This window comes from Setaria italica, chromosome I, assembly GCF_000263155.2.
Source record: "Setaria italica strain Yugu1 chromosome I, Setaria_italica_v2.0, whole genome shotgun sequence".
In the NCBI taxonomy this organism is placed as follows: Eukaryota; Viridiplantae; Streptophyta; class Magnoliopsida; order Poales; family Poaceae; genus Setaria; species Setaria italica.
In genome coordinates, this window is record NC_028450.1 from 24,247,814 (window position 1) to 24,316,430 (window position 68,617).

Sequence of the window (68,617 nt, forward strand, 5' to 3'; positions counted from 1 at the left end):
GGCAAGAAACATTTCTTATTAGAACCTTGCATACTAAACCGATTCAATATCTTGTCAATGGATGTATCTTGGCTTAATCCAATTAGCCTCTTCGATCTATCCCTATAGATCTTTATGCACAAAATAAATGTCTCCTCTCCTAAATCTTTCAATGAGAAACTCTTTCTTAATGAAAATCCATCATGATCGATATCCGATGAGCCTTTAATCTGAATTGCAATGATCGCCTCTTGGGCATATCACCAACATAAGCTGGTCCTACCTCATTTTCGAAACAAGGCAAGTGTTCTTGTGTTTAGGTGTGTGAGGGATAAGGGTACCCACGGGTCCTCACCGACTAGGATACTGGTCAGGCCTGACAAGTGGGCCCGACCGACCATGCCGTACGGGCCAAGGCTTAAAGATACGTGGAGCACAAGCCTGGAGACCGGGCGAACGGATTCTGCCCGGATATCATGGGATACTTATTATAAACCAACTCAGATTGCTTTTCATATAACAACCGACTAGGATTAGATCCTATCCGATTGTAACCCTAGGTAGTCAGCCTATATAAGGTGGCCAGGGGTGCCCCCCTGAGGGCATGTTAACTCTTCGCACCTGCGATCAGCAATATGATCCACCAGAACACAGGACATACGGTATTACTCTCTAGAGGCGCGAACCTATCTAAACCTTGCACCCCTGTGTTACCATTCGAGTTCTTGGTCTCACAATCTCCCCCGCCTACAAATCTACCACCTGGGTGACCCCCTGGTGGGCTGCCGGTCACTAAATCTGACAGTGTGTACAGCATAGATCAACATAAAGTAGGGATGGATATGGATGTCTGGAAATCCAAATTATCTGAATTCGTATCCGCTAAAAATATTAATATGGATATCCGTATTCATATTCGTTTTTAATGTGGATGTCAAATGGATGTATCCGGATTCAATGTTCAGTGTTTTTCTCTAACCGGTTTCAAATTCGTATTTGGCAAAAATGTCAAATATCTAACATTATCTATATCCGCAAAGAATAAAGTACCAATGAAGCCATCAAAAACTGATTTATATTACTAAATACTAATTACAAATGATGTTAATTTTAGTATTGCTAATAAAATAATTATTTACACAAGTTAAACTATTAAAAAATATCTATATGGCTAATGACTAATTATGTTAACCTAATATTGCTAGTGATATATAATGATAAAGTTTAATTGACTAATTATATTAATTTTAAATACATTGTATTATTTATTAACTGAATAAATCATATTTAAATGTTTTAATAATGAAGTTATTTTTATTATTAAATGATATATATTTATGAAAAATACTTATTTTTATATTTTTTGATATGTTTAATTATTTATTAATAGGTATGTTATTTTGAATATGATATCTATTCAAAACATTGTTATAGGCATTCCGAACTCATGATCTCACAAAACACTTTTCCTAGATTTTTTTATGTATATACATTTTGAAAGCTAGAGTGCTTCGGAAGCGACGTATTAGGTGGAGGTTCAATCTACGGAGTGAATGGGGCGGTGTGAGGGTGGCCGCAGTGGGAAGATGGGGCACGGGCAGCACGGGATTGGGAAACGGAGTGTTTGGTTCGAGGTGCGCTAGCCGCTAGGGAGGGCCTATTTTTGGGCTCAGCCTGTGCGCTGGAGGTGAGATGGTTGGGACAGACCAAGTGTTTTAGAGCTGAAACAAGAACTGACTGATGGCAAGGTAACTTCATGCAGATCTGTTTGTTCCAATGAGCGTCGTCAAAGAAAAAGGAAAATAAATAATGTGACCAAGTGTTTTAGTGCAATGGGCTTATAACAATGTCAAAATGTATATACATAAAAAAAATCTAGGAAAAGTGTTATGTGAGATCACGAGTTCGGAATGCCTATAACAAGGTAGTGACAAAATAGGGTGCAACCTGTACGTGCTGATTAGTCATCGAGGTAGTAGTAGCATGATTTACCATCAATAAAGCAAAATTGATACTCGTTCTGACGCTATGTTATAAGTCGAGCAAGTATTCGAATGCGAATGCGAATTTGAACCATCCGTTTTGTATTTGTATTTGATAATATTTGTATTCGTATTCGAATTCGATTCCATGCGTATCCGATTCGATTCCATCCCTAATAAAGTACTCGCCACGACTACTTATTGACAGCAGACCTACAACAACATATCCAGAGTGGCGACGATGTTGCCAGCCAATAGAGCACAAAAGAAAAATAGACGAGGACTACAGCAAACTGCACTCCTGCAGAGATGCAATTCACAGTTTCATATTTCTTCTCGGATAACCATCTACTAGCTATGTAGGTAGCACCCCATATACAAGCCTGACAATTCAGCTAAAAAACACATTTAGCTACAGCGCACTTTTCGGATAGATTCATCATCTTTACAAAATTTGCATTCTAAAGGTTTTACTAAGCCTCTCTTCAAGAGATTATATCCAGCTCATCAGCTTATTGTGGGAGTGAGGTTTACTCCTCGTGATGCGCATAATGATAGTAGAACCGACGAATAGATCTTGGTAGCTACTGGTCAAAACGTCCATGGAACAAAATCATTCCAAAATACATTCACCAAGTTTGCTGAATTGTAGTCAGTTGCTACATATATGTGTTGGATCTCTCTATCTATCTATCTCTCTTTGTGCACGCACGCAGTGAACCAAATTTGATCACACAAAACCTTTAATATTACATGCTTAACGAATCCTATGATTTAAGGCTAGCTATTCCCACTAGGGAGTTTCATTGCGGAGTTTCCAAGAATAACATGTCATCAGAAGATGTTTAAGTTGATGAATGAAACAATGCCCCTCAATGGTGAGTTTTATTTCACGATTTTATAGGCTACCCATACCATTTAATTGCGAGGCATGTGATTGAATACGGTCAGATGAAATAAAACTCTATAGCCCTCAATGCAAGTTTCAACAGGTTTCATAGTCTTGAAAATAGTGCATACACAGTTTCATCCTGATGAAACTCTTTCCCTCTCTCACTTCATAATTACCATGCCATATCATCACATATACTGATGTGTCACCGTATTTAATGTGCATGAAACCTCTATGAAACTTCCACTGGAATTAGCCTAAGGGAATTGCAAAAGTACTCCGACGTGATTTGAATGATACCACAGCATGATCCTGATTGTAATGCAATTCTATTTTTAGTTCTAGAACTCAAAAAGTGCCCATGATATAAAGGAAGGAGAATCCCTTCACCGAAGTGTCCAGTGTATAATGTTTATTTGCGAGAACAGTCATAACTATATTGATCCCAAGTGTTCATTACAAATGACTGTTAAGCCAAACAGAATCAATATCAAAATATCAATATGAGATTCTAGAGTTTCCCCCAAGCTTCTACAAAATATCAATATTATCATTAGTTATCTCCCATAGTGCCAAGTAATTTACATGTTAGCGGCCAAATACAAATATACAAGATACCTCTGAATAGTTCATGTAGTTTAGCATGAAATGCCAAGGTTGGCATTAGCTATCTCTCAAATGTGTAAAATAATACAATATCTACTTAAAGTTGAAAAATTGCTACCAACCACCATAATTTCAAGTCAAGATTACTATGCACCCTCCAAAAACCTTGTGTAATAGACGATTAATTTCAAAAGATATATGGAGGTTTATCAACAAATGAATTGACATATAATATTTTGAACTGTTCTTTGTGATTAATGATTGGATTAATGATTTCTGAAATATCTGAATGGCTCTGTTCTTGTGACATAGATATGCTGTCTGTTGCATGCCATCTGCCATCTGTTCGTTGTGATTAATGTGTTGATTTGCTAGAATTTCATTGTGATTAATTTCTGAATGGCAGGACAGGCTTAGCTATAGCGAAAAGGAGCTTAAATTTCCTCTTCACTCTCATGAGTTGCGCTGAAAATATTATGTTAATATTGGCTTGTGAAAACATTATCTTTCTATATATTGGCTCTGTTCATTTCATGCATCATGTTTTCTTAACAATTCTATAATATCTTCCTATAGCATGTTTATTACGAGGCATCATGTTTGGCATATGTGTTTTACTATGTTGTCATGGATAGTCATTTTAGGTCATACACACAGGGTTCTATGAGTATGGTATGCCAGTCATTTTAGCTGAAACTGTGCAACACTGCAAAACACAATTTTGTTATGCCAACTTCACATTTGAGTTTAAGTGAAAAGTGTGATAGCTTTGGTGAAGAAATTAACTATAGACAACCTTCGGGTATCTTGAACATTTGAGATGGTATCATAATGGACAGTTGCCTGATTTACTCCTCGTAAATATTATTCTATTTTTCTTGGCACTTCCCCTTCAAACAGCTAGGAAAGATGTTCACAGTATCTCTGTTCTTCTATGTGCAGGTACTGACTTGAGAAAGTGCAGCTTGGGGCAGGGGCGGACCAGGTATTGACAAGAAGGGGGCTGATCAAGCTTAATACAAGATTAAGTGTTTTGCACCTCTATTAGTTGTATAATTTTTCTTAGATCTCCACTCTTTTTCCAGCCTTGGACCCGGACTGCAGCCTGGGCAGCCCGGGTCCCGGATCCGCCACTAGCTTGGGGTCCTAATATCAACTCATGACTATGGTGTTTTGCTGCTGTGTTGACGCAAAATCTGATCTTCAAATCTTGCACTGCAAATACGTGAGGACCTGGGAGATCTACTTCACTCCAGTGTAGGATCCAACGGCTTTCAAAGGTGCTAGACGTGCCAGTCGATTTGATCTGCAATTGACAAGGTAAATATTAAATTCTTGAGCCAATTGGCTGGGAGGCCGAAAAGCTCACGGATGATGTCACATCGGCTGGAATTCTAATCGTAAGCATGCTTTTAAATAATTATGATGTAAAAAATAATAAATAACAGTTTTAATGGCATGTGCCATCGGCTAGATGAGCCGACAGTCTTCAAAAAGTATGAGATTATCATGAAAACCATTTAAAGGCACGTACGAATATATTTGGAGCAAAAGAATTAAACTATTGTCACAGGTCTATAGATCGGACTTAACTGAGGGCAGTATTAACTCTGCATGGCAATAACTTAATATTTTAATTCAAAAGATTAGAATGTGATAACAAAGCTTCGCACACAAAGCTTATCAGATCAATAACGCCAAACTAATGTTTCAGCAGATGGATCAGACTCAACCAAGACAGCACCGGCATGCAAACAGTAACTTAGCTATATAGATCCAAAAACTAGTGATACGAAGTGCAGGAAGAGATCTATCGGTTCTAGTACAAATATGAAATTAAAGCATTCAGATTCAAATCAGCTGATAGGATCTGATAACTGGTGAGTGTTGCGACGGTTAGCGCGCCAATTCGTGTCACTGAATGTACCGCAAGCACACGGATCAGTTGTAGTTTTTCCTTTATAGTAATCCCCTAAGGTTTATCAATCCACGAAACAAGAGATTTGCATGCTTAACTAAGCACTAATTAATGTAACCGAAAACTCTATATAATGAATAGGATTAAGCTAACAAAAGAGCTAAGCAGTCTAGATCAATGCAAATAGAGAGTATAGGGTGTGAACAAGGTAGATGGAACACTTGTCCTAGGGATCTAGGATCACTTGTAGATGCAATCGTTAAGAGTGAATGAACGAGATCTAGGTGTAATCGTGAGTGAATAAGAACCATGCCAAACACTTTCCCTCTCGGAAACAGTCACTATGCAAGGATAATCAACTATTGGACAATAAGAACACAGCATGATGATGTTCCAGGTAAGCAACAAAGCAACCCAAAATAGCACTGGCCAACCATTATATGAAAGAGCATCATCAATATAAGCATGATAACAAATAGATCATCAACAAGATATTCAACGATTACAAATCAAGATCTCCATACAATTCCAAGGATAAACAGATACTTTACCTCATGAACTTACACATGTTGATGCAAAAGGGGGTTAAGGATACCCTGTAGATCAGTTGGAACGAAGAGAATGACGAATGGGGGCAGAAAAGCCCCAGGCCAATCAGCCTAAGCACCTCTAAGCCGATCGGCTTGGGGTGTTCCTTCCTCCTCCCAATCTCCACCTCGGGTGGCCTTCTGTACATCCAGTCTTCTCTCTGTTCCCAACCTTGTGGTGGCAGTGAAAGGTGTATGTGTAGTGTTTCCTCTCTCTTCTCGCTCTCTCTGCTTGTAGTCCTTTAGGGGGTATTTATAATTCTTCGTGGGAGGTGGCTCTGGACGAATGGTCTATGGAAAAACCCTAGATGCTTCGTAGACTTCACGCCGAAGAAATGGCTCTGGATGAATGGTCTATGAAAAAACCCTAGATGCTTCGTAGACTTCATGCCGAAGAAACGGGAGCTCGACAAAGCCTCAGAACAGGCCAGGCTGATCGGCCTGGGCCCTTTCTAGCCCATCTAGTCCTCCCCTTCCACGTGTAGGCCCCTCTTGACGACCCACATCCAATTATCCATTAAGCTCCGTACACAAACCCTCTGATCATGTCGTATTTCGTGTCAAAACACAATATGCTCCAAAATACAACACATATGCAATAACGGGGTTATTTTAGATGCCAAGTGGCGGGTTACTATAAGAATTAGTCTGAAAACACCACTTAAATGGCACTAAAAAGGTGTCACTAACGAGCACCAACGGTGAGCATTTTAAAACAATTAAGAGGTCGACTCAACTCACTTAGATCAAACTGAGCTCAATAACTAGCCTTGCATTCATCAAACCAAAATATTGAACCTAATCGAGGAAGTTTTGATACAAATAGCACGAAGACCAATAATGACGGAACTTACAAGCTCGCTGGAGATCGAAGCTGATGCAATCCTGCTTGCTTGGACAAACTCGTTTGCACTGCTACTCCTAGGATTTTGTGGCGATGGGTTAGGAAAGATTGTATTGATTGATTGTTTATTATTCTTTTTACAACGCCATGGTCATATATTTATACCCTGGGCAAATAGCAATCCTAATCGGTCACGACTCGTGATCAGTTACAAGTATTCTATCTAAAAACAGGTCTCCACATTTTTCCTTATTTGGCAGAGATATCCGTATTTGTCTTGAACTCTTCCGTTCCTATCGGCCTTGGAATCCTTGTCTTTAGTTATTGACCTTGGTTAAAAACTGTTGGTAGTTATTAACCTTGGTTAAAAACTGGTGTCAACAGGTGTTTTGCTGCTGCTAGTAAATTTAGCATTGTCATGATCCTTTTGTCTTTATTTGCCACTCAACTGAATCTGGAAATGACGCGGCAGCGAACTTCACCATGTTATCGGGTAGTACAATGTTAAGCTTAATGCCTAGTGGAGGACTTTTGGTGGTAGGTTGATGTCTGTTTGCTCGACATGCTAGCTGCGCGCTTGTGATGTTTTTGGGAGAGCTTTATATCTGAAATGCTATCAGGTGTGCTGCGTGCAGTGGGTGAGCAGAAGATAGAAGGAAGCATGTGCAAGTTTATTGCTTCATTTCTCCATGTCCTGCACTCCTGCTGTTCTAATATTAGCTCTTCTGGTATGCGCGCATTCAGATGGACTGTGTTTAGGGGGCGGGCCTAGCATGTATCAAGGGTATTCAATTGAATACCCATTATTTTTTTGCCAAACAATTTTTATGTATGTTGAACACTTTGAAGTTATGATCTCAAGCCTATAAATTTATGGATATAACGCTCAACTCTGAGTTATACATTCTATTTGTTATACAATTAGTATTTTGTGATGTTATAACCAATTATGCATGCTAGAATCTAGACTTTTGCAGTAATTTTTTTTACCATTTGAAATTTTGAATACCCACCTTGCAAATCCTGGGCCACCCCTGACTGTGTTAAACTGTTGTGGTTTGTGCAATAATATAGTAAGTTTTATGTTTTGGGGGAAGAAAGCGGGAAAATGTTCATTGTTGGCATATAAGTTTCTAACAGACGAGTGTAGTTTTCTTTCAGTAAAAACTACAGTACGTTGTATTTTTTTTTCTCTGAGTTAAATTCACCGGCTGGTGTATGCCCTGGGAGTGTATGGTATTAGATCATCAGCATGGGAGTGTATGCCCTGGGGTCAACCTGCCAAGCAGCGCAAGCAGACAGGGGCTTCCTGCCCTGGGTTGGGAGGGGGAAGCGAATGTTGAGAAAAATCCCCGTGCGGGGTGTGCTGCCCGGGGCTTGGCCCCCCGTCCTGCCAAAGGAAGCCTAAAAAGGACGGAGACTCATACCTAGTTTTTTATGCTTGTTTTTTATGCGGTTGCCAGAGGGTTTCAAGTTCGACTTGCCGCATTCGCTGTTCGACAACACAGCAGCAGGTGCGGAGCCAGCGAGCTTATCTGTCACCCATCTTTTGTCGAGCAAGGCACGGTTGGAGACCATGAACCCCTTGATCCTTTTTGGCAAGACCGGTGCAGGCTGACTTGTCCTTGACCCAACTTTTGCTAGCAGACGGCGTGGCAGGAGCAGGCGAGGGGCCAACAAGGTAGCCGATGGCAGACGGGAATCGGGTGAGGAAGCAAGGCGGTGGATCGATGGCGCAAAAGGCGCGGGCGAGGGGGTGAAATGGCGGATCAGTGGTAGGGTGGCGAGCAAGGTGGGCAAACTTCGTTCTTGTTAGTGGGATGGGAGGAAGCGATGGAGCAACCACAACGGCGACGATTGAGCCCATCATGGTGGCAATGTGAACAAATGAACAAAACCGAGGTAAATTGAAAACACAGTAGCGGGAGAACCTGATCCACCGAAGATGCCTCGGCAGAACTTCTACCGAAAAGAGCTCCAAAGCTAAGTTGCACACAAGACTGTGGGAGTGTGTTTTGAAAGCTTGAAATATGGAGGTGTCTACAGATCTGCATGATACGGTCCTATCGATGGCCTATAAGTAAGGTGTATCACATGCTATATTCAGTTCCATAGGAGCTACGCTACGCAAAGAAGAGGTATTGGTAGCACCAAGAGGGGACCGCGCTCGTGTATTGGCGCCTACACCGATCGAGATTATGTGGACTGTTTTCGTGGTTGATTCGGCCCTATTCGTGGGAAGAATACAAAATTGATCCACGAGGAGCTTTAAGTTCTTAATTTCATCTTAATTTCACTCTCAATTTCCTGCAATGACTTAGGAAGTTTAAACAGATTTGCATTGTCCGAGCACAGCACTGCAGTGCTGATATTATATATAATTTGTTATTTGTTAATAGTATTTGTAAAGATTTGGAACGTACTACCTCCGTAGAGGCCGCATATGTTTATATACTACCGAAACAAAGGTACAATCTATCTCTAGTACTGAGCACAACTTGATCTCCAAGGCTCGTAGTATACAATTCTTATTTAGTTCAAACTACTAGCCGTATTGGAGATAGAACTCGATTTCTAGAAGATAAAGGTAAATACGATTACAACAGGATTGAGACCTACAAATATGAAAAAAAATTCACCATCAGTCCTTAAACTTGTCCCGAGTTCTCATCTCAATTCCGATACTCTCAAAATGCACATAACACTCCTTAAACTTGTCCCACGCTCCTATCTCGGTCCTCAAACTTATCGTTCAATCTCATTCAGGTCCACATCCTTTCAAAATGTATTCATTTATTTCGAAAAAAGATTTTATGAATTTTAGGATTTCAAACCAAGTTCGAATCCCACAAAGCTGATCCAAACTCTACGGAGAAATCATCACAAATTGAGTGTGAAATATCAAAATATCTGAATAGCCCAAAGTCAAAATGTTTTATGTAACTTTCTCAATAATTTTTAGAGCGGGGGTTAAATGGTTTTCACATTCTTTTTAATCTCTAAAATAAAATCAATTATTAAATAAATTTGTTAAAATAACAACTCTAAAAATCATCAAATCTTGTATCCAAGATTATTAGTCACCCATGTGTTTGTAATGATTTCCTCATGAATTTTCATATCAATTTTGATTGCGATTAGAACTTGATTTGAAATACTAAAAGATAGAAATAATCCACAAAAGTGTCTTCTAAATAAATGAATGCATTTTGGAAGTATATGGATCTAGATGAGAGTGTGGGACAAGTTTAATAACTGTTATATGCATTTTGATAGGACTGGGACGAGAACTCGGTATAAGTGAAGGATCGGGATGAGAGCATGGGATAAATTTAAGAATCATTATGTATGTTTGAGACTAGCCGGACTGGGAAGAGAGCTGGGGCAAGTTTAAGGATGGCCAGTAAAATTTACTCTAAAAATATTTTCATCAACTAACAAATACGACATTGACGGGACAAAGCATGCACGAACCTCATTAAATTTTAATTAATGAGTATGTTCACGGTACTTGGAGAAGTACAAAGAGCTACCAAAAATACAAACAGGGATTTTGTACCTAGGTATCAAACAGTGATACCTCCTAAATTATTATTAGTGGTGCCTCTGCAACAAAAGTAAAATAACTCCTTTTCAATACCTAATGTAACATTTTTGACATTTTAAGGTCAAAATTGTACCTTTCTCCAAACAGATGCATGCTCTTCCAATGTCTCAATTTTGGCGACCCCTACTTTGTCCTCTGATGGTCCAACTCCTGAAAATGATCAACAGTTAGTCCTATTCTGCAAGTAAATAGATGAAGGCATCAATAAACCGTCTCAATTTATGAATTTAACGTTGTGTCAAAGAACACTATGTTATTTTCTTTCAAATGCTACTCACCTTATATATAAAAAGATATATATATATATATATATATATATATATATATATATTTCACAAACAAATCACTTAGTCTGTCAATATTAGGTTGGTGCATGCTTCGTGTATTTGGTTGGCTTGAAAATTGGAACACAAAAACCATTTTTGAGCTATATTATTCAGTATATATTTTGCTTTTCAAAGCAACAAATGAAACAACAATTTTTTATAACGCGTTACTAATTTTGTGAGTCCATTCATTGTCAGTCTCCACACAGGAACCACTAAGCTGCATTAACTTGATCAGTGGGTTAATGATCTTTGTTGAAAATGAGAGTCACAACAGTTTTAGTCATCTTGGTCAATGGTCTTAATTCTCAAGAATCTAGGCAACAGATGTGAATGGTGATGATATAAAGTATAATCAGATATCATGCGTATAGCCTTATACTCCCTTAACATGGGACCTGCGATTGCCCATATCTTTATTCGCCGCGAGAAATAACTGACCATACTATGCCAAAACCTGGTTCATTGCATATCGTCTAGACATAACAGAGGACTTGTCAAAAAGTGATAGTCATCTTAGGCTTCTCAAATTTAAGGGATAGCCAATCTATACTATAAAAAAATCTAAGACATTTGCAAACTGAACATAGCTCAGTTGGTAAGGTTCTTTATGGTGGACTTACCCTATTTCAGGATCTAACGGCGCTATTCTTTCAGTGGTAAGCGACCTGCCCGTCGATAACAAGGCGCCAGTGTTGACTTTATAATCTCAAGGATCCATCGACTCGGTCTCTTAGAGGTGCTTATAGAGATAGAGTTGCGTGCATGTATTCATAGGGGCGAATATGCAGCATATATGTGAGCGTATGCGTCGTACTGTGTTATAAAAAAAAGGAACCAAGACATTTAGCTCGCGTTGACACCTTTCTGAACGAAGTCAAGTTCATGCGTTTGGTCTCTCCCTCATGACGTGTCAATTTGGAAGACACAAGGGAGCGCTGTCTTCCAGTACCTTATTATGCATCAAAGTTTCTGGATCCTTCATTTAACTAAAATTTTACTTCTCATGGTTATTTCATCCAACTTGAAAACGAGGGGGCAATCAGGTTTACCTCCGCGCAACTTATGAAGGCCCCGAAATCTTCTTAAAATTTCAGCTATGGATGAAGAGGAGGAAAAAGAAAAAAAGGAAGAAAAAGAAAAAGAGAGGAGAAAGAAGAAATAAGTAGGAAATTAAGCCTCATTACTTGAAGTCATAGATCCGCTACCAGGAGCACTCATTTGTTCACATGCAAATCTCACATGAGATGAGGAGGATCCGACGGTGATGGTTTCGCGCACCTAGCGGCTAGCGCCATGAAGGCTGTCTTTTTTTAAAAAAAAAATACAAGGCCATCTTTTAACTTTTGCTTTGCCTTTGGTCAACTTCCGGGGCCTACCCATAGGCATCACCGCGACCGGGTAAAAAACAATAACCATCTGGTTCTGCGAAACAGAAGAATTTTGGCCTGGGCTTGTTGGCCCATTGGGCCAGATAGATTCGGGCCAACACAAGCTGGGACTCTTTCTTTTCTCTCTCCTTCATGCCAAGTCCGCGAAGAGCGAAGACACAGATCTTGTCCTTTGACCACCGTCAATCGATGATCCAGGGAATTACTCTCTGCGATTATCTCAAAACGACGGTCCCGGGTCTTTCTACTTCATTTTTTTTCATCCTTTTTATCTTATAAAATGACAAACGCCGTTGAGTGCCTCCTCCTCAGTTGCACTGGGAGCTGATGCAGAGGTTCCCAGCCACTCAGATTCTGACAACTGCACCTCGCATTTATCTCTTGTTATGCTGAGCATTTCACATTTTGGTTCAGCCAATGTGAACATCTTGTTATGCTGAACCTTGGTGCATTTAGTTCTCAGTTCACCAACGGCGACAGGATATCTCTTTCAGACGGAATATCATTATGTTCAGCTGTTTGAATACCCAGCCCAGCCGCTGCTCACAGAACCAGAAAAGCAAAAGCCCCTTTGCTTGAGCACTGTTGTGTCAATCACCTGCTGCCTGTGGAGCCATCGCTGAAACTACATGCAAATCCTTCAACTGAACGAATGGAGCACGAAGACTCGAAGAGCATTCCCAGATGCCCACTGCGTTCAGAGCTTCCGACAACAACTCTTGTCCTGTTTTGAGTGCTCCACTGGCCTCAACTCTGAAGGTCTGGTTGGCACATGCTGACATGCATTATCTAAAGGTGCAACGTGCTCAGTTACTCATACCTAAGAAACTACTTGGCATTTTATCTTCCTCCTGTGCGCTTCAGTTACCGGTCCACGTCGACATTCAGTATCACTTCAGAAGGGCAGTGCCAGCTTCTAATCCCTGCAAAAGTGCAAATGCTGAAGGACCGAACAGAACAATTCCATACCTGAAGCTTGGAAACACCTACCATCCTATGGGGGTGTTTTCTTCCCGTGTCTTATTTTTAGCACGTGTCACATCGAATGTTTAGATACTAATTAGGAGTAGTAAACGTAGACTATTTACAAAACCAATTACATAAGTGGAATCTAAACGGCGAGACGAATCTATTAAGCCTAATTAAGCCTAATTAATCCATCATTAGCAAATATTTACTGTAGCAACACATTGTCAAATCATGGACTAATTAGGCTTAATAGATTCGTCTCGCCGTTCAGATTCGTCTTATGTAATGGGTTTTGTAAATAGTCTACATTTAATACTCCTAATTAGTATCTAAACATTCGATGTGACAGGTGCTAAAGTTTAGCAAGCGGAAGAAAACAGGCCCTATATTGCATTGGGCAGCTTCTGGCCTTGACTGCCACACCCACGCTGGCTTCCAAGATTCACTTGCAGGCTGCAAGGATCCAGTGGACCGGGTGTTATCTTGAGGCTGAGGAATCTGTTGTTCTGAACATCCCTCTACAAGCTCCTGCTCAAACAAGAACAGATGCCATGACCTGCTTAGGACTTAAGGAAACTCATGCAGGCTCCGCTCCTCACAGCTTAAAATGGGCTTCTTCTATCTGGTACCTCTTGAACAAACAAGCTCATTCAGATTCAGTCATTAGCAGCTGGTGGATTAAACCATGGTAGAGGTGCAGCATCAGTCTCTTTTACTACATGACGGTACAGGGGCACCAGAAAGGTCAATAATGATGACGCTGCTGTTGCTGTAGAGGAGGAAGGTACTTAACTTATTGATGAGAAAACATGGGGAGGTGGGTCCCACGGGTGCAAAAAGGGTTTCTGGCATGCGTACACGTACGCGAACCACAAACACAGGCGTATCTCAGAGGGACTTTTCCTGTTTGGTGGCCGTGATTTTAACCCTCGGCTGCGAAATGGCCGAAATGCCCCCCTCCTGCCTGGTTAAGCTAACCGCGACAGTGGGTTACCGTTCTGGCTGGCATGGCTTCGCCGAAACGGACCGAATAAAGTGCCGTATACGTACACTCGTATACATGTGTGATGTATGCTTTCGCGGTGTATGCTGTGGGTCCCACTGCCGGGATATTTATGAACCCCGCTGCCTTTCACATGCAGGTGCTCCTCACTGTAACCATCACACCTCCAGCCAATAATCATTAAGCCTTTAAAATCAAGAATTAAGCTAAAATACGCGTCGTCCAGCATCTGAATTTGCTTTAACAGTGCACTTAGTCCAGGTGGCGAAATGACAGCGAAGCCCCTGTACTGCTCTGAAGTCTGAACCATGGTTAAGCTTGTGGCACCCAGGAAAATTAGTATTTGGCATCAAATGAGGGCAAAGTTCAAAACTTGCAGGGGAGCAAAACAGATCGGTATTTTTTTTTACTCCTAGCAAGTGACCTACTTTTTCCCTACAAGTACCCCTCAGCACCAAATATTTTTCGGCGAGTTTGACTGAGAGTTTGAGCAGAAAAAAGAAAAAAAGAAAAGGCCTGTATTTTAAGCCCCCTGATAAATTTGGGGGAAAAATACAATTTTGGAGGCGCTCGTGGCTTCGAATCTCCGTCAATTCGCGCATCTCCTCCAGCAGATTGGCGCAGGTACTTCCGACATCGATTCCCCTTCTCCTTAGCTTCCGATCGAGCTTCGCTTTGCGGCGTGCGGCGGCGAGTAGTTCCAGATCGAGCCTTTGGTGTGGGGTGGCGTTACCTGCTTCGGAAGCACAGCTCATCTCTCTCCCAAACCACCACACCGCAGCACCTCCGGCCCACGCGGCGCGCTTCTTGCGGCCGAGCGGCCAGCTGCCGGCTGGCGGCGCGCTTCCTGCGGCTGAGCGGGGTGTGGCCTGCTGCTGGCGGGCGCCGCGCGGCCTGTTCCTGCCGGGCGGCCCAGGAGATTTTCCACTGCCCCGGCGGCCGGCGCCCCGGGAGGCGGCAAGATGGTAGGCAGGGCGCCGGTAGGCCTCCCTCTCCCTCCGTTGCCCCTCACTCTAGTTTCTAGATTTGGCCGTCGGGACACCAAATCGCGCTCGTACTGCAGGCGGCATCGATGGGGGAGATCCGGGTGGGGGCTCGTGCAGGCACACGCGAGGGGAGGAGCCTATGGCGTGGGCGGTCGTCGATGAGAGATCAGGCAACCAAGATGAGGGCTCTCTCAAATGTCGGGGTCTCGGGGTTCGGATGAGGGTGTTGTTGGAGCACGTTTTCTGCGTTCCGGCCTTCAAAAGAAGGGGTTCGGATGAGGGTTTCGTTGGACTTGCTCCTAGGTTTGAGATTTTGTGGTTTTGTGAAGGAAAGCTTGAATCTTTCATGTGGAAAATATTTGGGGTTCTAGCTGTCCTGTGCCGCAAGTCCCATTTCGGTGCAAATTTTTAGCGGCTGGTGCTTCATTTCTTGCGTCTGTTCTAGGACATTCCTAACGCTTTCACTTTTCGTGCAGATCTTGCCGTGGTAATTCGCACAGCACCTGGATTGATGCGAGTGTATTAAGTTCTTTCACAGTGGTTGGTCTTGGGCTCTTTTGTTCCTGCTCAAGAGTCAAGATCAATCGACTGCTTGGCTGAAGCCGAAGATGAGTGCAGACCCAAGTACCCAAGATGCGATGGAGGAGGAAGCCCTCAAAGCAAAGCATGCAGCAGAGCGCAAATTCCATGCGCGTAACATCAAGGGTGCCCGGAGGTCAGCCATCAAGGCGCATAACTTGTGCCCAACACTTGAGGGCATATCCCAGATGATCTCGACGCTTGACGTTCACCTTGCGTCTGAGTCGAAGATTGATGGGGAGAGTGATTGGTACAGGATACTGTCTCTTACTGCCTGGGCTGATGAGGAGGAGGTGAAGAAACAGTACAGAAAGCTAGCTCTCCAGTTGCACCCAGACAAGAACAAGTCGGTTGGCGCAGAGGCTGCCTTCAAACTTATCTCAGAGGCATGGAGTGTGTTGTCTGACAAGAGCAGGAAGATGCTCTATGATCAGAAGAGGAGAGATCATTCAGCCATCAATGGGACCAATGGTTTGTATGCTTGTGATATGAAGGCCAATAAGCGAGCACGGAAAAATGCTGCAGCCGCTGCCTCAGCAGCAGTCGAGGCTACTACTTGTCCTTCAGGGGCTGACACATTCTGGACATCATGCAACCGCTGCAGGATGCAGTACGAGTACTTGAGAATTTATCTGAACCACAACCTTCTGTGCCCAAACTGTCACCATGCATTCATGGCTGTAGAAACTGGATTTCCCTGCAATGGAACCAGTTCGTCATTCACCTGGACGACCAAGGCGCAGCAGCAAAAGAATCACACTACTGTTGATCATTCGTATCAGTCAGCAAGCAGAACCTCAAGCATTCCAGGCACAGGACATGGAGCATACCAACAAGAGAACACTTATGAGTCGTACAATAACCAAAGTTTCCAGTTCAATCAATACCCCAGGACAACAGGTGCTGCTGGTGCAAATGGTTACAGTACACAGGCCTTAGAAAAATCGAAAAGAAAACATGAGAACTACATATACAATTATTTTTCAAGTAGCAATGAGTATCCATCAGGGCGAGGACGGCATTCAAAGAGGAGGCGGAATATTAATAATGGCTATGCATATGCATCTGTGGATTGTGATGTGGAGACTGTGGCTGCAACTGCAGGCATGACTGTGATTGCTGATGCAGGAAGGGTTAATGGTACGTCAGGGGAAAAGTTTAGATCTGCAGTAAGTGGAAGAAAAGCTAATGTCTTGAGGGAGATTTTCCAACTTGACACCCGAGCACTTCTTCTCGAGAAAGCCAAGACAGCTGTTCGTGAAAAATTACAAGGCTTGAATATTTTGTCATCTAGTCAGTTTGCAGAGAAAAGGAAAACAGATAGAAGAGAGAAGCATGTTGAAAACAATATAAAGGTTAATGGCATCTTCTCTGACAATCCAATCAACAAATGCAAGAAATACAGCTCAAAATATGCGGATGTCGAAATTCCTGCAACTGATGAATTGAATCCGGAACAGAAGCGTGTACCTGTGTCCATAGATGTCCCTGACCCAGATTTCCATGATTTTGACAAAGATCGCACGGAAAGAGCTTTCGGCAATGATCAGGTGTGGGCTACATACGACAGTGAAGATGGCATGCCTCGTCTATATGCAATGGTACAGAAAGTTATTTCAATGAAACCTTTCAGGATCCGAATGAGCTTCCTCAATTCTAAGTCCAACAGTGAACTGGCACCAATAAACTGGATTGCCTCAGGTTTCACAAAGACATGTGGTGATTTTAGGGTTGGAAGATACCAGATTACTGAAACAGTCAACATCTTTTCCCACAGAGTTAGCTGGACTAAGGGCCCTCGAGGAATTATCAGGATTATTCCAAAGAAAGGTGATACATGGGCTGTGTACCGGAACTGGTCTTCTGATTGGAATGAGCTTACACCAGATGATGTGATATACAAGTATGAGATAGTAGAAGTGATTGACGATTTCACTGAAGAGCAAGGTGTGAATGTCATCCCGTTGCTGAAGGTAGCTGGTTTCAAAGCAGTGTTCCACAGGCACACGGGCCCTGATGTTGTCAGAAGAATACCAAAGGAAGAGCTTTTCCGCTTCTCACATCGTGTTCCTTCTCGCCTGCTCACTGGGGAAGAAAAAAATAATGCTCCTAAAGGTTGCCATGAGTTGGACCCTGCCGCTACTCCAGTTGACCTTCTTAAGGTTATTGAGGATGTTAAGGAAGATACTGTGCAGGGAAGTTCAGATTAGAACTCCTCCGGACCTGCAACTACTAGCTAACTAGCTAGCTTGGCTGAAGTATCAATATGCACTTCACTGAACATATGACCTGTCAGCATTGCTTCGCTCACTTGCCTTAAGGCTTAATCTGTCATCGAACTTCTGGCTGATGAGCGAGGACTATACTCAAGGTTAAATAGTTAATGTTGAAGGCCTTTGACTGTTGCTACCTAATTAGGCATTTCTGACATTTAATTGTATTGTAATATTATTGTCACATAGAGTAAACAATTATCGGGATGCCACTTGTTGTGATGAGGCCCGTTCTCAAATGATGGCAGGCCTCATGACTTGGCGCGAGGTAGGTGTCACTCAGGATATGCTGCTAGTCTAAGTAAGAGCGTAGTTTTAGGCTGCTGCCAGACTTTACTCTGTACCGGCACTCATTTACTTATTATGTTGTATTTTCCTTAATCCACAGTATTGTCCTTATGATTGGCATATTCAGTCATTTTGGTTAAACATTGTCTTCTCTGTGGTAATAATTACTTGCTCCCTTTTACACTTGTACAATATTTACGTGCCATGAAATCATATAAATGGTATGTGGATATTCAGAGGTTAATCACGCTTTCAATTTCACCTTGCCATTTTATCGTTTTGAATTGGAGAAACAAATGCAAAACAAATTTGACTCATTTCCAATTTGTTGCCAGGGCTCTGCTGCTTTTAGCTGTTCTATCCTTCCACTTTGCCTATGTAAATCTGTTTATCGAAAGCAGTAAGGGCCTGTTTGGAAGTTTTCTAATTTTATCCACCTGGAGTTTACACATCACAAAATGTTTGCATTGCTGGACCAGGATACTGACAAGATCTTCATAAAATTGACCCACTCTGAAGTGTACATATTTAGTTATTGACAGTGTGGAAGCCAGACTGGCAGACAGTATATCGTTACGGAATAAATGGTTTCCAGAGATGTTCCGATATTGTAGAAGAATATGTGAATTAAGCATTGTTACATCGGTGTGGAAAATGGTTTGTACCCTTGTAAAATTTAGGCTTACAATCCTTGCAAGCTGACGCAACATAGATTGCTATATTGTTGGCATCTAGGAGCTAGATTTTTACAATCCAATATTATCAATCTGGGTGTCATCTTGCAATTGCAAGCTGAAACAAAGATGCCAGGGCAAAACGCTAACACCATAATTCTAAGTTGAAACGCCATAATACGTCACGGTCTGTACAATCCTTCTAATGCTGCAGTCGTTCGTATGTCCACCAGGGTCTGGTACAAGGCTTCTAATGCTACATTTGTTCACACAATCTTATAGTTGGACGACGCTGAAACAGTCCAGCGACCAAAATCAGCTACTTTACTAATCCAGCAAACTGCAGTGGCGACTAAAAGGAATAACCTAAAGCGTGTAAGATAAATGCTGCACTTAAAGTAGGATGAGCAGATGTGTGCAACGATGGGCTGATGCCTGCCCTCACGCCCCTCATCGAGATCCAACAACGATAATGATGCCACAGATCGACAATCTGGTATTTATTCACAAAATAAATGAGATAGCAGACATTTCAGTTTATGACACTAGAGTCTTATCTGTATCACTAGAGGTCGAATTACCACCAGATATCTTGAGCGCACTTGTGGACAGAGTTACACACTGCTACATCAAGCATTGCTGTCAGTACAACTCCAATCAATTCATTTCAGTTCCCCTTTCGTTTTTGCAATTTTCGCTCACAAGATAGAAGATGAGAATGGAAAAGAAAATAATACGAGTCACTCATAATCGATCAAGTTGCAAGGCTGGCACTGAAGATGCCAACAGTTCCTCCTCAAGAACCGTCGGTAAGGGTACGCTTGGATGTACTGATGTACAATACTGCACTCAGAAGACCATTATCAGAGTTTGCACAACATATATCTCAGAATATCAATGTGGCACAATGCATACCATTGTTTCCTCTTATGAAAGCGTCACCGTATTTGTTCTTTAGCTGACCATTCACATACTCTTCAGTTTGCTCCATTGCGATGTTCATGTATCCATCAAGACAAGCCAGAATACCTTATTTGGATCAGAAAAGCTCCATTAGCGTTATCGAACAAGCAGTTAGTTTAACCAAATTCGTTTTTATTTTAATTTATCCATGCAATTAAAAGTAGAAACAGAGACAAATTTATCCTTCAGCATATATGCGGCCCTCATCCATAAATATGAGCACTACTTATTGGTCACCATGAATATCAAAAGAGGAGAATTTGGAAATGAATCTTCCAGCAAATTCAGCATTATTTAACATAATGGATATACTAGGAACATGGCACCACAACTTCTGTATATATATGTTCTGCTTTATTTTAAAAGATCTCATAGAACAAGGAAATTAACATAGGTTGGATACTCACCACAAGTACACAGACTTGTAGTAACAGGACTCAACAGCAGAATGAGCATCCCTTTTTTTTTTGTTTGAAGGTGGAAAATACTAAGAATGTGGAACTTCTAAGTATCACATTATCATGTCACTTATACTTCAAGAATTATTAAAAACAAATATTCATTGTAGGGACTACATACAACAATTACGAAGAGTATGATACTGTACAATGATCTAAACCACGATTCAAGAATATAATCATATGGTAATCATGCTTTGAGATCCACTGACAGCAGCGAATCTTCATATGGTTATATGTTCACATTCCGATACGGATAGTTTAACAAACAAAAAAAATCATCGTTATTCCATTTTGGGGATATCCAGTTTCCTCAGTGCAAGATACACACATAATTGAACAAATGGTTATACAATCCATTGTCTACCCTTCTCTGGTAAAGAAGAAGTTTTCAATTTCACTCACCAGGTTATATGTTTGCAACCAGGGTCTTGCAGGCTAATGCTAATCCGTATTTTAATATCCATTACAGGGGAGTCAATATTCAAGTGAAAAACATATCAATGATCACAACTACAATGTTAACCATATGTGACTACTGAAAATCACAACTTTTGCAAGAATATTGCACCTCCCCACAGCTCCACTGTCCCCTGAATCATAATCCATAATAGAGCAGCACACAATTTTCTCCAGAGCCCGCATGAATCATATACTGATACGAGTTAATTTTACTAGGATTGAAATTTTTATACAGTAAATCATAACACCATCCACGGCTTTGAAATGGTAAATCAATCCATCAGGCTAACAAGAGTACAAGACCGTGCAGGGCATGCTTATATGCATAACCAAATACCAGGCCTAAAATTCTGCAGGGGACTTGTTCAAAACAACAAACCTACAGAGGCACCACCTAGGGTTTAACGCATCTGATTAGGCGCGTCAAGATCACTTGAGCCAGACCAAAAATCTCAAGGGGGTCACAAATATCATATTTTATTCCGGTTGTCTCGCTCCGTGAAGCACAAGTTATCTTAAGGAACAGTAAACAAAATCGCCCCATTGTTCTAGACCACCTAATAATATTGCAAAGCTCAGACATATGGACAGCTAAACACAACAAAGGGCCTAAATTTCCCCTGAAATTTAAGAACGGATGGAGTTAAACAAGCATGACTGTGCCTCTCGATGTAGGGTTTGCAAAATTGCCTGTAGATGCGACGAAAGGGGAGGGAACGGAGCGGAGGGCGGGAGGTGACCTCGGTAGTCGACGCCGGAGTTGAGCTTGACGACGACGGGCCGGCCCCTGATGGACTTGAGGAAGTCCGACGGCGTCTTCACCGCCCCGCCGCCGCCCGAGCCGGACTTGTCGCTGCCGCCGCCGCTGCTCATCTTGCGCGCTTGTGTCCCTCCCTCAGTCCCTGCGTTCGCGGATCGCGGGCGGGTGCGACCCGTTTGGACTCCGGCCGGATCCCTTCGTGCCGACCTCGCTCGGTCCACCGGTTTGTCGGGGACCCACATGTCAGTGAAGGTACCCGTCCACGTCCACAGACCCTACTACCCCAGACGAGTCCAAATCGCTGTTCCCTCACACTCTCGTGTACCAGCGCGCGGCGGAAAGCACCTTTCCAACAACCGCCGACACGTCGGTCCCACGTCGGCATGCTCCACCGGTCAGTGTTTGGCGTGTACGGCTCCCGGCGACGAACGAGTGTGGCCTAAGCTTTCCTACTCCCATCCCATCTGAGCCACACATCTCTCTCACGCCACGCGCACAAAACAGCCAGGCTCCCACGCGCATCAACCGGCTCTCCCTTTCCGTGCCACTCGCCCCCAAGCCCCAAACCCTCGCCGCCGCCTCCGAGACAGCCGCCGCCACCATGGCCACGACGACCGCCGCCACCGCGGCCGCCGCGCTCACCGGTGCCATCACCACCGCCTCGCCCAGGCCGAGGCGCCGCGCGCACCTCCCGTCCGCCGCCCGGCGCGCCGCGCCCATCAGGTGCTCGGCGGCGTCGCCCGCCGCGCCGACGGCGACCTCGGCTCCCCCGGCCACCCCGCTCCGGCCGTGGGGCCCCACCGAGCCCCGCAAGGGCGCCGACATCCTCGTCGAGGCCCTCGAGCGCTGCGGCGTCAGCGACGTCTTCGCCTACCCCGGCGGCGCGTCCATGGAGATCCACCAGGCGCTCACCCGTTCCCCCGTCATCGCGAACCACCTATTCCGCCACGAGCAAGGGGAGGCCTTCGCCGCCTCCGGGTACGCGCGCTCGTCCGGCCGCGTCGGCGTCTGCGTCGCCACCTCGGGCCCCGGCGCCACCAACCTCGTCTCCGCGCTCGCCGACGCGCTGCTCGACTCCGTCCCCATGGTCGCCATAACAGGCCAGGTGCCCCGACGCATGATCGGCACCGACGCCTTCCAGGAGACGCCAATCGTCGAGGTCACCCGCTCCATCACCAAGCACAACTACCTGGTCCTCGACGTCGAAGACATCCCCCGCGTTGTGCAGGAGGCGTTCTTCCTCGCCTCCTCCGGTCGCCCGGGGCCGGTGCTCGTTGACATCCCCAAGGATATCCAGCAGCAGATGGCGGTGCCGGTCTGGGACACGCACATGTGTCTGCCTGGGTACATTGCGCGCCTGCCCAAGCCTCCTGCAACTGAACTCCTTGAGCAGGTGCTGCGTCTTGTTGGTGAGTCACGGCGCCCTGTTCTTTATGTTGGTGGTGGCTGCGCTGCATCCGGTGAGGAGCTGCGCCGCTTTGTTGAGATGACCGGAATCCCAGTGACAACTACTCTGATGGGCCTTGGCAACTTCCCCAGTGACGACCCACTGTCTCTGCGCATGCTTGGTATGCATGGTACCGTATATGCAAATTATGCTGTGGATAAGGCCGACCTGTTGCTTGCATTTGGTGTGCGGTTCGATGATCGTGTGACAGGGAAAATTGAGGCTTTTGCAAGCAGGGCTAAGATTGTGCACATTGATATTGATCCGGCTGAGATTGGCAAGAACAAGCAGCCACATGTGTCCATCTGTGCAGATGTCAAGCTTGCTCTGCAGGGCATGAACACTCTTCTGGAAGGAATCACCTCAAAGAAGAGCTTTGACTTTGGCTCATGGCATGATGAGTTGGATCAGCAGAAGAGGGGATTCCCCCTGGGGTACAAAACTTTTGATGAGGAGATCCAGCCACAGTATGCTATCCAGGTTCTGGATGAGCTGACGAAAGGAGAGGCCATCATTGCCACAGGTGTTGGGCAGCACCAGATGTGGGCGGCACAGTACTACACCTACAAGCGTCCAAGGCAATGGTTGTCTTCAGCTGGTCTTGGGGCTATGGGATTTGGTTTGCCGGCTGCTGCTGGTGCTGCTGTGGCCAACCCAGGTGTCACAGTTGTTGACATCGATGGGGATGGTAGCTTCCAAATGAACATTCAGGAGTTGGCTATGATCCGCATTGAGAACCTCCCAGTGAAGGTCTTTGTGCTAAACAACCAGCACCTGGGGATGGTGGTGCAGTGGGAGGACAGGTTCTACAAGGCCAACCGGGCACACACATACTTGGGGAACCCAGACAATGAGAGCGAGATATATCCAGATTTTGTGACGATTGCCAAAGGATTCAACATTCCAGCAGCCCGTGTGACAAAGAAGAGCGAGGTCCGTGCAGCAATCAAGAAGATGCTCGAGACTCCAGGGCCATACCTGTTGGATATCATTGTCCCGCACCAGGAGCATGTGTTGCCTATGATCCCGAGCGGTGGCGCTTTCAAGGACATGATCCTGGATGGTGATGGCAGGACCGTGTATTGATCCTGAGATTCAGGGAGCGCCGCCCTTGCCTTTCTTTGACATGCATATGAGCTAGTACAAGAGTGGTTGTGTGTCTTAACTATGTGATGTTCTCCTGTGTGTCGATTTCTAGGGCGTCAACTCTGGACTGCTTCGTTTTCTAATGTGCTTGTTTGATGTACTCTGGTATGATCTCAAGTAGCTTCGAACCTTCTAGTTGTGTAGTCTGTTGTTTCGTTCATGCAGGCATATGCGTCATAACTCCTAAGAGATCATGTAAGTGCCTACATGTCAATAAGGTAATAAGTGCTGCTATGCAGCGGGTTCTGAATTCTGTTCTGTAGTCCTTTCAAGTTCTTGATTTCCTTCCCTTATTTCTTATACATATGGTTCTCCTATAGTCGATTCTAAGTCAACATATGTTGTATGAAAACACGCGCAATTGTGCATGAAAGGGGGTACAGTCCGCATGGCATCACATAAATCAGCTTGAGCTACACAGACAGAATCTCCAAACAATGTGTGCTTATACTCTGTCTAATTTCTCAGTGAAGACTGAAGACGATGGGTGGAGCTTGAAGCTAGTAATTGTCACGTTGAGAGACAATAAACCTGTGGCTTGAGTAGCTTCCAATAGGTCTTTGCTCTCTTTCTTTTTTCCTTTGAGCTTGAAGCTTATGTAAATGCACGTATTTTTTCACATATACTCCATATACAAAAATATAGGTCGGGGACTCCTGCTGACTCCCTAAAAAAAATTGTCACGTTCCTGGGCCACGCAACTAGGCTTTTTTATCCAGCCCAGAAAGACTTTGGGACTCTACTAATTTGGCCCCAGACTTTTGGCCCAAGACAAGGCAGCAGGTACATAGCCCTTCAAAAAAGGCAGCAGGTACATGGAAGGCCCATCTGGATGCGGTGCGGAAGGAATCAGGATGCGGTGCTTGAAGGAAAAAACCTGATAGTACATCATTAATCACTTGTTAAAAGAACACTTCTCTCCTATGCATATGATTGTTTAAATAGGTACAGCTGCCTTGTTACACATACTAAGCCCCTGAAGCAAACTTATATGACATGGCAAAAGTAGACCTTTCTTTGCCTCTGCATATCTTTTAAGTATCCTTCCTCTATTAAGGCTCTAGAAGCGAGTTTCCTAGGAGGCTGGTTTAAACTTGGAACCTCAACCGCCCCAAGGGTTTCTCTCTCGCGATTCATTTTGTGCAATTGAGAAGTTGGGGCACACGGCGTCGCATGACAACGTTGTGAAGCGTAGCTACCGTGCGACCGTACGCTCGTGCACGTGTCGGCTCGGTAGGGACCAGAAAATAATGTGACTATCGACTAGCTAGAGCTCGTGCGTATTCATATATACTGTAGTACTCCGTAGTAGTTTGCAAGGAGATATAGAATCTTTATTTCATTCCTACAGCAGTATGTTCTGGTTAGCATCATACAAGGAGTTGGATTAACTAGAAGAGGAAACAGCAGCCACAACTCCTCGATTTATCATTAAAATCAATTTCGCTCCTACTACTATCAATTAAGTCACGGTTTCCCCCATTATCCATCGATCTGTTTGTTCAATGCTTCTTGCTGAGCTCGATCGATTGGGGACGTGAGTACGTGACAATCGGTTGCTCTTGCTACCCTGCCAAAGGAAAGAGGAGGAATGACCACCTCGGGCTTGGGAATTTTGGACTTTGGGTCTGAATGTCTGATGCAGCTCAAAGTCGCACGCACCAGCAGGTTTTGAGCACGAGTAGGTTTTTCGGTTTTGTTCTTCTTCTTTTCGCCGAACATGAACTTCTTGGTTCCTAAATCTTTAACCTGAACAATGAACATTTGTTGCAGCTATGGACTTCCTAAATGTATGGCCTCATTTTGCATTGAGCACCCGGGTCTCAAATTTTAAAATACGGGCTTGATTCCTACGGATGCATGCATATATATCCGTCCACAAGGTTAATTCAAATGAGTGGATTTTGGGGGTGATCCAGTGACCTACCAGAACGGTATAAACAAACAAAGGGAAAATACGATGGGTACCACCTTCTCGATGAAAACTTAAAAACCACTCAAAAAGCATGCTAATAAGTGTACCCGCAAAAAAAAAAGCATGCTAATAAGTGTACCCGCAAAAAAAAAAGCATGCCAATAAGTGAGCAGGGACGAAAAAGGAAGTATCCCGACCTTATAGTTAGATACGAATATGCGATCTATTGGTGTTGTATGCACCCGAACCCGCCGACGTTGGACAAATCAAATCTTGGGTGGGCTGAATCCGGGCCCCAATGTGTTCGAACATGGTCATAACAATCTGCCTGCAGTCATGAATCAATCTTCACAGCAATGATAGGGCACAGTTCATGCAGTTGAACACATAGTCACTAGAATGTCGGGTCGACCGAATCGAGGGTCGGGGTTGAGGGACGAGGATTGCAAGTGTTTGAAAACATGGGTTGAAGGGGTAGTTTGGAACGATTGACCCCAATCAATCCGAGTCGATGAGCTATAACTATGATACAAAAGTTCTATACAACATAGTAAATAAGAAAAGAAAAACAAGAAAACAACTTATCTGGACTGCGTATGATGGCCCACAAGCCCATTATCCATGTATTGTAACCCTAACTGTCCTTAGACTATGAGTCATGCATGCAGCCGCCTCCCTACCTTGTGCCTCCTTCCTGCAGCTGCTCTACTCAGGCAACTTATCGCCGCCGGTCACAAATCACTCACCGTCAACAACACTTTGTATGAGGCACTAGTAAAATTGATTGTCTATGGCCTCCTCTTCTCTCTTGTGCTCTCAGATTCGTTGGAGAATGGTTAATTTGATGCTGATTGCTATGGCTCCCCAAGTTGCATGGTACTGTCCGCCGTCGGCAGGACATCCTCTTCGATTGAGGCAGCATCCCATATCTTAGCAATGGCGGTCTTTCTCATCTCCCCTCCCCTGTTGCTCAATACAACCCACTCGATCCAAGCTGTAATCCTGCTGCTATGGAGCGATGATCCAGCCACGAACGGGACATTGACCCTGCTCGACCCCGAGCCTCAATTCGGGATGGTGACCCCGGGTCGAGGAACGAGGCATCGACCCGAATTCTGTGACTATGGTTGAATAGTTGATGATGAGCTCCTCAATCCATGCAAGACGAGATAAAAGCTGATGGCTCTCCCTTGTTTCGTTCCATTCCGCCTTTCACCTTTTATCTCGCGACACATTTCACTTTTCAGTTACCGATCACCTAATGCACGTGTCTGACTCTCTTGAAAGAGAGAACGGTCGCCTACAGCATGCCAGCAGAAAGCATGTGTGTAGCCACATTTTCGTATATGAACATTTCTATAATTTTGAAAAAAAAATACGAACATTTCTCGACATCTAACTAGTCATATAAGTCATATTTTCAAAAAAAAACTAGTCATATAAGTCTGTGCCGTGATGATACAACAACATTCTCTGTAGACGTGCAAGCTCACGTTACTACACTGTACTGTTACCACTACGTGCGTGCGCACCGATCTTTTTGTAATCATGCACGCACGGTGGTCACTGGGTCAGTGGTTAGAATAAGCTGCGCCGGAGGTTAAAAATATCCAAATCCCAACATCCTCTGCGTCAGGAGCTAATCGCCTTGAGATGTTCGTTCTCGTGTGCGCGTTGTTACGGAGATTTGGACGACCTCGGTTAGATGGATGGATTCCGGGTGACAGAACTTGTGAGCTACGGAAGGGCACCATGTGGTGCATGTCGGCTGACACATGTTGACGTGGCTGGACCATAGTCCACGGATGAAGCAAAAGGCATGGGTCCAAGTGCTCCCCCCACCTTTTGGATAACAACTAGTGAGACATCAGCCCGCGTTCCTTAATTGCAACTTTGTATAGAAATTTTCAATATAATATATCGATGTTATATAATACTAAAATCATTGTTAACTAAGATGGGATGATAAATGCACCAGGTTAGTTAGTTAAGGGGTTGATTTATACCAAATAAAATATGAAGGATTAATGTCACACTTTTACAATATTTGAGGGATGAAAAATATATTTTTTTTAAAGAAAAAGAAGCATGTTATGAGAAGATAAATGTAGTCCCATATATCACCGATCATTCTAACTTACGCATAGGATTTCTTCCATGGCGCACCTTTGAACATTTTTTTTAATACTGCATCATCTGAACCTATAAGATTGTATACTATAAAATTGTTTTTACTAAAATAATTGGTTCATTCAACTTGAAAAACTTTAAAATTATTGATAATTGTTTTCTTATTGAGAGGATTGAATAAGCAGATAATTGCTTCAAGAATAGAAATACAAATATATCAGCATTTTTAAGAAAAAGGAAAGAGGCCTACTAGGCTGTTTTATACCAATGGTTGGACGGACGCCCTTTTTTATACTGTTTTTAATGCCCATCTATACTAGTTCTAAATTCCTTTTTACCAATATAATAAGCTGCTTTCTACCTGTCCACTTCTACTGAAATATTATTGTTTAGAATATTTGTTCCAAAAAAGAATGCGTTTGTAGATTTTTGACCAGTTTAAATGGACCCACACATTAATTTTGGCACCTCTCAAGCTCATTTGAAACAAGCTCCTTCTGAACGAGTGTGCTTACTTAATCATGTGCATGTGCATGGACAATTAAATGGGTCCAGAAATTAGTAAGCCAGCTTGAATATCAAAGCCAACTAGAAAATGATTATAAAGGTACACTAATTTTTTAAAAAGAACATTTATTTTGAGATGGAGGGATTATCGATATTTTAAAACCATAACTCTATTTGAACTTCTGGCATATAATTTTCCATCAAGTAAAGCCAAGCCATGGTAGAGAACCGAAATGTTTTGACAATGACAACGGCTCTATTCAGTTTTGTCTACTGAAATTTTAAGATTGAACGCCGGGCAGAAATTGGGCACAAGTACAGCCGTACAAGAACAGACGATCGAGCAGGCATTTGTGACCACACCAACCCCTCGCAGTGCCTAGGCTCCATTGCAAAATCATGCAGGGTATCCAAACAAAGAAAGAAACATTGGTCGGTGAAAGAATTTGTCACTGACAGAAATAAACTACTCCACATTAACTTCTCGAACTACACAAAGCGTCGCCTTCGGTGACACTTCACCGACCTTGCCGTCACAACATTAACTATTTGTGCAGGCAACCCAGAAGTAGTAAAAAGAATTGCTCTCACTTTTCCGTCATCTAGGAGCCCTTTCTTTACGCTTTCTTTCTGACTTGTCGTTCGATTTGAGTGTAGTCGTAGTATTAGCAGCGGTTGAGAGGGCCCTGCAAGAATCTGTAAAAGAAGATAATCCATCCATTCCAAATTGTAGGTCGTTTTAGTTTTTCTAAATTTATGAATATTTGTATGCATCTAGACATAGCATATAACTAGATGTATGGAAAACTATACACCTAGAAAAGTTAAAACAACCTACAATTTAGAACGGATGGAGTATCAGGAACGAAGGGAGTATTAGGCAGCTAGTATGTTGGAGTATGTTGTAATATTTGGCATACTTCTAAACTAGAGGACCTCTTACGACTTGAGTCTTGTAAATTATTATCAGAATGCAAATAAATGGGATAATCGGCATTTTAAAAAATAGCCATAGCTATTGGCTATTTCTCCAAATCGTATAAACAATGTACAAATCAAAGAGATCATTTTTAAAATAGAAAACGTCAAACGGACTTACTGTTTTCTTTAAAACATATTTTCATGCAGTTGATGGTCAAAGTTACTTGTTGGGCACCATGCGCTCCAAATAAAAATTGCATTAATTTACCGTAGAGGACACAGATCGAAAACAATTGAAAATCTTTCTCATCCAGATCGAGTCCACCCTACCCCTTATGATGGACCCACATGTAAGAGTTGAGGGAGGTGGGATAAGGTGCGTACCCATAAAAATCGGGAGCTAGAAAGTGTTCCTACCAAAAACTAATTTTTTTTCTCACCGCGACGCTTGTATACCCGCCCGCCAGACACGCCGTCCGCGGCTCACCAGTCACCCCGCCAATCACAGACGTGGACGACCACAGATGGCCGCAACGTCTGACGTCCTTCCCATTGCAGCATCCCCTCGTTCGTGGGCGAGTGGAGCCATCCAGGACCGCCGCCATCCGCTGTCCAGAACCAGTCCGCCGCCCGTTGGAGTCTGGTGAGATGGTGAGTACCCACCACCCCTCACGAAGCCCCCTTTCCCCAATTCAACAATTCCCTCCAGCCTCCCCAGCTTCTCCAATCCGTAACCACTCCCTCCCATGGCCCGCAAGCGTCTCTCTTCCAATTGAAGCCGGAGGCGGCGAACTCCGCGCAAAATCCTGCTAGGACAGCGGTGGTGGCCTCATCTTTTGGCGGAGGGTGCGGACAGGGCGGCGATGACCTGATCCCCGGAGGAGCTGGACCACACAGAGGCAACGTAGTAGGTGGCAGCGAAGCTGCGGTGGCGTGCGACGGATCGGTAGTAGAGCCAGGCCGTGGTGCAACGCGGTGAGGTGGGGCACAGCAATGCGGTGCGCGGGTGCATGCCCAGCTCGAGGAGGCAATGGTACAGTGCCCAATTTGCACAGGGCTGGCCTGGGGGGTGGGTGGGTAGGGTGTATGGCCGCCCCAGGCCCCAAATCCCAGGGGCTCCACCCCAGGTGACTAAACCAGTAGGGTCACGTATTTGCGTAGGAGTCGGACTAAAGTCTAGGTGCCTGCGTGCACTTATATTGGGCAGTGTCCTCTGTAAACAGAGATGGGGTTTTTTATTCGTGAGTTTTTCTCGAGGGTTTCCTCCGAAACTAGAGATGAGGGTAGCGCTCTCCTCTCGTTTATCCTGCCGATCCTATGAGGTCGTGAAGATCATGAGATTAGGTCTCCTGACCGTCGATTCTCGGCTTGTTGCTTGCGGTTGGCGCTTGCGTAGGTTGTACTCACTACTCAGTAGGGATTCTGGACTCTCCTCTCGCGGCGATCAGATAGGAGATCATCAATTCGCTTGTGTGCGCCAATTCCCCAATTCTCCATACCATTTATTATTAATTCACTATCACAAGTTATTTAATCTCAACTGATTTATAACTATTGTATATATATAATAATTTCAGCATTGTGGGATATCATGTCGTCTAGAAAATATGAATCAGGTAACAAGAAAAGGAAAAAAAAAGATGTGTGGATGAGTTGATAGAATCACAGAGAGGAGCTATGGATAAATTTTGCAAGAGTAATCAGGACCCTGAGAGTAATACGGGCACTTTGACGAATCCAGATGAGTTGGCAATAGTTGTTGTGGATGAACCAACTAATGGGAATCAGGAAGAAAATGTTAACATCAACGTCGATGATAACAATGTAAGTTATTCTGAGAACACAGTAAATGCATCAGGTGCACATGCACAGTCTACTAGTGTTGATGAGCAACTAGTTTACACTTCATATATTTATGATACAAGAAATCGGGATAATCTTGATAATAAAGCAAGAGACATATTAGTCAAGAAAGGGTCTATAAGAGAAGAAAATATCGAATTTTCTCTAGATGCTGCCTCAAGACATTTTTCATATGCTCATTGTTCTAGAAAATTAAGCAATGGAGAGGTACATGATAGAAAATGGTTAGTTTATTCGAAGCATGTTGACAAAGTTTTTTGTTTCTGCTGTCAGATCTTCAAGTCTAGCACTAGCAAGAGTTCTAGTTCCTTAGCAAGTGATGGGTTTAGAAATTGGAGGCATATCAGTGAGAAGTTTAGAGAACATAAAAATAGTGTCAAGCATATTAGTAACATGAACAGTTGGAAGGAATTGAGAGCTAGATTGCGGAAAAAGAAAACAATTGACAAAGAATTGCAGCAGAAAATCACAAAGGAGAAAGAACGGTTGAGGCAAGTTTTGTTAAGAATAATAACCATTGTGAAATTTCTTGGTAAACGTAATTTGACTTTTAGAGGAAGTAGTGAGCAGCTTTATAATGATAATAATGGTAATTTCTTAGTTTGTGCTGAGATGATTGCAGAATTGGACTTTGTAATGCAAGACCACCTTAGACGTATTCAGAACAAAGAAATTCATTATTATTATCTCAGTCATAAAATTCAGAATGAATTGATATCTCTTTTGGCTTCTGATATCACAAGTTCTATCATAAAGGTTGTTAAAGAGGCTAAGTATTTCTCCATTATCCTAGATTGTACCCCTAATGTGAGTCATCAAGAACAAATAACTTTATTAGTTCGATGTGTTAATTTGTCTGATGGCAAGATAAAAATTGAGGAGTACTTTTTTAGGTTCTTGAAGGTAGATGACACATCTGGTTTGGGGCTTGAATCTATGGAGTCCTTTAGTCTAAATATTAGTGACATTAGGGGTCAAGGCTATGACAATGGTTCTAATATGAAAGGAAAACACCAAGGGGTACAAAAATGGTTAATTGATATCAATCTAAGAGCATTGTATATGCCATGTGTGTGCCATAGTCTAAATCTTACTCTTTGTGATGTGGTAAGATCTTGTGGGAAAGCTGTTTCATTTTTTAGAATTGTTCAACGCATATATGTATTATTTGCTGGTTCTATGAAAAGGTGGAATATTTTGCTTAAACATGTTCCTAGCTTAACTATGAAATCATTGTCCAATACTCGTTGGGAGAGTCGAATCAAAAATGTTACTGCAATAAGATATCAAGCTACTGAGTTAAGATCTGGTTTGTCTGAGTTACGTCATGCTTCTGACATTGAACCTAAGGATAAAAGTGATGCAAAAACTTTATTTGATGCACTTGGCAGCTTTGAGTTTCTACTTGGTATGGTTATCTGGCATGATATTTTATTTGCTATAAATAAAGTGAGCAAAAGTTGCAATTGTCAACCATATGCATTGACTCTACTTTGAAGCAAATACAAAGTATAATGCAATACTTTGAGAATTACAGAAATGAGGAGTTTTCTTTTAGTCTGATCATCGCCAAAGGTATTGCAACGAAAATGGGTGCAGAGGCATCATTTCCAGAAAAACGTCGTGCTACGAGGAAGAAACAGCTTGATGAAAATAATTGCCAAGAAGAAATTCTTGAAGCTAAGAAGGCTTTTGAAGTTAAATATTTTTTTATTTTGGTTGATATGGCGATCACTTCTTTGAAGAACAGATTTGAAGAACTCATGGTGTTTAAAGATATATTCAAATTTTTATTGAGCTCAACCACTTTGAAGTCATTAAATGATAATGGACTTGAAGAATGTTGCACTAAATTTGCAAAATTTTTCTTTTGATGGTTCACTGATGTTGAGGTATATGATCTTATTTCTGAATTAAAGATTATCAAATTCACTTTGCCAGATGGCGTAATGTCTACTATGGAGATTTTCGAGCATGTCAGAGATGTGAATTGTTATCCTAATGTCTCCATTGCTTACCGACTCTTATTTACTGTGCCTGTGACTGTCGCATCGGCTGAAAGAAGTTTTTTAAAGTATTTGAGGTCAACAATGACTTAGAAGAGGTTAAATGGTTTGGTAATATTATGCATCGAGAAGAAATTGTTGGATGAGATTGACATCAACCCTATCATAAGTGACTTTGCATCGAGGAATGTTAGAAGAAACTTTTAAGCTAATATGTATAAATAATTTGATATGAATATTGCTTTTAGATACATTTAAATATTTATTGGTAACATTTTATATATATTTGTTATATATATTTATTATAATCTTTATATTAAAGAGCCCTTCGCCCTAGGCCTCCCAAATCTCAAGACCGGACCAGATTTGCAATCTTGGCGGCTGCATCTGCAATTCTGCAAAGGAGACCATGTCATGCAGATGAAGTACTCCTACATATGAATCGTCCAAGCAGAGCATGAGACAATAATCAAGGTGAGCACGGTGCTGACACCATACGTTTATGCACAGAAGCTGTTCGACTGAATGCTTTACAGTCTTATCTGTTCATTTGAAAAGGCAATATGCATGCATAAATTGCTCAACTTTCTACTCCAATTTCGTAGTTCGATGGACTTGTGATTACAATGTCGAAAGAAGCTTGAGTGTTTTGGCCGGATACCAAATTGAATTACAAAGCATAGATCTGCACGCAACTGCATATAAAGTGATATTCTAGGTCCAGTGCAAAGTGGAAGTATATAGCTGTTTATTTGCCCGTACGTGCAAATCGTAAAGGAACTAAGATTTATGTACCCCTGTTACAGAGCTTGTTAAAATTAGCTGATATTAGTTCTATGTAGTATATTAAATCTTATTAGACTGTTGATATATTCCATATAGTGTGATTTCTAGATTTTATTACACTGGTTTATCTTATTGTATTAATTTATTGGTCTAAAATATAATTTTAAATGTTCATATTGGTTTTGTTTGCTATCTGGACTGGCGAAGGAGTGTAGGAGTGTGACACGGTGGCGTCATTGGCCCTGTGACGGCATACTTGGAATGTCATCGACGTCTTTTTCCTCTTCAATTATGCATGCTTTCCTCTCATTTTTCAAAAGATCCCAAATTTTCCTTTCTAGGTGCTCAAAGTTGGATCCTCTAGGCGTGGATAAGAGCTTTTGCTGGTGTTGGATCCTCAAGGTTCAGGTGCGTATTGAGTCATGGCAGTGCAGCTGAAACATGCATTTTTTTTTGCTTAAGGTTACATGCTAAACAAAGGAGTGTTTTAAGTCGAATATCTTATATGACTGATCCTTGTTTTGCATTGCGAGTAGATTTTAATAACATAAATACTCTATAAGGGTTCTTACTTCTTTTTATGTCTTTTAATTTTCCCATCGTTTCTTTCATTCTGAAAATGCATGGCAGGAGCTTATGTGCTATTGGTGTAGTTTATGATGGGGAAATTGTGCAACAAATTGGAAGTAAAATTCCATGATGTTTACTGATTAGCATATATCTGCCTTGTTCATCGATGAAGCTAAGAAGAGACCTGATAATATCAGAGAAATGTCAGGGCCTGTTTGGATGCAACATTATAAACTTTAGGGCATGTCACATCGAATGTTTAGATGCTAATTAGAAGTATTAAATATAATCTAATTACAAAACTAATTACACAGATGAAGTCTAATTTGTGAGATGAATCTATTAAGCTAATTAGTCCATGATTTGACAATATGGTGCTACAGTAACTATTTGCTAATGATGGATTAATTAGGCTTAATAGATTCGTCTCGCGAATTAGTATAGGGGTTCTGCAGTTAGTTTTATAATTAGCTCATGTTTAGTCCTCCTAATTAGCGTCCGAACATCCGATGTGACCCCTCCTTAAAATTTAGTACCTTGTATCCAAACACCTCCTCAGTTTCAGTGGTGTATGGCATGGTAGTTTCAGTAAAAGAGGAGGGAGGAGTGACAGGGACGGCTATGGATGTGATGGAGGTCATGGGCAACGATTTGGAAGACTGGATGTTGGCCGCTGCTTGCTGGTAGAACATTTTTTTTACCAGCAAGCAGGAGGTTGCCATGGAGGTCATGGAGGTCAAGCAGGAGAGTTGCCGATTATATTAAAAAAAGATTAAGCTTAGATCAGGCAAACAACAAAGAAACAACACCGGCCGGTTGGATTGGGACATCAACCACGCCGTACTACGCCAACGCACAACTCACACTCAACTCTGCCAGTTGGATTGGGATATCAACCGGGTCTCTCTCAACTCTGCCCGGTCGGATTGGAACATCGACACGAGCCTCAATGAAGATTCCGCTCGGTCAGATTGGGACATCGACCCGAGCCTCCATGAACTCTGCCCGGTCGGATTGGGACGTCGACACAGGCCACCATACAACCAACGCCATGGACGAGATTATTTTTATAAAAAAAGAGAGAGAAAGAAAGGAAAAGAAAGAAAGCACCCTCTCGGAGCCACCATCGCCGAAGCAAGCTGCCTTGCCGGAAGTGCCTGACATCGCCTTCAAGACGGTCAGACGTCGAAGATGTCATCGATGCCAGCCCAAACTGGGTTGGGTTTTCACCCGCCTCATCTGACATGGAAGCCAGATAGGAGCCAAGGCCTGCGAAAGAGATGCCCGATGTCGCCTTTGGGAAGGACATGACGTCAATGGCGCCATCGATGCCGTCCCAAAGAGGGATGGGTTTTCACCCGCATCATCACTACGGTGAAAAGAGACGGCCGGCACCACCAGCCCCGCCACCATGGCACTGCTGGTGAGCCTCCGCACGGTCGCAACCAACGACACCACCACAGCGACGCTGGAATGCGCCTGAGCATACCGTTATCGGCCACACCACCACGGCACCACCGACACACCGCTGCACATCACCTTGGAGCCGACCCGATGCAGCCCGGCCGTGACGCCACTGCGGGTGCCGCCGCAACCCATTCCCGCGCGCCGGCCGCACGCGTCGACGCGGCTGGGCAGAGCCGCAGCCACGCCCGCACCGACCATCGACGCCGCCGTAGCCGAGCCGCAAACACGGCCGTAGACGTTGGCGCCGCCGTGGCCTAGCTGAAGCTCCACCGGTCATGGAAGGAGGCCGCTGGCGGGGCACGCTGCCATAGCCGAGCCGCAGGCGCGGCTGTGGACGCCGGCGCTGCCGTGGCCCAGTCGAAACTCCGCCGGCATGGAAGGAGGCCGCCGTAGCCGGGCCTGCCGCCGCCGGCGCAATCCCCGACACGTCGAGGCCCTGGGGATGCAGATCCGACGATCTAGGGTGCGGATCCGGCGATCGGGGGTGTGGATCCGGCTGGCAACCGCCACCTCCGCAATGGTCACCACCAAGGAGAGCGCTAGGGGGGAGGAAAGTAGAAGAGGAGGGTGGTGGAGCCTCGCCATCACCTTCCTTGCGGCCGCGCGGGCTTCCGGCGGCCACTCGGGCGATGATGAGGAGAGGAGGCGGCACTGGAAGGGGTGGCGGCACCGGTCTCGGGTTCCACCCGAGCTGCCCAAGAGGAGCGATGTGGGGGCGAGAGGTCTATTCTCTTGCTTGGTGTTTCGACTGAGGAGCGGCTAGAAATCTTGCTGGTAGAACATGACTTCTGAAGGAGGTGTTAGGCATAATAAGAGTTCGCTGTTCATGCTAAGATGGAGGTCGTCATGGGCAATGATTTGGACGACTGGGTGTTGGCTGTTGCGTGCCGGTACAACATGACTTTCCAAGGTGTGATGTGATGACATAATAAGATTTTGTTGTTCACTATGTAGTATTTGTTGAAGTACTTGTCAGTTGTCATTAATGCAACAATGTGAACTATATTTTTTCTGAAAAATTTGTTGATGTTGTAGAATTTGTTGATTTATTTGGACATAAATCCATAATAGAAGCACTTTAATCAATACTCTACTATTTACGTTGGTTCAGTAAAAAATCTTGTTTAATAGGTTGTTTTCTACGAATATAAAGTTCTTTTAATACATGTTTTTTTAAAACACTTAAGCTATTTAAAAAAGCGAATATGGTGGTTTCATCTGGCTGAAGTGCACCTAATCCATCGAGTTTAAACTGACTCAATAATGTGTTTGAACAAATTATGTGGTCTTGTCATTTATGCTGATTGAATCAAAATTTTGATACTACTACGGCATATAAAAGATGTGTTCAGTAAGGTTTTTCTCAAACACGTGTGTGCCGCAAATGCACTCGTGAAATAAACACACTTATGAAATGTAAATAAAAGGAATCTCAAAACCACTATACTCCCTCCATCCAGAATATAGCTACGTTTAGCATTCAAAGTTTGTTCCAAATATAACTATGTTTGGACTTCCAACAGCTGATAATATCAACAACTGGTCCAAAATACCCCTCCACCTGATACCGCATTCGCCCTTGTCATCACGTGATTAAGGACAATTTCGACTTTTCATCTGCTCCCTTAATCTGTCTGAAAATAGCTAAATGTAGCTATATTCTGGAACGGAGGGAGTACAAGATAGGAGTTTAGCTTTTTCATATGAAAATATTTACAAAAAATATCTAAACCCTAGTAAAACTGAAAAAAAGCGAATGAAGTACAACTATGGCCCAACGACACTTCAGCGCCTACTCACAAAAAATGGGCAGTGCAGTCTCATTTTGGGACTTTAGGAGTTCCATGTTATTTTTGCATGACCCCTAGTTTAATTAAGAAGAAATTCATGTCTTTCTCATGGTATGTAAAGCGAATATTGTAGGAGTATATTTTGGGGCATGTTAAATAGCATTTAGTTAGTACATTAATACTCATCAGCTGTAATTTTTGTGCAACGTTCTAAAATTGCAGATGCCACATAGACTGGCAACTTAACTCAGTGATTCAACAAAAAGACAGAATTGTTGTTCTAGCCATGACCTGGCCCCAGATGCAAAAACCTGTCCTTGCTCTCACGCATTTCCAGTTCTCCTCCAAAAGAAAAGTAAAGGGACCAAATCCACAAATAAAAGAATACTAGCAGATGAGACAGGGACAGAGGTGATTAGTTCCAACGCATTTTCCGTGCGGGCCGGCCGGCCTGACCCCCACTGACCCGCCGCACCGCACCGTCGTCGTCCCCGCTTGCTGCTGGACCTTGCGGCGCGCGGTACAAGTAGCGGTAGCTGTTACAACCCAGGCCATCCAAAAGTTACCCACAGGCCACAGCTCATCCCCAACGGGCGCAAGAACCCAAGAGCCGGAGCCACCACTCACTCACTCACCACTTCACCAGAGTCCAGAGGCGTGACCGACTGACCGAGTGCGTTGCTGAGAGCAGAGCAGAGCGGGCGGAGCAGAGGAAGGAGAGCCATGGGCGAGGTAATGCCTGCGGCTGCTTGGTCGCGATGCTCTGGCTCTCTCTGAGAGAGATCTTGATGTGTGTGGTTTTGATTGTGTGCTGGTGCAGGAGAAGGCGAAGGAGGCGGTGGCGGCGGCCCCGGCCGACAAGGGCAAGGAGGCGGAGGAGAAGAAGGACGAGGGGGGAGGAGGGGAGGAGAAGAAGGAGGACGCCCCGCCTCCTCCTCCGCCGCCGCCGGAGGAGGTGGTGATGCGGGTGTTCATGCACTGCGAGGGGTGTGCGCGCAAGGTCAAGAAGAGCCTCAAGGGATTTGATGGTAATGGATTTAGCTGTTCTCTCCTCTGTTGTGCTATAGTGCCGTTGTGTTCTTGTTTTTTTTTTGAACGGGAGGTGTTCTTGGTATACTATTTGTTGGATTGATTTTTCCTTTCCGAATTTGTAACAGGGCATTGCACTTTTGGCTTGGTTCTTCCATGGTTACGAAAATGATGTTGAAATCTGCACAACTCTTCTGGTTGGGGTTGTTTTGCCCTTGCTTTATTTGAAATCCGGTTCCGTTTTTTGAATTATGGAGTGGGTTCTTCCAGTACTTTTTGTAGTCCATCAGGTCGTTTCAAATGTTACAAGTATTTCTTTGGTGCACCACTTTAAAGGAACGCTTATGTGCCTCTTTCACAAGGTGCCAGTTTGAAAATTTTGCCTTTTTTTTTTCTGGGTCTGCTGCTCCTTTTTCTCTTTGCACTTGTGCATCATGTTTCATATTCGGCAAATGGGTGTCACTTGTTTGCGGATGATTTTTATGATTTTACCTTTAGAGTTCAAAGTTTGCAATCGAAATTTTGAGTACTTGAGCCTGAGCAATTTTTAAGCCAAGCAATGTGGGTGTTTTAGTTACATTTGAAAAGGTTTGGTGAACAAATGCTTGCCTGTAGGAGACCACTCTGACTCACACGTGTATCCTGTGTTAGTGGTGAAACAATTCAGATCCCTGGAACCTTAAACGCGCCCAATCAGATATCCCACAATGCAAACCAGAAACCACTGCCTCCAGTATATGCCTCTTTGTGCAGTATATATTCAAAGGATGTTCAGGTTGCTTTAAGAAAAATGTAATTGCTCTGTCTGTCATCAGATGATAGATTGTGGTGAATATTCTGAATCTGTGGTAAATTTGACCAATTATTGTATTCTCAACTTGGAAACTAAAGTTCATGAGTTTATCTGAAATATATATGCAGCAGTTCTTTGTCTAGTTGTTCCAAAATTGTGTATTTCTTTTCTAACAAATGTGTGAGTGTGAGTTCATCAATTGAGTGTCCAAGCCTGAACACTGGTCTTGTGACATGCAGGTGTGGAAGATGTTAGTGCAGACTCGAAGGCACACAAGGTTGTTGTGAAGGGGAAGAAGGCAGCTGCTGACCCGATGAAGGTGGTGGAGCGTGTGCAGAAGAAGACAGGTCGCAAGGTTGAGCTTCTCTCGCCAATGCCACCGCCAAAGGAGGAGAAGAAGGAAGAGGAGAAAAAAGAAGAACCTGAGCCCCCCAAACCTGAGGAGAAGAAAGAGGAGGTGGTTATCCTTACCTAGATAGTTCTCCAACATACTGGCATTGACATTTTTACGTCCAGTTTGGTGCAACATCAATTTCGCTTCCACTCTGTATTGGTTTTGTTTCTATGATTTAGAACTGAGACATTGATGTTTTGTTTTGCACCAAAGCCCACGGTGCTTGCTGTGGTGCTTAAGGTGCATATGCATTGCGAGGCCTGTGCGCAAGTGATCAAGAAGAGGATCCTCAAGATGAAAGGTACAGATTTGTTGCCACATCTCCCTCATATGGTCCATCCTAATGTAGCTTTCTGTTAGTTCGCTAAAGTCTTGTTTTGTGATGGATGGTGTTTTATATTTAGCAAGTTACATTATACTATCATGTTGCACCAATCAAGGATGATAGCCTGCCTGTGAAAACATGATAACTGTTGTTACAATTTGTGCTTGATATGACATATGCTCTGTTTTCTTCCCTTGTATATACCTGATAACTGTTGATGCAATTTGTGCTTGATACGAGATATGCTCTGTTTTTCTTCCCTTGTATATACCTGATAACTGTTGTTGCAATTTGTGCTTGATACGAGATATGCTCTGTTTTTCTTCTCTTGTATATTGTGTTCGACTAACAGTTACACTTAACATGGGTTACTAGTAAAAATATCACGAAATTTTCAAACAGATTTACTAGTTCAACAAGAAGCACTATTTTTTAAAAACAAAAAAATATTCTTACATTAGAATAGTGCAATTGTTTTTGTATATGGTCCACCAGCAGTTCTTTCAGTATAATATGCTGGCAACGTCAAGTAATCCCCCAAATAATTTGCATGTTGTTCTGCAGGAGTGCAATCTGTAGAGGCAGACCTGAAGGCTTCTCAAGTCACTGTGAAGGGTGTGTTCGAGGAGGCCAAGCTAGCTGATTATGTGCATAGGCGCACTGGCAAGCACGCCGCTATTGTCAAGTCTGAGCCCGTTGCAGCTGAGAATGGTGGTGATGGCAACGCCAAAGATGACAAGAAGGCAGCTGAAGGCGGTGAGGAGAAGAAGGATGATGGCAAGGAGGAAAAGAAGGATGGTGGAGATGCTGGTGGAGACGGGAAAGAAGCGGATAAACAGAAGGATGATGGCAGTGGTGGTGATGGCGAAGAGAAAGATAAGGACCCTGCAGCCATGGCTAACCTGTATATGCACTACCCAAGATTCAACCACCCGAGTGGATACGGCTACGGCTACCAGTACCCACCTCAGCTCTTCAGCGACGAGAACCCAAATGCCTGCTCTGTGATGTGAGAAGGCCAGGGTCATGTGATCTTAAGTGCGAAAAAATAAGGGGATTGAGTTATCCCCTGATTTTGGAGGCGTCATGCAGGTACAAACCCTTGAGGGTGACTGATATTGGCAGCTTGCTTCAGGAAATTAGAGAGCCGAGCTATTTTGGCTACTAGTCTAAAACTTTTCTCTTCTCTCCTTGGTTGAACTTTTTGTCTGGTACAAAGTAAACTCTGGGCTTGTTTATGGACACCATGTTAATCATGTAAGTTAATGGCTAGTAGGGGTTTTGCGTTGTACCTTTTCACCCTTGCCTCTTTCCTTTTTGTAAATAAATGTACTATATATGCTAGTTTTGATATAGCTTGCTGCTACCCTGTAATCTGTCGTCGGGAATAGATGTGGACTTTCTCAGTTAACATTGCTAGCGCCGTCGTAAAATAATCCATAGCTTTAGTTTTTCTTTTCGGCTAACTATGTCCTGTTTGAGGAACATAAGGCGGATTCATTTTCTTGCTTTCTTTCAGTCTGACCTAAGTCAGTGCCATTTTTTCAAATGTAGAGCCACCTATCAGCATTACCCAGCTAGAAATGGTAGCTTCTGCCTATCTGTAGGAGAGATTTGAACAGTGAAAATTTAAGGATCGTCCCCGCCGTTTGCAATGGAGTAACAATGTTTCCAATTAAGCCTCTCTGTTCCCTTCCCGATGAAGTAGGATTAGCAACATAGGAGGGATTAGAAGTTTGACGACGGTCGCCACTGGTGCCATGTGTGGTCAGGGTTCAAAGGTACTCCAGCAGAGAAGTGCTTCTCATGTGCCTATGGGTCCGTCCATCCACCCATCCAGCTCCAGGCCGGGCACCATCATGGCTACAAGCACAGGGCACATATATAGAACCCAACCAGTCGATCCATTTCACCCATTCTTTTTTCTTAAAAGAAATCCAGATAGATCATAGATAGCTTCATAGCTTCATGCTAGTAGCATCTGCTCAAACGGGTTGATGGTGAGTCAGGTTCAGCCACCAGCCTGCCATGTGGCGCCGCGGTTGCTGCAAACGGCTTCCCTCTGAACCCCGGCAGGAAAGCGTTGCAGCTTTGATGTAAACATCCAGCGGCCCTGCACTGCAGGTCTCTGGCGGTTTCTTTGCCCTGGTGGTGAAACTTGAAAGAGAAGAGGCATGGAGCCATGGAGGTAGGGAAGGGATGCAGTGAGCCAGTGACTTGACCCTGCAGGCTGCAGCCACGCCGATCTGGTGTGGTGGTGGTAGGGGTAGCGTGCATCAAAGTCTCGTGATCACCCCGCCCGCTCCACTGCTCCGCACTCAATGCGGCTATAGTGTGCCATGTCGTCGACCGTACGTACTACCTCGCTCATCCGGCCGGAATTTACATGGTTCTTTTTTTTGCGAGTACATGGGCAGGTTGAAGTACTATCTCACTACAGTTAGTCGTCGGGCTCTATTGAAGGTAGGATTAGTAAGACCATTTTATCCATTATATTTGAGCTTTCTGTTGCAGGTATCTAGGCTTAAGTTCATTTTAACAATTATTTGATCTTGATTTGTGTATATAGTCCAAATTAACCTTCATAAGTGCAAAAATCTATGGGATGTTTGAATTTGGCCCTTTGTCCGGAAAAAAAAACTTATAAAGATTGTGGTCAACTTGACCCTCGGAGTGGTTTTGAAGTTGTTAGCAAGTAATGCGAAAATAAGATCGAACACGAGACACGATTTTTACGTGAAAAATCTTTGCGGGAAAAAAATCACGGACGCCAATCAGCGATCTTCACTATAATGAGAGAGTTACAACGCAGAGAATATAATGAGTCATCTTGCTTTTCCCGTGCGGCTTACAAGATGTGTATATAGGGTGAACTAAACTAGCTACAGTCAAATACAAAAATAAATCCACTAATCATACAACCCAAACCGTGGGTCATCCGGGCATTCCCATAAGACTCACGTTATAATTCGAATCATATCCAACAGAAGTTTGTGGTCTTTTTGGTAGAGTTGATTATTGAAGTCGTTCACGTGGACGTAACGGTGGTGGATTCTGCTACTACCTGGTCTACACACATGTGACAAGCCAAGGTGCATCCAACCGCGGATGGTATAAGTGGGAGGCTGGACCAGGGGCAAGCAAGCGCCGCTGGTCCATCATCTGCTGACGACCAAACAGATGAACGAGGAGCACTCGTACAGGCAACTAGGCAAGTGTATGTGCGCGCGCGCGCATATGCGTGTAAGAGTAAGACCAGCCTGCCCATGTTGGCAGCAAACGTGCATGAGAGTGCCGGGCCGGGCGTGCATGGAGCTACTAGCTGACGTGCATGGATAGAGACGCTGTGAGGGACGAGCGAGACATATAATCTCCAGCTGCGGCCAAAAGGAAATCATGCCCCGTCGGTGGACCGGCCAGTAGTGGTGGCCGGAGCTAGGAGAGCAGCGGCCCATGCGGCCATGGTATCATCGTCGACAGCGACGGCGGCCGGAAATGCTGCCGAGCGGCGATCGCTAGCTAGGCAATCCCTTGCCTTGCGCCGGCCCTAGCTAGCTAGCGCATGCAGCTGATGGACCACACAGCCAGCACATATAGCACAGCAGTGGTCCGGCCCTCCAGTATTTTGCAGAGCCGTAAGATCGCCAAGGATTTACGTGTCGGGGCGCCGGCCGGGTACTCTCGCCGGCCGGCCATATCGATCGGCCGCCGTGCAAAAGCTCAGCCGCCGATCCAAACCTTGTCCAAATCAAATGGCGCCCGAGCGGAGAAGAGGGGTGAAATTTCCAGGCTTAGAGGTTGCGCTTGTCTCCTAAACTAATCCAAATTCTGCTGTAGATCATCGTCATCTCCGGACGTTGGTACTGGACGTGCACTGTAAATACATCCGTCGCACATGTGTACGGACGTCCATGTGAACATAACTTTCACTGCCCCTGCTGTCCTGGCAAAGCTGGCCACTGTTTCCGGAGGAGCTAGCGTGTCACATGTCCAAGGAACAAATTTTGAGCAGTGGAGCTACGTACTGTTCGTACATGTTGACGCAAACTCTGAACTTCAGCCTTTTACGTTGAACAACATAGAGGATTTAAGAGATCTGCTTAACTCCAGTGCAGGCTCCAAATTAGCTCGCAAGTAGTGGAAGACGTACCAATCAATTTGACCTGAAAATTGATAACGTAAACATTAAATTCCTGGACCGATCGGCGGCGAAGCCTTTCGAACTCATGGGTAAGCATTCTTGGACTTTCGAACTCATGGGTAGGCGTTCATGGAATAAACATCACAGTAGACAGTTTTTCAATGTGATCATGCGGTGTAGATAAATAAAGTATTAATGGCATGTGCCATCGGCTATATGAGCTGACGGACTAAGATAAAGCAATGTAGCATGATAGCCATGGAAAGAGCTCTTGTTCACCGTACGCGCATCAAATAAACTAACATATCTGGTCAATGTCTTAATAAGTATATTGAACTTAGACAAGGTAATACGAATGAGAGGGCATTGACATCAATCTAAGAGATGAGAACACAGCAAACAAGGACCTCTTGCCTACCGCTTATGAGCTAATTAAGCTAACAGATCTAATTGATGTCATGATAAGTGTATTGAACTTAGACAAGGTAACACGAATGAGAGGATATTAACTTCGGCCCATAAATTTAATAGGCAAGCTTCCGGTAGCAAGGCCTCGTACGCGCACCTATTGGCTCAATGACGTCATCACATTTCTATGAGATGTGGATGATACCCAACCAATGCATCAGCTCTCAACAATAGCATTTTGACATTAAGGTTCTAATGGCTAGCAATACGAGCGGTAGTAGTAAAGATCTATCGGACCAAGCATATGTAAAGCAATAAAAGCATGCGAGATCTAGCCAGCCGATACGATCAGATAACTGGTGAACGTTTAAACAAGGTCAAGGAGCTGACGAAGACAACCTAACCAGATCTAAGATGTTCGACAACTGTGAGCGCTTGATAAAACTAAGAGATTGATACGATGCAACTTAATAAAACCAAACAACTCGATAACTATGAGCAACGTCGAAGACAAGCAGAATATTGGATAAAGCCTAAAAAGTTTTACTTGCAATCTAAAATAACTTGATAACTAGCTACACAACCGAATATCAGGATATAATACTTAACTTAGAAAGTTCTGATAGAGGTCGTAATGACCGGGTGACGGTACTTACAAGCTCACCTAAGATCGAAGCTAATGCAGCTGTGTGCGCAAGAAGGAACTCGTCGGAACTACTCTACTCCTACTCCTAGGATTTTGGCGGCATGGTGCCGAAAGGTTGTATTGAATGATTGATGATTATTCGTTACAAGGCTCATGTGTTTATATTTATACCCTGGAGCAAGCTAAAATTCTAGTCGATTACGACATGAACTATTACAAAGTAACTAAAAACTACTAAAGGTACACCTCCACGCTTTCCCTTATTTGGTGGAGTCAATTCCGCTTCGAATTGGACCTCCTCCGGTCTTCTATCGGCATCGAAACCCTGGTTACCCGCGGCTAGTCTTGGTCAATGCGGAGTCATCAACGGGCTTTTTCTTTCTCCCTCATCAGCTGTAAGAACCTCTTCTCTTGCTGCAGAACAAGACTGAGGGATCTTGAGGCCAAACAAGATGAATTGATGCAAGAGCTAAACCAGGTTGAACAGAATATCATGGCAACAAAGAATCAAATTAATGAGTATTTTGCCGCTATCCAGGAGAACAAGACATAACTGTCCAACTCCATCAAATTTGCTCGTCAACAACATTGGCTCATCAATGAAGTTTCTGGGTCCGATGAAGAAGATCTTCAATTGATAGCCGACGTCGAGCGAATTCGCCTGCGTGCGATAGAGCCCATTGAAAGGGCCTTGTAAAGAACAATTAATACTCCTTTGAATTAGTCGTAAACTTTGTGCAGTAATTCACTACTTTGAAAGCGACCTTTCAATGCCATCCTTTTACTTTTCTTGACCTAACACAATGAATTTTCTTTACTACTTTGAGCCAGGCCAACCGTTACAAGAATACTATTGCTCTGGTAACCCAGGAAGGCTGAAAGATTCCTGCCATTATTCCTCACGAGCTCTCTATATTGCCTTGGCTACATATCAGCTATCTTGTTATAAATAGACCATCAATGCTACCTCTTTCCACCACCAAGAACCATCGCTCAAAGAATAGAACTTGTAGGCTGGAAGCTCATAATACTTGAAGCTCATAGAGTACCCATGACTACCAGATGCTAGAATAATTATCGTGAAATAGACTAGGATGCTTCTTCCGTTTGCAGTCTCTTATGTGAAGCCTGGTCATGATGCATGAAGAATCCTCGTGACGTACCTCCATTACGATCTCCAACGAGCTTTTCAAAGATGTCGGAACAGAAGGACTCCATCCCTCGTCGAACTTGCGCTTCCTCTTGTATTTTTCTTTATTTTTGCTCTAAAGGCGATATCCCAAGATATTGGCTATCTGGAGATGATGAATATAATTATCGGCTTTTGTAATCCACCAGTATGAAAAAGTTCACATGACAAAGCTTATTTGATGTATTTAAATTTTATCGGTAATACTCTTTCTCTTAATGAAAACATATTTATTTATATATTTTTGTACTAAAGGTGATATCAACAAATATCGGCTATCTAAGGTGATGAATTATTCATCGGCTTTTACATGCTTTCGGCTTTGACTCACTGCCTATGAATATTACAAACTAATAAGTCAGCTAACAGAAATGTTTGCTTCTACGCCTCCTCATTATCTGCTTGACCCATCTAGAACAAGAATCTTGCAACATCCATGAACTCATCCTCTTTCCAGACTTTTCCAGATAAGCAGCGTACTTTGTCAGATTCCCAAAAAGGAACAATAAGTCAGCTGACAGAAACATTTGCGTCTAAGCCTCCTCATTATCTGCTTGACCCGTCTGGAACAAGAATCTTGCAGCATCCATGAACTCATCCTCTTTCCAAACTTTTCCAGATAAGCAGCGTACTTTGTCAGATTCCCAAAAAGGAACATTTCTTTGTGGACAGAATACAACAATTTGCATGAATCCAATCTCGACTCAGAAGAAGATTATATGAACCTTTACCATCGATGATGAAAAAGATAGTAAGAAGAGTTTTGCTACCAATCGTCAATTCGACGTTCAAGATCCCTTTAGCTTCTGATCTCTTCCCTTCAAAGTCTTTCAAGACCATGTTCATCTTGATCAAATCCTTTGGAGTCTTCTCAAGCTTACGGTAAGTAGCATATGGAATTATATTGACAGCGACACCACCATCAACCAATAGCTTGGTCATCGGCCGACCATCAACATGACCCTTCAGGTACAAAGGCTTAAGGTGACGGTGTCTCTCTTCCTTCGGTTTCTCGAATACAGCTTGCTGAGCTGGCAACACCAATTGGGCAACCTCCTCTTCATCACTATGATAAATCCCAAACTCAGCAGGTAAAATAAAAACTATATTAATTTCAGCCGATATCTCTTTGCCTTTATCGGCTCGCTTGATGCGCCACTCCTAGTTCTGTTCTTTGTAGCACAAGCGTTGAACCCTTCTTCTTTGTGTCTTGGTTAAGCCTTCTGGACACCAACACTCTTTAGGAATTAGCTTCTCTTGTTTGATATGCTCCTCCTTGGGTTCTTGCTCTTGACCCACTCTACTACACCAATCTCTCCCTCTGCATTGGAGTCTTCATCAGATGAATCATATGCATTGAAGTTGGAGACTCCATACTTGCCCCTTCGTGTGTTCTGGAATCGGCTCTCATGAACTGAGACCTTATGCACCAGATGTGGTAAGCTTTCAAAGTCTTGAGGGACAAACTTCTCTTTGATAGGATCTAGCAACCCTTGATAAGCCAATTCAACAAGCTATCCATCGGTTAAGAATATGTTATAACACCTGTTGCACACATCCTGAAACCTTTGGACAAAAGCAGCTGTTGTTTTCCCATTTCTTTGCTTCAATGTCATAAGATCTGTCAATTTCATCTCCTGGGTTTCCATATAATAATGCCTATGGAATAGTCTCTCCAAATCTTCCCAGTTATTGATGGAGTTGGGCGCCAGAGTTGAGAACCACGTGAAAGCAGGCCCCATCAATGATAACGGGAACATCCACACTTTAAGCGCATCTATGGTAGCTACTTCTCCACACTGGACCAGGAATCGGCTCACGTGTTCCCTAGTAGACATGTTGTCCTCTCCAGAAAACTTAGCAAAATCGGGAACACGGGACCGTTGGGCATCGCCACATGATCAAACCAAGCAGGGTATGGTGGCTGGTATGTATAGGACTGCTCTTTGGGCATTAAGCCAAACTGATTCCTCATCACCTCAACAATCTTTGCAGCCCAATCTTTACTACTCTATCCAATCCCCTGCTATGAATGTAGAGAAATGAGCACATATCCATCCACCGCCTGTGGCTGGCAAGTATCAAACACCCTGTCCCCATTGGATGTGAAATCCGGCTATCTTGGTGGTGTTGAGAGTTGATTTGCAGTATGAATAGGAATTGGCCCTGGCTTTTGTTGACTAGTAGGCTGGCCAACTGTTGGACCGACCGTTGGCTGTCCCACCGGCTATCTCGAAGATGTACCTGGTGCACCACCTCCGTAGCCAGACGTGTTAGATGTATACCTTTTCTAGGAATACTTGCTGACATAATGGTCCGCAACCTGCTGGATTGTCTTCTGGATCTCATTCGCCAATATGCTAGTTGGACTAATTAGAGCATTGTTGACCATACAGGTGATCTTGGACTGAAGCTCAAGGTCATCTTCCCCTTCCACCTGATTTTTATCTTTTGGCGGTGGCACATGTCCTGGCAGCATTGGTATTGGCAAAGGATGCTTCTTGTGAGCCCTATTATTGCGTTTCAAGCTGAATGATTACAGAGAAGCTGCTACAACTTTGTCTGTAGCGTCTTCAACCTCCTTCCTTTGTTCTTCATCAAGCTTGTCCAAGGTAATCTCAGCTGCAGTAAATTCCTTGGGAGCCGTAGGATCAGCTTGGTCGTCAACGGGTTCGCCGGCCATCTTGTCGAAGTTGAGACAATGACGAGAACTAATGACGTTTGTTGATTGTTTGTCCCACTGGGCGTGCAAAGAGTATGTTGACGCAAAATCTAGACTTCAGGCTTTTACGTTGAACAACACGAAGGACCTGAGAGATCTGCTTAACTCTAGTGCAGGCTCCAAATCGGCTCACGAGTGGTGCAAGGCGTGCCAATCAATTTGATCAGAAAATTGACAAGGTAAACATTAAATTCCTAAGCCGATCGGCGGGGTATGCGTTCTTGGAATAAACACCATAGCAGACAGTTTTTCAATATAATCATGCGGTGTAGATAAATAAAGCATTAATAGCATGCGTCATTGGCTATATGAGCCGACGGATTAAGGGGGTGTTTGGAAAACACATCCTAAACTTTAGGGCATGTCACATCGGATGTTTGGATACTAATTAGAAGTATTAAATATAGTCTAATTACAAAACTAATTGCACAGATAGAGTCTAATTCGCGAGACGAATCTATTAAGTCTAATTAATCCATGATTTGATAATGTGGTGCTACAGTAACTAGTTGCTAATGATGGATTAATTAGGCTTAATAGATTTGTCTCGCGAATTAGTATAGGGGTTCTGCAGTTAGTTTTAGAATTAGCTCATGTTTAGTCCTCCTAGTTAGCGTCCGAACATCCGATGTGACACTCCTAAAATTTAGTACCTCGTATCCAAACACCCCCTAAGATAAAGCAATGTAGCATAACAGCCATGGAAAGAGCCCTTGTTCACCATGCGCGCATCAAATAAACTAACAGATCTAGTCAATCTCTTGATAAGTGTATTGAACTTAGACAAGGTAACACAAATGAGAGGGTATTAACATTAATCTATTAATCTAAGAGATTAGAACACAACAAACAAGTACCTCTTACCTACCGCTTACGAGCTAATTAAGCTAACAGATCTAATTAATGTCATGATAAATGTATTATACTTAGACAAGGTAACACGAATGAGAGGATATTAACTTTGGCCCATTAACTTAATAGACAAGCTTGATGTAGCAATGCCTCGTACGTGCACCTATCGGCTCACTGACGTCATCACGCTTCTGTGAGATGTGGATGATACCCAGCCAATGCATCGGCTCTCAACAATAGCATTTTGACGTTAAGTTCTGATGGCTAGCAATACGAGGGGCATGAGTAAAGATCTATCGGACCAAGCATATGTAAAGCAATAAAAGCATGCGAGATCCAGCCAACCGATACGATCAAATAACTGGTGAAAGTTTAAACAAGGTCAAGGAGCCGATGAAGACAACCTAACCAGATCTAATCCATTCGATAACTTTGAGCGCTTGATAAAACTAAGAGATCGATACGATGCAACTTAATAAAACCAAACAGCTCGATAACTATAAGCAACATCGTAGACAAGCAGAATATTGGATAAAACCTAGAAAGTTCTAGATAACTCGATAACTAGCCACACAACCGAATAATAGAATATAAGACTTAACTTAGAAAGTTCTGATAAAGGTCGTAATGACCGGGTGACGGTATTTACAAGCTCGCCTGAGATAGAAGCCGATGCAGTCGTGCACGCAAGAAGGAATTTGTCGAAACTACTCTACTCCTACTCGTAGGATTTTGGCGGCGTGGTGCCAAAAGGTTGTATTAATTGATTGATGATTATTCGTTACAAGGCTCATGGATTTATATTTATACCTTGGAGCAAGGTAAAATCGTAGTCGATTACGACATGAACTATTACAAACTAACTAAAAACTATAAAGATACACCTCCACGCTTTCCCTTATTTGGTGGATTCGATTCCGCTTTGGATTGGACCTCCTCCGGTCTTCTATCGGCTTCTGGAACCCTACTTACCCGTGGCTAGTCTTGGTCAACACGGAGTCATCAACGGGCTTTTTCTCACTCCCTCATCGGCTGCCAGAACCTTATCTTGTTCGTCGACTCTGATAAAAAATCGGTGTTAACGGTACGTCGTGGCTGAGGAAGTTTAGCCTGCGGATCGAATTTATAGGTAAAGTAAAGTTGTGCAGTGCTCAGAAACGTGCTCGCGGGCCGGAATCGGTACCGGCGACGTACCGCCGGTGTGATGATGGCGATGACGCTGCCGAATCGCGAGGACGACGAACGAATTTTGCCCCGGCAAATGTCCTGGGACTCCCGTGTAGATGCTTGTTGCTACGCTACTGCAATGCCCGTGCCAGTGCTAGGCCGGGCTTGGGCTTCTGGGAGCTAGTAGTGTGTTCGTAGAAACGGACATGGTTTCGGAATTTTACTGATGATGATGAGAGATTCTTTTCTGCAGACTGCAGTGTTGTACGTACGCGACGCTTCTTGTGGCAACGACACAAAATAAAGCCCGTGCTTGTATAACTGTGTGCATATATTTACAAATGGGGGACAAAATTAAAAGATTGCGTGCATATAACATTATTTAGGGGGATAGTGTGTGCAGTGTCACATCGGATGTTCGGATGCTAATTAGGAGGACTAAACATGAGCTAATTATAAAACTAATTACAGAACCCTGTGCTAATTTACGAGACGAATCTATTAAGCCTAATTAATCTGTCATTAGCAAATGGTTACTGTAGCATCACATTGTCAAATCATGGATTAATTAGGCTTAATAGATTCGTCTCGCGAATTAGACTCCATCTGTGCAATTAGTTTTATAATTAACTTATGTTTAATACTTCTAATTAATATCCAAACATTCAATATGACAGGTGCTAAATTTTAGTGGGGTGTATCAAATACACTCCTTAGCACCCCCGTTCTCTTGCCCATAATGTGCTCCTCGCCAACCTGCCACATCAGAATTCGTGTCATCCGAGTCTTTTTTTACATGCATTTTTATTCTCTTGGCTTAATGGAATATACTGTGTTTTAAACAGTGGAAACGGTGATCATCCGCATTGCCTCGCATGCAATGCAAAGTCGGTGTACGGTCAGAGCAACAGGGCACCGTTTTTCGATGTACTAGCCACACGTACGACGTCAAGCACCGCATCATTGCTGAATTACCTGCCTAAAAGTAACCGCCAAAGCAACTGTCACGGACGACGACGTACGGTCTGTGCAATGGAACGCTTGCAGTTGTGTACTGATGAGCCGAGGCTAGCTCTCTCCTCCAATCATGATGATCTGCATAAGACGCACGCAGCCACAGAGCCCCAAAAGCATTTTGGCCCAGGTGAACAACAACAGCACAGCCCATGATTTGACTGGGGGAATCCCATCAGTTTCAGAGCCTTTTTCCTTTTGTGAGAGAGGAGGAACCGAGATGGGCATGGCCCGTGCGTGTCATGGCCTAGCTGGCGCTGCAAAAGAGGATGACTATCGAGATTGGAAGATCTTGCTGAGTTGATGACCACTTGGCACGAATGATTGTTTCAGGAACGCCCTCCGTTGGGCTACTCTGCTATACTACTGACATTGCTCAATATCGCTCTTTGTTAATGGACATCGTTCAATTTGACCTTTGCTAATGGACCGTTCAACTCTGGTTATTTGCCAGAAGACATATGAGGTATTATAATATTCATTTCCGGGTAAAAGGATGAAGGTAACTTTAGAAATGACCTGACTACCCTTGTCAGTGTAGTCTAACCCCACTGTTCCCGTACCGGAGCCGGAGGCACCGACCGCCACCCGCACCAGCCTAGGCGACCGCGCCGCTGCCGCCCCGCTGCTTGCCGATGTTCACCCCAGGCGTCACGTCGTTGCCCCGGTGCAGCCTGCAGTGCCCGCCCTACCCATCCCAGTCGCGCGGCCGCCGCACAAGGCCGCCATGTCCGTCCGCAGTGGGTCTGGTCCGGTCATCGGAGCGCCGAGATCAGCGGCGACGCCAGCCTCGCAGCCGTGGCGGCGTTCGACGCATTCGTGATGAGCGTCCTCGAGCGCCCACACGGGCTGCCCAGGACGGTCTACCCTCGCGGCGGACGGCGAGTCGGGCTAGCCGCACGGGTGGACTTAAGATTTTACCGCGTGGTGTGCTGAAAAAAAAACTTATGTAATTTGATAAAACCATTTACAATTTGGTAAAATCGTATTCTAATTCGGTAAACCATATGCATTAAATAACATGATAAGTCTTAAATTCAAAGATTAAGCTAGAAATAATAACAAATCAAATAAAATACAAATAGTTCAAAATATAGCATAAAAGAAACTTACAATATTACTTATTTGCTTTGTTCACCCGCCGCTTTTTGAATGACATGAATATCTTGATTATATCATCTTCATTCACTTGGAAGAAAATATCCCGCTCAATGAATGTGACTAGACAATCATCCAAAACACTATCACCTAGCCTATTCCTTGACTTTATTTTCACTTTAACCAATGCAGAACATACCCTTTCAACACTCGCTGTTGCCATTGGTAAAAGCAATATCAATTTGAAAAGCAAGTAAACTATATCATACACTTTGTGCCTCTGTGTTTGAACAAGCTTAACTGAGAGATCAACGGTGTTGTCTAGACCCTTGAGGCTATCATTTTGTCGCATGTCATCAATATAATTATCAAGTTGCAATTCAAATTTTAGCAAATCATTGTTGGAGAAGTCCTTAGGATAAAATTCAGTCAATCTACATACCTTCTGTGCATCAAATGAAGCAAATGAATTGGAAAGACTGAAGGCTGACATACAAGAAAGTAGCTCCATATTGATCTCATCAAACTGATTATCAAGCTCTTGACTAATTTGATCAATGACACCAATATATACTTTTCTTCTAAAATGGTCATCATTTGTTTGGTTTTGGGCACGGGCATACCTTGCTGGTTTTCCATACGGCACATAATCACCATCCATAGCAGGAACTTCAACATCATGTTTAATGCAAAAAGAAGTGACCCTCTTAAGGAAGTGATCCCAACCATCAGATCTCAATTGTTGCATTTTGTTCTTTGCCACATTAACAAGGGAGATTGCATTAAGAATATCTTGATCCCTTCTGTGCAAACACTTGGATAACTCATTTGTGTATCCAAGAATAACATACATTAAGTGCACAGGGAAAATGAATTCAAAGGTTTCAAATACTCCAAGCACAAAATGTATCTTTGTCCAATCATCCTTATGTGAAATATCATCACCAAGATCAATGAGCACATCATGGATTGAGGAATACATAGTAATGATGTTGCATATAGTTTTGTAATGAGAGCCCCATCGAGTTTCACCAGGCCTAGGCAAACTCATCTCTTGATTTAATCCACTCCCTAATTCAAGCTCACCACAATCAAGTGCTTTCTTGATATTCTCAAGACTAGCATTTCGAAGCATACCATGACGCTTGCAAGAAACTCCAATAATATTCAATAAGATAGATACTTGATAAAAAAAAAGCTCTTACAATCAATATTTCCCTTGGCAACAGCAACAAGAACTAGTTGGAGTTGACGTGCAAAGCAATGAATATAATATGTAGAAGGTGATTCTTGCATGATCAATGTTTTTAGCCCTTTAATATCTCCCTTCATATTGCTGGCCCTATCATAACCTTGACCTCTAATTTGAGTCATAGTCAATCCATGACTAACAAGTAAACCCTCAATAGCTTCCTTAAGTGACAAAGAGGTAGTATCATCTAAATGAACAACTCCAATAAAGTGTTCACAAGGCCTTCCAAGTTTATCAACATAACACAAGCAAAGAGCTAGTTGTTGTTTATGTGATATGTCACTGGACTCATCAGCTAAAATTGGATAGGGCTCATCACCAAGTTCTTCAATTATTTTCTTTCTAGTTCTATGGCACAACAATGAATAATTTACTTTTGTATCTTTGGGCTAGTTAAGGTGCAATTACCTGGAGTATTATTCAAGACATACTTGTTCACTTCATCACTATTTCCTGCAAGAAACTTTAAAAGTTCAATGAAATTTCCTCTGTTGCTAGACTCTTCATTTTCATCATGTCCACAAAATGCCAATCCTTGATGCAAAAGAAAATTGATACATCTAAGTGAATATGTTAATCTTCTCTTATAAAGATGAAGATCCTCATCAGTCCACTTCTCAATGTGATAATCAATTGCTACCTTAGGATTCATAAAACTAATATATCTCTCCTAAGCTGCATTGTGTGCCACAGAACCATTATGTTTGAGAAGTGCTTTGTTTCCTATATTCCAATTATTCCATCCATCAACAATATGTGTATTTGACCCAGTACCCTTCTTGAACAAGCAGCATATAAAGCAAAATGCAGAATCCTTCATGATACTATATTCAAGCCACTCATGATTATACATCCATACAAAATTGAATTGGCGATCCCTAACTCCAATTTTTCTTGATGGAAAATCATGTGTAAAAGGTTTGAATGGACCTTTAATAATATATGCTCTTCGAATTGCATCTTGATCATTAACATGATAACTTTCAATGGGCTGCCTTTCACCTGGATCATGTGGAAGGCGATTGTGCGGGTGGTTGTAGTGGCGGAGGCGAGGGCACAGGATCCGTGATTTCTTCAACTACCACTCCATCCTTCTCTTGATTTTGTTCTTCCACAAAAGTTTCAACTGGAGATAGGATAGTGTTTGAAGCAGCAGCAGCTGCTGCCTTTTTTGCTGCATGTTTCTAAAAAAGAGATGCAATATCTCCGCCTCTCTTCATAATCCAACCGTTCTGAAAAAAATAATATCTATGTAATGTAAGTATGGCAACTAACTAGACACTATAGCAAAACAAACATGTAATAATAGAATCATGTTTTAAACTTTTGTGTAGAAAACTTACAAATCACAGCCTCACAAGATATGAATTTAAGAATGTTGATGGATTGATGGTCCGTTCAATAAACTCACGAACTGAAATAAAAAAGCACTCATACATAAATAAATAAAAATATTTAAGAACATAAGTTTTTCAAATAAGAAAAAATAGAAGACAGATTAATCTTAAACATCCGTCGCCCGTCGGAACTCTCGGACCAATAAACAAAGTGATGGAGATCGTCTGATATGTGGCTTCTTGATTGATTCGTGGATCCTGTACCACCTGCGCAGACCTCTGACGGCCTCCCGTGGTGGCACTGTTGGTTGATTCGTGGGTGGAGACTTGCTAGTTGATTGAAGCCGATGTCAGATGTTGTGTGCCTACATCTCCACAAGACCACAACTATCCAATGCGAGATGAATCTGACGCTCCGTCTCCGTGGCGGCGTGGCCTGAGTGCCTAACACTTGATTGAAGCCGTGCACGTGGGTGGGCCCGGTGGGGTATTGTCGACTCATCGAGGTGGAGGCAAGTTATAGCGCGTAGCCGAATCATCGAGCGTCGGGCGTATACCAGGTAAATTGATTGTTGTTTTTTTAAATAAAATATAGATTATTTTTCACTTATAGCTGGGCCCAGGGTATGTCGTGGCCCACCCGGCATACCCTGTGGGTCCGCCCCTGGCTAGCTGTTTACGGTCACGCCGGTGGGCACGAACGCCGCCACGACGCTAAGGCAGGAGCGGGGTGATAGCCGGTGTGTGCCCCACGTCATGCGCTGCATGGACGACGTAGAGGGCGCGGATAGGTGGTGCCTCATGTGCAAGCCCTTTGGGTGCGGGAGTGCGCTCGGCTCTGCGTGCGCGGTCGGTGGCACCGCCGGCGTTCATGGCCCCTGAAGGTGGCCCGCGGGGAGGCTGCACGGATTCCTGTGGGGTGGGAGTCCATTTTTGGTGGGGTGGGAGGTCATTGGCGCTGTCGCCTGGGTGCCGTCTATGGCGGCAGCACCTCCCTGCATGTCGCGGGTAGGGAACGGGTAGAGGGGGAGGGGTCGGATGGATAGGATAAGATATAAGGGGTAGTTTGGTCTTTCTTTTAATTCTCTCACACCTTTCTCCGCCAAATGCATATTATAATGTCTAGAGTGTCTTATAGCAAATGTGTAAACTTAAAGAGTGTCCATCAGCAAAGATAGAATTGAGTAGTGTCCATGAGCAAATACCAATATTGAAGCACGTCCAACAGCAAAATTACCTTATATGTTCAAAGGTTTTGGAACCACACGAGCATAGAACCCCACCAGCCTCAATGTCAGACAAGCACACGCCACCAAAATAGGAAAAATCCTTTTCGTGTTGCCCTACTAGTGTGTGTGCTCCCCCGCAAGCTCTAGTTATTTGAAAGCTACTCCACGGGTCCATCAACACAAGACACTATGCCAAAAAAGATTTGTACGGGCAGCTACAAGTGGTTTGTGCTGATGGGCCGAGCACCCGCCAGCAACTTTGAGCCAGCACAAATGCTATCTACGTTGGCGGGTGCTTGCCCGCCAGCAAAAATAACTCTCTGCTTGAGGGTGTTGTTAGCCACCCGCCAGCAAGAATACTTTCTGTGCTAGCGGGTGCTGGTACCGCTCGCCAGGGAAATGTATGTTGCCCATTCAATATATTATTTCCTATAACTTTTTTATTATTTCTAATTCCCGCTAGTTTTTAGCCGCTAAATTGAAATATGTATCTTCAACCACACAACATGACACAACAAAATTGAATAATAAATAATTCACATTATTAAAAACTGCATTGTTTATAATATATAATTCACATTATTAAAAATCCAACATTTGGAATAGAGTTGTTCTTTGCCATGCTTTGTACACTCGTCCATCATCAACACGCCATCTAATACTGCTGGACACGTGGACGTTTTCATCCACAAACCTTGCTCTCTCTGCCATATTTATTTTTTCTCTAATACTGCTGCTTGCTTCTACGTTTGCTAATGTCTCCATCTTTCTTCATTCTCGGATGCATCTGCTACCCTCCTCTCGCTTGCTACCGCCGCTTGTAGCTGCAACTCGTCCTGCCCGCATCTCCTAGAACTGGGGGCGTGCTTCTGGATGAGAGCTAGGGGCCGTGCTTCTAGATATCTATAGGGATGGATGCCCTTCTTCCTGCGCTTGGGCGGTGGAGGTGCCAACATCGACAGGCCCGTCGATCAGGAGTACCCGAGAATCGCCGAGAAGCAGCGTAGTGTAGAAGGATAAAAGGTGATGGCAGATGGACAGGCCCATGTCCGCAAGCCATGGCTCGACACTACCGCCACCAGCGAGCTCGTCGGCCTTCATCCATGTCATTGCGAGCAGGCAAGTCAATCGGGTGTTGCACCAACTTGTTCACAATATTGCATATAATTGTTTTCTTTGTTTCGGCCTCTTCTTTCGTTCAACATGTGAATTTAGATGTTACAAAAGATTATTTGGCATGTTGTAAGATATGCTTTTTGTTGTTGCAATGCTTGATTTGGTCAAGATCGCGAGATTGTTTCTATTCGAGATATTGCAACTTGTGATTTTTATTCTTGCAATGTGTCTGTTTTGAACGTTGAACGAAGCAATTCAAGATATTTCATGCATGTAAAGGTATTGCAAATTTATCTTCTGATGAATGAATGTTGCGTGAAACATGATGAAATGCTGCGCACGGGAATTTTTTATCCTATAATCACATGGATGGCGTGCATGAGTTCCAAAACTGTTTTTAGTGCATATTTTCATGATGCAAGTATTGATTTGTAATGTTTCTATAGTTATTTTCAATGTTGCGATGGACGTTTGGGTGCTAGCACATAAAAAAACGGAAAGTTCTTATCTTTCATGGAGTGAAGGTTAAACTTTTTTTTGGGACAGACGGTTAAACGTTAGACAAACCGTTTAAAGGTTTGCTACCTGTTTAAGGTATAGATGGGTAAAGTCCATTGCTCATATGGTAGCTTTGCCCAAACCCAACTAGTTTCCTTAGACTCCACAACTGTCGTCCGCGCCTTCCGCCGACCTCCACCTCCTCTTGTCGGTTAGAAATTAGAACTCTAGCCCAATTTGTACGGACATCTTGTTGGCACTTGCAGTTGCGGACTACGTTCTGTTTGCTGGGAGCCCTAGGGGTTCAATTGAGCCCCAATGCACCACGATGGGTACGTCGCAGCGGCGGCGGCGCCTCCGCTGGCCCTTGCTGCATCGCCGACGCTGGAGCCGGAGCAGGAGCCAAAGTGGACCCGCAGGGACGACAAGTTCCTGGAGCTGCTGCTCTTCAACCGCAACACCATCTCCCTCCACATCGCCTCCAGCATCATCGGCAAGACGCCGGCCCAGATTCACCAGCGGTGCACCTTCATGTTCGCCGAGCTGAGCCACGTCCTCGAGTCTCTGGAAGTGTTGACGCCGCTCGTGTGGGACATGGAGATTGCTGCTATGGCCGCGGCGGCGGAAGAAGAAGTAGTGCCCGAGGCCGTGGTGCCCGCTGCTCCACCAGTTGCAGCGAGGAAGAACTCTGCTGAGCGGGCAATTGGTGCCGGCGGCGCTAAACGCAATAAGAAGGCGGCTGAGAAGTGGACGGAATATGAGCACAGGTATGTGCATCGTCTTCTTCTTCTTGCCTCGATAACTTTGTTACCAAGCTATAGGATTGATTTTCATGTATGGCATCAAAATTCAAAATAGAGAGTGGAAAGATATGTGTAGTAGTAGTTATTTTCATGTATGGCATCAACGATGCTAACAAACGCCTATATGTTGTTCACTAAATATTTGATCTGGTAAATGCTTGTAGACTTTTCTTAGCGGGCCTGCCCTTCTATAGAGGCAATTGGAATGCGATGTCGAGGGAGTACCTGATGAGCAGGACTGCGAGCCAGATCGCCAGCCATTACCAGAAGTACCGGAACAGGGAGAAATAGAGGGAACACGACAACTGCAAGAGAGCGAGCATACACGACATCACGGAACCTGGGATCGCCGCCGCCTTTGCAGTTTCAGGTGGTGAGGCAGCTGCATGGAAAGGTGAGCTTCCTAGATCTGAAGCTAGCGCTCGGGGTCAAGAAAATGAACCATGGGAGCCAATTGAGAGCGGTGAAGATGGACTTAGTCCAGTTGAAGAGTTTCCTAGTGAAGATGATCCGGGAACTCTGCTTACGTAGGAGAGGAAAAGGTATTGTAGTACACATTTAGGTGGTGGAGGCCAAGCCGGTACGGACTTATGGCTATATATGTAGGTGATTTTGTGGCTGCATGCATGTTGGAACCGGCACATCCATATATGATGTTTTCAAGGATCTTTATTAGGATACATATAGTGCTTTAATTTTGAAGTTTTAGAAGCAACTATGGTTTCATTTAGTAAAAATCTAGAGATTTTACACTACAAAAAACATGTTAATCTATGACAAAATCTTCACGACGGATTCAGAAAACATTATTAACGGTGCATCATCTGTGACAATTTGTGAATTTTCGTCACAGACATGCAAATGGCCCATCCAAACTCAAATTTGTGTCCAATTTCTATGACGAACCTCGGTAAACGTCATAGATTGAAAATGAAAATCGTCACAGATTTGATATTATACTCAACCACAATTTTGACAAAAATAAATACAGGGCTTGCTTTAAAGAAAATAAGATGCTTTACTTTTTTTCTTAAAAAACGTGAATTTTTATTGGAAAAATGCTTCGGCAGCCTTCCCGTAGTGTATCTGCGATTGGAAAAAAAAATTGCGATCAACAAAAAAAGAGTAAATTCCCGAATGCCACTGAAAATTACGGGACTCCCCTTAATGCCATTGAAATTCTTAACTTCCCTTCACTACCATTGAATTAAATTTCGCATCCCTTCAATGCCATTTCCATTAGCTGAAAATGACAATTTATCCTTATAACATATTTCAGCTGATTCCCTTGCATGCCATTGCAGTGGGACGGCATGACCTCGATGAAGACAACAGATCATTGTTGTATGCTCCCAACGCATGAATATTTTCTAAAAGAACACATCTTCACATATTTTTTTGTGTTTTATTGTACGAGAAGCATCATTGGTGGACTTTCACATGGAATTTTTATTTCCTTTTGACGTACTGAATTTACAGGGACTTTTATTTCCTTTTGACGTACTGAATTTACAAGGACTGAAAGATGGCGAACTTATCTAAACTCGAGATTTCAGATCGTACAAAAAATAGGAAAATTCTGATCACTGTACAAAAATTCAGAAAAAAAATCACCACAAAAAAGTTCGTTCTTCTCAATTTTATTTCTCATGCTGTTTACATAGTCCACAGATCCAATAATCCATCGTCATCATCGTGTGATATGGAGAACAAGGGAAAGAAAGGGGGACAAAGAAAGAAAAAAGCAGGAACCGCTCGGCGTGCCGGCCTTGAATCCTTTGATCCCATCTGCGCCAGCCGGTTCCGCCAGGATCGTCATCAAGCCAAGCTTCTCCTGCCGCGTCTTGCCCACCTGAACGTCCCGGCGGCGCACGAGCCCGCCCGCGTACGAGCGCGCGTCTCGCCTCAGCTGCTCACCCAAACTGCGCTTCGCACAGATGCTCACCCAACCGAGCGTCTCGGCGGAGCACGCAGTGCGCCCGCCTGCGCATGGCCGCGCGGCTCACCCCGAACGCCCTTGAGCATCGGTGTTTTATACCTATCAACCTACCGAGGGATATTCTAAGAAAGTAGATTGGTTGGTGGGGTACTGGTAGAGAACTCACCTTCCATACGCCTCCTTTTATCCCGATTTAAAGTTAGCCCGTGACTAAAGAGATTTTAGTCCCGGGTCAAATACCAATTGGGACTAAAGGCCCCCCTTTAGTCTCAGGTCAAAAATCAGCCACCCGTGGAAGACCCTTTAGTCCTAGGTGAAAAAATCAGCCACCCGTGGGGGACCCTTTAGTCCCGGGACTAAAAGGCCCCCCACGGGTGGCTGAAAAAGGATTAAAACACTCGAACCCTTTAGTCTCGGTTTGTGTTACCAACCGGGAATACAAAAGGGTTCTCCACAAGTTAATACAAAAGGATTGCATCCCCTATGTAGTTAGATGTGCTGTGTAGGTGGGATGGTAAGGAAGCTACACGCGAGGCTTAAGGTCGTGGGTTCGAATCCCACGCACCGCGCACGCGCATATTTCGCGCAAAAAATCGTGATGTGTGCGTGTGGGGGGGCCCTTCAGGGAATTTAGAATATTTTTTTGGCGCAAAATCCTTTAGTTCCGGTTGGTAGACTAAAGGGGCGTTGGGGCTGTACCTAGCGTGGCAACCCCTTTAGTCCCGGCCTGTTTTACCAACCGGTACTAAAGAGTGTCTTTAGTCCCGGTTAAGTGACCCGAGAGTAAAGACCTCCTTTCATCTCGATTACTTTATCCCGGATGGATTTTTGGGAGATTTACGCCCTACCAACCGGGACTAAAGGGAGGTTTTGTACCAGTAGGGACTCGTTAGATCTGGAACTCGAAAGTAAAAGTGAGGACACAAGCTACGGATTTATACAGGTTCGGACCACCAGAGTAGCGTAATACCTTACGTCCTGTTTGGGGTGTTGTATATTGCGTCCTGCGCTTGAGTGTTATTTGGTGTTAAGGATTTGGTCCTCTATTGTGGTTCTATGAGGTCTTCACCTACCGATCTAGGGAACCCTACCCTCCTTTATATACTCCAGGGGGCGGGATTACTAGTCGGTTACAAGGAGGAGTTCTAGTAGGATTACATGGTATGGTATGAGTCCTTATAGGAATATAGAGGAATCCTAGTAGGAGTCCGCCTTCTTCCTTCCTTACGGGTACGGGGATCTATCCCCAATAAGCTCCCAAGCGCTTCATAGTCGAATGCAGCAGTCTTTGAGTACTTTCCAGATCATCACCGAGTAGTTTTGGTGCTCTTCGAGTACTTTGTCTGGCTGAATTTTCAAAGTTTCTCAAAACTGCCATGAGGCTATGGTGTGCTCAAGTCCTTGATCATCTTGATTTTGTAATCTTCATCTTTGGAACGTGATATGGAGTGCGGTGGAAGTCGCACTCCATATGGAGTAGCCCTTGAACCTTAGGTTGAATCGAAGAATCAGGCTGAGGGTCAATAAAATCTTAAATCTTCTTCTTTCATCTTAAAAAAATCAACTATTGGGTGTAGCTTATTAGCCCCGAGCCTTCGAAATGATTAATTAATCAACCGAGGGTCTTTAGTCTTCACACAAGTTATCATCCGAGTAGTTTTGCAACGTCCAGTCCCTGAGCTTATGCGCTAGGTGAGCCGTAGGAGCCATGTCGAGTAGTTATTGGCGCTTAACCCTCGAGTTTGAGAGCTAGCGGAGCTACCAGAGGTATTCCGAGTAGTAATTGGCACTTTAGCCCCCGAGCTTGGAAGCTAGCTAAGCCACTAGAGATATTCCGAGTAGTAATTGGCGCTTAGCCCCCGAGCTTGGGAGCTAGCGGAGCAATTATAGGTACGCTGAGTGTCCTGGAGAGTCATCCCCAAAACTTGACCTAAAAAAATAAATGCATGCATTATGTAGTATATTTGTAGAATTTGAAACTATTGAAATTTATTTAGTGATAAATATAATGTAAATGTTGTGTGTCATGCTCTTGTTTCGACCATATTTCTCCCGAGTAGTTAGCCTATTATGTTTAGGCTCTCAGTCCCTGTTTAACTATTGCCACTGCGTGTGAGATCTTTGTCTCGTGTACGTGTACTAGCACTGCTACGGAGATCTTTGTCTCGCGACCTAGCGTTTAGGCATGACAAAAGATCTGAGGCTATCACGAATTAAGGCATGTTCTGCTCAAGGATATTGGCGACCGCTAAGAGAAGACAAAAATAAGTAGTCGGCATTGCGACAAAAAGAGAGCGCGATTGCGCTTAAAGTAGTCGTTGAGACTTTTCTGCCTTTTCACGAGAAGAGCGCGTGTTGCCGCGCATAGGATTTGTGCCTCCTTATGGTGTAGCCACTCAGTGCACCAAACTTCGTGGCAGAGCCTCCTAATTTGGTGTACTAAGCTTGTGGCAGAGCTTCCGGAACTCAATGCGCCAAACCCATGACGATAGCCTCGGTAATTCGATGTACCAAGCCCATGGCTGTCGGTCAACATGCCCCAAGAATAGTCGGCGAACAGTAGCTCTGGAGGTAATTACCGTCGAGAGGTGTACACAAATAAATAGTTGGTGTGTTGCCCTATGTAGAAAACAAGCTGGAAAAATTATATAAAATAATTGTGACTTAGCTTTGTTCGTGGATGATTGTCGACGAAGCCGTGTCGATTGTTAATGACATTCTGATTAGTTGTTGATCTCATGGAACCTGCCCTCGACTAGTTCTGTAGTCGAGATGAGTAGTAAAAGTAGACCGTCTTTGACTAGTTTTCTAGTCGAGACGAGTAGTCGAAGTAGTCCGTCCTCGACTAATTTTCTAGTCGAGATGAGTAGTCGAAGTAGTCGTCGGCAACTTGATTATTTGCCTCAATCTGCGCGTGACTTGATCGACGAGCCGTATGCAGTAGAAACCAACTCAATCTTCGATTGGAACGTGGAGCGCATCAATTTTGTCTTGACGTAGATTTATCTGTTCGGAACTCTGACTCGGTGACTTGCTTCTTGTCGAGTAGAGTGATCTTGATGATCACCCCTACTTGGTGCACCAGATGTCGGTGTTTTATACCCGGCAACATACCGAGGGGTATCCCGAGGTAGTAGATTCGTTGGTAGGGGATCGTCGGATCTGGAACTCGAAAGTAAAAGTGAGGACACAAGCCACGGATTTATATAGGTTCGGGCCGCCAAAGTAGCGTAGTACCCTACATCCTGTTTGGGGTGTTGTATATTGCGTCCTATGCTTGGGTGTTGTCTGGTGTTAAGGATTTGGTCCTCTGTTGTGGTTCTATGAGGTCTTTTCCTACCGATCTAGGGACCCCTACCCTCCTTTATATACTCCAGGAGGTGGGATTACTAGTCGGTTACAAGGAGGAGTCCTAGTAGGATTATATGGTATGAGTCCTAGCAGGATTACAGAGGAATCTTAGTAGGAGTCCGCCTTATTCCTTCCTTACGAGTACTGGGGATCTATCCCCAACACACCCCTCCTCCCGCGTGGCTTGACCTAGCGACGCTCGCCGGCACGCTAGGTCTAGGTGCCATTGAATCGCCTAGGCGCCATGGAATCTCCGCATTTTGTGATTTGGGAACTAAGATTTGGCCATTTGGGATAGGTTGGAGTCATGCACGGGATTGGGCCTGCCGTTGGGTAATTTAAATCAAGATGAGAGGTTACTTTAGTTTATTTTATATAATGGCAGATATTTGTAGTTTATATATAGATTTATGTAGGCTTGTTGTTGGGTATCCATAATTCATACCCAAATCCACACTCACTTCAAATGGGAAGGCTATGGGTAGAAATATATATACCCATTATAAATGGGGAGGGTAGGGTATGGGGAGCGTACAATTTATCCATTGGATATACATAGTATCTAGTACAAAATTAATTATCCATTGGATATGGGTGAGAATGGGAAGGGTGAGGATTGGATAATATATATTTGGATTTGGGTATGAACAAGAGTCGGTTTGTCCATACCCTCCCTAGTCGCGGGTCTAGACTTTAGGCTATTTTCATAATAACGTATGTGGGTAACTTTTTAGAAAATATAATAGATCCAAGAGTAAAATGCACCAAAGGTCCATTAACTGGTAACGGACTGTCACTTGGATCCCTAAACTCTGAATGTGCATTTCTGAGTACATTAAATTGTGTCATCTAGGTCCATATCCCTCCACACGTGCAAACATGGCGTGCTGACTGGACGTCTCCTCTCTTGTCCCTTCCTAAAGCATTTCGTCGAACATCTTGTGAGCGCCGCGAGCTCTGTCGTTTCTGCCGTTACTGCTGGACGCCCTCATGCCACCTTGCCACAGCCGCTGCCGAGGACACGCTTACCATGCACTCGCCCATGCACCATGGTCACCGTTGTCGCTGCGCTCCTCCTCGTCCTGCCAATCCTGTCGTCGTCAATGACCACCAGTTCACCACGTCACCGTCGTCGGGTTACCGAGCAGCATGCCACCAGAAAGTAAAGTGAATCAAAATTACTAAGTAGTAGGTCAGGGGAGGATGATTTAATTACTTATTAGGAGTGGAGGAGACTAATCGAGCTTAAATTGAAGACAAGTAATGGCCATAGGTTGAGGCCTTTCTTGTTGCACCCGCGGCAGCGCACGCCGCCGCCAAACACTTTGCATCTGCCACCCGCACTTGCTGCACACCACGAACCTCAGACCCTCGCACGCCCCTCACTTGCCCTTCTTGCCTCCGAATGCGGTGACCTGCTGCTGCTTCTTGTCGCCGCTGCTCGCTGACGACGGCAGCAAGTGGACGAGGTGGCCCTCTTTATGGAGCGCGAGCACCTGCACCACGTCGCCGACGTCGCGGCCCCCCATGAAGAGCCACGGGGCACGGTCTTGATCGCCGCCGTCGCCGTCTCGTCAATAACCACCACAGCACCGCTGTCAGATTTGGCTAAGGTGTGGCGGCTAGGATTGGTAGGACAAGGAGCGTGGCGACGGCAGCAGCCATGGCGCATGAATGAGCGCAGGGCAGCCATGGCGCATGGTGCTCACAAGGTGCTCGACGAAATGCCCTGAGGGTGAGGAGATGTCCGATCAACGTGCCATGTCATTGCTGAGTGCCCATGTGGAGGGGTATGGACCCAGATGACACAACTTAAATAGTTTATGGACTCGGAAATGCACTTTCTGAGTTTGTGGACCTAAATGACACCTAGTTGCAAGTTAATGGACCCATGGTGCATTTTACTTTAGATCCAATAGCTACGGTGATTTGAGTCTGCCGATTGATAGCTAGATGTTTTGTTTTTTTAGAATTTTTAAGATTTGTCTTTTTTTATGGAATGTCCACCTAGGATACTAGGTGGTTTCACTGAAAGCTTCAAAAAGAGTTTTCAATCAGTAATAGTAAGATATTCGATGCATTGTAATTATTCGAGTAGGTACGTATGTGTAGAGTTGTTTAGTGGACCCTTCAAAACATTGTTTGGTTTAATTACAACAAGCTGGCCTCAACAGTGTGTATTACTCTATGATCAACCGGGATCATCGGATTCCTGTTTGTCGTCATTTAACTGCAGCACGCGTCTCCATGATCCCATGAACAGGTGTGACGTCCAATCAAGGAAGAAGCTCAGAAGAGTGCATCATTTGTGGTCATCATGCAGGCTAGCGACACAGTTGAACAGGTCCAATAATGCTTATTAGGCCGTGTTTAGTTGGGGAATTTGGGAGGTGCCAAATTACTGTTACAGCACTGTAGCACACTGTAGCGTTTCGTTTGTATTTGTGAATTATTGTCCAAATATTGACTAATTAGGCTTAAAAGATTCGTCTCGCAAAGTACAACAAAACTGTGCAATTAGTTTTTAATTTCATCTACATTTAGTACTCCATGCATGTACCGCAAGTTTGATGTGATAGGGAATCTTCTTTTTGCATAGTGTCAAAGTTGGGAGTTGGGAGTAACTAAACATGGCCTTACTTTACTAACACTGACCGAGTTCTACTCAGCATCCTGCATATCCAAGCCGTCAGGACTCGGCGGCTAGCTAGAGCTCAGCTTTAAGTACATTCATCACACGCTTTTTGCAAGGAGAGACCGAGCAAACAGAGCGGCCGGCCGCGCCATGGATCTTTATCTTCTTTTTCACACCGTGCTGATGCATATCTCTGCTGCAATTGTCATCTTGATATACATCCCTCTGTCCATACCGGTGAAGCTGTTCGTGTGGGCGTTCGTGAAGCCGCTGAGGAAGGAAGACCTGAGGGGGAAGGTCGTGCTCATCACCGGTTCTTCCTCCGGCATCGGCGAGGTTAGTAGACACTGTTTCTGTCTGACTACCCTATACATGGATTGTTGAGCTCGCACAGGCACTCGATCGATCTCCACTACGGGAAACAAGAAAATCGACGAAGGGCAAAATACACTCGGCGAGCCGTTTGCCGAGTGTAACACTCGGCAAACGGCACACGGTAAACTTTGAGTCGGCAAACACGGATTTGCCGAGTGTTTTCTGTCGCGCACTGAGTATGCTGTGGTAGCCTCTCATTGGAAGCGAGA

At 43.9% G+C, this 68,617-nt stretch overlaps 6 protein-coding genes and 1 pseudogene across 8 annotated transcripts; 5 read left to right on the forward strand and 2 right to left on the reverse strand.

Moving 5' to 3' along the window:
• The first annotated feature begins 14,474 nt into the window (after positions 1-14,474).
• On the forward strand, positions 14,475-18,413 carry LOC101777479. 3 transcript variants are annotated; one of them, XM_004952500.3, is made up of 2 exons: positions 14,475-14,728; positions 15,567-18,413. In XM_004952500.3, exon 2 carries the CDS (start codon positions 15,699-15,701, stop codon positions 17,877-17,879), a length of 2,181 nt encoding a protein of 726 aa, XP_004952557.1. In that variant the 5' UTR covers positions 14,475-14,728; positions 15,567-15,698; the 3' UTR covers positions 17,880-18,413. The 3 variants fall into 3 exon arrangements, with proteins under 3 accessions (XP_004952557.1, XP_004952558.1, XP_022682701.1); XM_004952501.3 differs by lacking the exon at positions 14,475-14,728 and adding an exon at positions 14,759-15,084; XM_022826966.1 differs by lacking the exon at positions 14,475-14,728 and adding an exon at positions 14,759-15,069.
• A 964-nt stretch (positions 18,414-19,377) lies between these two features.
• On the reverse strand, positions 19,378-21,784 carry LOC101778158 (U6 snRNA-associated Sm-like protein LSm6). Its single transcript, XM_004952502.3, has 3 exons — positions 21,528-21,784; positions 19,820-19,933; positions 19,378-19,747 (listed from the first exon to the last, which is right to left on the reverse strand). Exons 1-3 carry the CDS (start codon positions 21,658-21,660, stop codon positions 19,701-19,703), a joined length of 294 nt encoding a protein of 97 aa, XP_004952559.2. The 5' UTR covers positions 21,661-21,784; the 3' UTR covers positions 19,378-19,700.
• A 277-nt stretch (positions 21,785-22,061) lies between these two features.
• LOC101778558 (acetolactate synthase 1, chloroplastic) lies at positions 22,062-24,398 on the forward strand. The gene has a single exon (XM_004952503.3). The coding sequence runs from the start codon at positions 22,149-22,151 to the stop codon at positions 24,078-24,080; it is 1,932 nt and encodes a 643-aa protein (XP_004952560.1). The 5' UTR covers positions 22,062-22,148; the 3' UTR covers positions 24,081-24,398.
• A 14,234-nt stretch (positions 24,399-38,632) lies between these two features.
• Positions 38,633-42,047, forward strand: LOC101778972 (heavy metal-associated isoprenylated plant protein 7). The gene is made up of 5 exons (XM_004952504.4): positions 38,633-38,827; positions 38,916-39,123; positions 40,157-40,374; positions 40,525-40,612; positions 41,201-42,047. The coding sequence occupies exons 1-5, from the start codon at positions 38,819-38,821 to the stop codon at positions 41,647-41,649; spliced, it is 972 nt and encodes a 323-aa protein (XP_004952561.1). The 5' UTR covers positions 38,633-38,818; the 3' UTR covers positions 41,650-42,047.
• An 11,845-nt stretch (positions 42,048-53,892) lies between these two features.
• Positions 53,893-54,726, reverse strand: LOC101779254. Its single transcript, XM_004954892.1, has one exon. The coding sequence runs from the start codon at positions 54,724-54,726 to the stop codon at positions 53,893-53,895; it is 834 nt and encodes a 277-aa protein (XP_004954949.1).
• A 4,897-nt stretch (positions 54,727-59,623) lies between these two features.
• LOC101779645 (transcription factor MYBS3-like) lies at positions 59,624-60,399 on the forward strand. Its single transcript, XM_004954893.1, has 2 exons — positions 59,624-60,072; positions 60,273-60,399. Exons 1-2 carry the CDS (start codon positions 59,624-59,626, stop codon positions 60,397-60,399), a joined length of 576 nt encoding a protein of 191 aa, XP_004954950.1.
• A 7,784-nt stretch (positions 60,400-68,183) lies between these two features.
• LOC101780045 overlaps positions 68,184-68,617 on the forward strand; it is a 4,344-nt pseudogene continuing 3,910 nt past the window's right edge.

Excerpts from the sequence above, each read along its gene's own strand:
- LOC101778972 (XM_004952504.4), top strand. Across the intron at positions 39,124-40,156 it reads GAGCCTCAAGGGATTTGATG|GTGTGGAAGATGTTAGTGCA; the intron begins GTAATGGATTTA and ends TGTGACATGCAG. Across the intron at positions 40,375-40,524 it reads CTGAGGAGAAGAAAGAGGAG|CCCACGGTGCTTGCTGTGGT; the intron begins GTGGTTATCCTT and ends TTTGCACCAAAG.
- LOC101779254 (XM_004954892.1), bottom strand. The coding sequence starts at position 54,726 with ATGTATGTTATTCTTGGATACACAAATGAGTTATCCAAGTGTTTGCAC.
- LOC101777479 (XM_004952500.3), top strand. The coding sequence starts at position 15,699 with ATGAGTGCAGACCCAAGTACCCAAGATGCGATGGAGGAGGAAGCCCTC.
- LOC101778158 (XM_004952502.3), bottom strand. The coding sequence starts at position 21,660 with ATGAGCAGCGGCGGCGGCAGCGACAAGTCCGGCTCGGGCGGCGGCGGG. Across the intron at positions 19,934-21,527 it reads CTCCGGCGTCGACTACCGAG|GTATTCTGGCTTGTCTTGAT; the intron begins GTCACCTCCCGC and ends GATCCAAATAAG. Across the intron at positions 19,748-19,819 it reads TTTCATAAGAGGAAACAATG|TATTGTACATCAGTACATCC; the intron begins GTATGCATTGTG and ends TTCTGAGTGCAG.
- LOC101778558 (XM_004952503.3), top strand. The coding sequence starts at position 22,149 with ATGGCCACGACGACCGCCGCCACCGCGGCCGCCGCGCTCACCGGTGCC.
- LOC101779645 (XM_004954893.1), top strand. The coding sequence starts at position 59,624 with ATGCACCACGATGGGTACGTCGCAGCGGCGGCGGCGCCTCCGCTGGCC. Across the intron at positions 60,073-60,272 it reads TGGACGGAATATGAGCACAG|ACTTTTCTTAGCGGGCCTGC; the intron begins GTATGTGCATCG and ends AAATGCTTGTAG.